Source organism: Tursiops truncatus, chromosome 4, assembly GCF_011762595.2.
Source record: "Tursiops truncatus isolate mTurTru1 chromosome 4, mTurTru1.mat.Y, whole genome shotgun sequence".
Taxonomy (NCBI): Eukaryota; Metazoa; Chordata; class Mammalia; order Artiodactyla; family Delphinidae; genus Tursiops; species Tursiops truncatus.
Window position 1 is genome coordinate 132,444,497 of NC_047037.1, and position 72,089 is coordinate 132,516,585.

The 72,089-nt window shown below is 42.8% G+C and overlaps 1 protein-coding gene across 1 annotated transcript; it reads left to right on the forward strand.

Moving 5' to 3' along the window:
* The first annotated feature begins 1,211 nt into the window (after positions 1-1,211).
* On the forward strand, positions 1,212-27,908 carry IFNAR1 (interferon alpha and beta receptor subunit 1). Its single transcript, XM_004317372.4, has 11 exons — positions 1,212-1,615; positions 6,896-7,019; positions 12,496-12,677; positions 15,128-15,285; positions 15,399-15,540; positions 16,415-16,529; positions 19,707-19,906; positions 20,016-20,173; positions 22,637-22,787; positions 23,279-23,424; positions 24,642-27,908. Exons 1-11 carry the CDS (start codon positions 1,543-1,545, stop codon positions 24,876-24,878), a joined length of 1,686 nt encoding a protein of 561 aa, XP_004317420.3. The 5' UTR covers positions 1,212-1,542; the 3' UTR covers positions 24,879-27,908.
* The last annotated feature ends 44,181 nt before the right edge of the window (positions 27,909-72,089 follow it).

Sequence of the window (72,089 nt, forward strand, 5' to 3'; positions counted from 1 at the left end):
AGCCCACACGCAGCAACGAAGCCCCAATGCAGTCAAAAATAAATAAATAAATTTTAATGAAATAGAATATTTGGAAATATTTCCATTTGAATGTGATTTTTGTTGCTAAAAATGCTATGTGCATCTCGAGCTGCCCACCAAAGTGGAGGGAAATTTTTCAACATATTTTAAAATATTTCGAATGAAATGTTTCAGTCTATGAAATACTTTGGGCCCATTGTTCTATTCCAACTAGTTTGCAAGAACAACTTTTGGACGGCAGGAAATAAAAACTTTAATGAAAACCATAAGTCGTTGTCAAGGCTTTTAATGAGAGTATGATTTAATAAGTTCAATCAGGAACTTCCTTCTTCCATTTAGAGCCACATATTCTCATCTAGTATTTTTCCATCTATGACCTCAATGGAAGCAAGACACTCACATACTCAGAACCAAACCTAAAATTTTATGAATCACAAAGTAATAATCCAAGGTTTTTAAAAATGAGGGCTAACAACTGGACAGATTTACTAAAAATCATTGTTCACTTGAAATGGGTGAATTTCATGGTATTCAAATTATACCTCAGTTGTTTACAAGGCAATATTCAAGCGCATAGTTCTTTACCAAAACTCATTTTACTTTATAATCGAGCATTAAATTGTCTGGTTCTTATAATTAACAGCTACGCCTTTGACTACTTATTTCATCATTCGTCCTTTACATTTTCCCTTTTGTGTATTTTTATAATGTACATAATCTATTACTAACGTACTTAAATAACCATTGAATAATGGCCTCAAATTATTTACTGATAAGGGCAGACGGTCAAAAGAGCTTAGAGACCTCTGTTTCGGACACCACCCCCAAGGCCCGGACGCCGTCACGACCCTCTCCAAGGGACCCGTGCTGCCCCGGGCCAGGTCGCTCGGAAAATGGGAGCTCAACGTGTCTAGGCTTAACTCTGGACACGCCTACCCTTCGCGGCCTGACCCGCTCGGAAGTGTCCTCATTGCTTTCTCCCTTAATCCCCAAGCCTCCCCAACACCGCTTTCCCAGGCTCCCTTGTCCGCTACCCGGGCTGGGGAGGGCGAGGGACGAGAGCGCCCGACAGTGGCCTCCGGCTGCTAGTAGCGGGAAGCGAGGGGGCAGGGGGGACGGGGGAGCGGACGCCAGGCCGCGAGGCTTGCGCAGACGCACTGGCAAAGTTCCGCGTTCCTGCCGGGGGCAAGGCCTCCGCTTAGACGCGGTCTTCCCGGAACCCGAGAGTGTACCGCGAGTGTGCGGTCTCGGGCCGGAAAGAGGGGTCGCGGGGGAGGGCAGCGGAGGCTGCGCTGCCCACCGGTGTCCCACGCGCGTGCGCGGACGGTGGCACGCGCGCAGAAAGGACGGCGCGTGCACGGGAGTCGGTGGGCAGAGGGGCGGGTCGACGCGGAGGTGGGCTTGGTGAGCTTGGGGCGCAGGCCCGGGGACAGCCAGTGCGCCCAACCTTCCTTCGTGCCGCCTCGTCCTACCTGCGGTGGCAGAAGATGTGACTGGAGGGCTGCCGGCGGCCCGCGGACTATGCTTGCGCTCCTGGGCGCGACGACCCTCATGCTGGTCACTGGGGCGCCGTGGGTGTTGCCCGCAGCCTCAGGTGAGAGATGGCGTTCCCTGGGGCGGGGGCTGGGCGCGAGGCTGGACAGCGGCAGCGTGGGAAACCTCGGACCCGGGAGGGACAGAGGTCCTCTCTGGGAGACCTCTGGTTGTCCGTGGTCGCAGCGCTCACATTGAAACCGACTTGGGCTCGAAAATCAAACGAGAGAAAGTGATGTTCAAGATCTTTCCACACCGCTTGCTTGGGGGCGCCCTCCTCGCCATCCCTTCCGCCCTGTGCCGTTCCCTGGGCTCCTACCCCGCGGGGCGGGGTGTGGGAGAGCTTTGGTGTCGAGTTTGTTTCTGTCCGAAAAATCTGGCAGCTCGACTGGACTTTTTAATAATAAGGCTTTAGCCACGAGCTGTGTGCTGCTGTTTCTTCAATTTAGTAAACAGTCACTTGGTCCCATGTGGGAGGGGGATAAGGTTTGCAAGCATTTCTCTGCCCTCAGGATTCGTACAATCTAATAAAAAAGTAATAATAATAAAAGAAAAATACAAAGCCAAAATACAAAGGCTGGGAGCCACCAAGCTAATTTGCTGCCTTTCTTAACTTAGCTGGGATGCATGGAGGAATGGCAGCTATCATACGGTTGACTTTGTAGTGAGAGGGGGGACTCGGTGTCCCCCTTCGTCTTTGTAGGCCCAGAGACAAACAGGACCTAGCAGCTGAGAGCAGGAATCCAGGAGTTGGTGAGGCTGCCTAGAGGGCTTAAAGCACCCGTTTGTTTAGAAAAGCATATCCTTATTTTCTGGAGTACATGGTATCCTATCTATCTTGTCCTAAAAAATAAAACAGCCAGTTGGTTATTTTACCAGCATAATGGGTTTCTTCCAGAATAACAGAGGAATTGCAATTTGGGACAAGCAAGTTAGGTCAAAAACCTTAGGCAAGTCCAACAACAAAAAGAGAAGAAGGTGACTTGATAGAGAAAAAGGAGAAAGTTGGGTGGGGCTGTTTTGAGAGAAAGTCCATTGGAGGAAAGCAAGAGTTCAGGATGGTGCTGCTTTTCCCATTGGCTGGGCTTGTTGCTGGTAGAGGAGAATTCTTCCTCCTGGGGTCTGGAATTGATGGTGAGTGAAAGTGCATGAAGGCTCCAGCTTCTGGCCTCCTGACTTCATTTTAAATGATGTTTCCTTTATTCTGTTTCACACCTATTTCTCAAACCCTTCCACATACATGGTATATAGTATATGGGTACTAGGGTCCTGATGTAACCCCTGGTAATTTCTTTGGAGTCTTTTGTTCATGAAAATTTTGCCTTAAACTCATGTTTGCTTTCGTATAAAAAGACTTTCCCCAGAATTTTCATGTAAAATTAACATTCCAGGAGGGCGTTCATTAAGATCACAATTTTAGTCTGGATTAGAGGAGAGCTAAAATAAACTTCACATACACCTGGCATCTATTGCCCTCCTAACTGTGTACCAGGCACTACTCTTAGTGTTTTAAAGGGATGAACTCATTGAGCTTTCAGAACAAAGCTAGGCACTGTTATCCTCATTTTACAGAGGAGTGGACTGAGGCCATATAGCTAGCCAGTGCTTTAGGAGGAAATCAAACCCTGAGAATCTGGCCTCAAAGCCCTGGGGCCTAAGGCTAGACTTTTTCTAAAGGTCACACAATTTAGTTCTTGATTATCCACCTATAGGTTAAGGGCTTAGTTATCTTTCAGTTAACTAATCTACTTTTTTCTCAAAGGAATAGCAATGTTGAAAACTAAATGAAATGTTAACCCTAACTTGAGATCATAATGTTGCTCTATGTTTCAAAATCATCAAACTGTTCATACTTTCAAACCTAGTAAATGCAACTCTGGGATCCTAGTCTAAGAAAACTATCCAAAATATGGGAGGAAATTTATATCTGTATAGATGTATGTGTCTGGATTTATGTCAGACTTAAAAATATAGTAAACCATGGGACTTCCCTGGTGGCGCAGTGGATAAGACTCCGCACTCCTAGTGCAGGGGGCCCGGGTTCGATCCCTGGTCAGGGAACTAGATCCCACATGCATGCCGCAACTAAGAGTTTGCACACCACAACTAAGGAGCCCGTGTGCCGCAACTAAGGAGTCCATGTGCTGCAACTAAGGAGCTGGCGAGCCGCAACTAAGGAGCCCATGAGCCACAACTAAGGAGCCCACCTGCCACAACTAAGACCCAGCACAACCAAATAAATAAATAAATACTAAAAATGTATATATATAATAAACCATTTCTAGTCATCAATATGAATGTGAAGGGTTGAAGCAACCAATTGTATAAATAGAAATATTGGATTAAGTACCCTTTTGTATATTTTACATGCTAAAGGTTGAAATAAACTATTATCAAAGGGATATTGCTAATACTAATAGAATAAAATCTATGAACTCTAAAATCCTATTTAATAACTATTTCCAAGTCCCTCTCCATTTATCAATTATTTGTTTGTCTCCCAAATGCCAAGATGCCTCTAACTCCAGGGTTTCCTTCCCTTAGTAGCAGAAGGATTTCATCTCTGAGGAAATACCTGGCTCTACCCCAGGTATCAAATTGCTGCATCCTATCTCAGGGCCCAGAATTACTAGAATTAGAGTATTCTGGGCTGGAGACTACAAATGCCATCAGACCTTTTGTTAACCCCATAAACCCAGTCACTGTCCTTTGGCTGCATACAATCTCTAAAATTCCAACAACTGGGATGGGGATTAAGTTTAGAGTGGGATACGAGGGAGTATCGGTGATGATGTCTATTCGGTGATGATCACTATTCGGTGATGATGTCTCGGAGAATAGGAGTGTAAAATAGAAAATGTGGGTGGGGAGACTCAATGAGTACCCCCCAAATTAAAAAGAAAAATCAGAAAATGTTTCCTCAGCTGTCTCCCCTTTGGACTCCGTACCATAATATCTCTAACCGGAAAGTAGAGGCAGCAATCCCAATAAATAAAAGTTCTATACGAGGACCTCTGTAGTAGAAAGTCTGTGAGGAGATAACATCCTTGCCCTGAAGCAGAAGTAAAGGCTAGAAATAGTGCAGGGAAAAGAGTAAACTTAAAAGCTGGTCTTTTAAAAATTGTAATTTATCATCATGAAAGATCGTCCTTTGTGACATGGAAAAAGTTCCTGTGAACTCAGCATTAGTCTGAGGACTCTGTAAAATGCAGGTTAAGTATGAAGCTATGTATACCTTGCCTTAAGGAACTTCCAGTATGGTTGGAGGTTGTGTTTAACATAAAGAAGCAATTTTTCTAAATAAATGTATTTATTTTATTTATTTATTTTTGGCTGCGTCGCATCTTCGTTGCTGTGCACGGGCTTTCTCTAGTTGCGGCAAGCAGGGGCTACTCTTCATTGCGGTGCGCAGGCTTCTCACTGTGGTGGCTTCCCCTGTTGCGGAGCACGGGCTCTAGGCGCGTAGGCTTCAGTAGTCGTGGCATGCGGGCTCAGTAGTTGTGGCTCGCGAGCTCTAGAGCTCAGGCTCAGTAGTTGTGGTGCACGGGCTTAGTTGCTCCGCAGCATGTGGGATATTCCCGGACCAGGGCTCAAACCCGTGTCCCCTGCATTGGCAGGCAGATTCTTAACCACTGCGCCACCAGGGAAGTCCCAAAGAAGCAATTTTTTAAAAGACGTCTTCAATCAGCAAGTTTTGAGAGCCTGTTAGATGTCGGGTACTGTGCTGAGTACATCTACTTTAGTGTGAAATTGAATGGTGCAGATTCATGATGCAGCATGTAAAGAAAGAGCAAGGTTGGCATGAGCTGCAGTATTTGAGGAAGGTCTTCTATTAGGGGGCAAACTTGATCTGGGTCTTGGAGAATTTGGGCGGTCAGAGAGGAAGAGAAACGCTATTTGGAGAGGCCAAAAAGGAAAAAGCAGAAGAGAGGGCATCCAACTGGTAGAAGATTTGTACTAGAAGTATAAGAAATAAAGGGGGGAAAAAAAAAGAAATGGCAAGGGGTGGGGGGTTATAAATTAGGAGTATGGGAGTAACTGATACAAACTACTATACATAAAATAAATAAGCAACAAGGATTTACTGTATAACACAGGGAACTATATTCAGTATCTTGTGATAACCTAAAATGGAAAATAATCTGCAACATGTATATATAAAACTGAATCACTTTGCTGTACACCTGAAGCTAACACAATATTGTAAATCAACTACACTTCAGTTTTTTAAAATAGCATAAGAGGGCTTCCCTGGTGGCGCAGTGGTTGAGAGTCTGTCTGCCGATGCAGGGGACACGGGTTCGTGCCCCGGTCCGGGAAGATCCCACATGTCGCGGAGCGGCTGGGCCCGTGAGCCATGGCCGCTGAGCCTGCACGTCCGGAGCCTGCGCTCCGCAACGGGAGAGGCCACAGCAGTGAGAGGCCCGCGTACCGCAAAAAAAAAAAAAAAAAAAGCATAAGAAATAAAATAGGTCTCTAGGTGGAAGTCCTTAAAAATAAACAGAAGGGGCTTCCCTGGTGGCGTAGTGGTTGGGAGTCCGCCTGCCGATGCAGGAAATGCAGGTTCGAGCCCTGGTCCGGGAAGATCCCACATGCCGCAGAGCGGCTGGGCCCGTGAGTCATGGCCACTGAGCCTGCGCGTCCGGAGCCTGTGCTCCGCAGGGGGAGAGGCCACAGCAGTGAGAGGCCCGCGTACCGGAAAAAAATAAAGCAGAAGGGTTCAGACGATACATTCAGTGGTCAAGACCCTTTCAGGTTCCTGTAGGGCTTGGGTGACGTGATAAACTTTTATATCTCTATCGATTTTCTTATGTGAATGTTTGGTTCCTATGAATAGTTGTCAGCTCTGAAACCACATCTGTTCAGCTCTCTATCAGAGTCTATCCCTCTCTGAACATAGTATGCGAAACCAAATTGAGGCTGTTAAACAGTGCAACCCTGTATCCTTTACGTCAGTATCACTTCTAAGACCAAAGAAAAATAAGATTTTTATACAGAGACTTTTTTTTCCAGTTAAAAGACAATGCTTACCTTTTTATGATTTATTTTTTCTACCTTTATTGAGATATAATTGATATATAATGTTTGCTTTTTGTAGATTTTAAAAACTCAACCAACTCTCTCGAATACAGAGATAGAAATAATTAGCAGCCTCCCTATCCTGAGAGCAAGCACTAGGTTTTTTAGATTCCTTTATATACTTAACTTTTATATTTTATATTTAAATGTATTCATTCTTCAATCAGTGATGTGAAGAATAGCATTTAAAAATATATAAAATATCTATAGTATGTATATATGTGTGTATGTATAACTGTCTTCTTTCTTACTGCCTTGACAGGGGGAACAAATCTAAAATCTCCTGAAAATGGCAGGGTCTGCATCATTGATGACAACTTTATCCTGCAGTGGAACAGCAGCCGTGAGTCTGTCAGGAATGTGACTTTTTCAGCAGAGTATAAAATGTACGTTACTCTACTTATTGATTTGCTGAATAATTTTTACCACTTTTAACTTCATTTTAAATGATGTTTCCTTTATTCTGTTTCACACCTATTTCTCAAACTCTTCCACATTTTAACACCATAAATTTTTTTTTCAGATTTAGGAAACATTTGGTTTTTCCATTTTTTAAAGAAAATGCCTATTTTGCATAATATTTATAACTTCATTTCTACAAATAGAGACACAGTCAAATTCATCTTTGGGTATTGAAGCAAGAGATTTGGGGGACGAGGCTAGCAGACAACTTCTGTAGTCCACAGCCATACCTTCTCTGTTCTGTATGCTCCAACTTCTTTAAATTTATTTATTTATTTATTTATTTATTTATTTATTTTTGGCTGCCTTGGGTCTTCGTTTCTGTGCGAGGGCTTTCTCTAGTTGTGGCAAACGGGGGCCACTCTTCATCGCAGTGCGCGGGCCTCTCACTGTCATGGCCTCTCTTGCTGCGGAGCACAGGCTCCAGACGTGCAGGCTCAGTAGTTGTGGCTCACGGGCCCAGTTGCTCCGTGGCATGTGGGATCTTCCCGGACCAGGGCTTGAACCCGTGTCCGCTGCATTGGCAGGCAGACTCTCAACCACTGCGCCACCAAGGAAGCCCTCCAACTTCTTTAAATATAAATTAGGGGCTGACCTAGAGCATACCTTGAGGATATGGAAGAGTGCCCCTAAAGGTCTAGCCACGGTCTTGCAATAGGCTTCTGTGGTCAGGCTTTCCTCTTGTCTCCATCATACACGAAGTTTTAATTCTAGATACACTTTATAAACATCAGTATATTGGACCCTGCCTTCCCACAGACTCAGTGTTTCTGGTGTTTCTGCCTCTTCCCTAGTGCTAACTTTCTACTTAATGATTGCCAAGAGGATAGGCAGACAGGGAGTTGTGGATGAAGGGATTACAGAAGGAAATACCACTCAGAAAGTACAGTACTTTGCTTTGGGTTCTGGGACCCTGTCTGCTAACCATGATCCCTCTCCAAGAAAGAGCAGGCAGGGAATCAGGCAGTGAAGAAACAGGGTGTAGGACCTCTAGAACCAGGATTCCGCCACTTCAGCCTGGTTGTTCTCCAGTTGATGGTTAGTAATTTGTGTCTGTGTGTATATACAGTTGACCCTTGAACAATGGCGGGGGTTAGGGATGGTCACCCCACCCAACCCCCATCCCGTGCAGTCGGAAATCTGAGTATAACTTTACAGTAGGCCGTCCATATCTGCGGTTACGCATCTGTGGATTCAACCAACCCTAGATCGTGTGGTGCTGTAACATGTATTTATTGAAAGAAATCTGCGTGTAAGTGGGCTCACACAGTTCAAACCTGTGTTGCTCAAGGGTCAACCATATATATGTATACACATACACACACACACACACACACACACATATGGTTTTTCTCAGAGCTGATAATTTAACAGTTTTCATCTTTAGAGATTTTCTTGAAATTGAACTTTGAGTTTTGTTACCAAATTTGTTCTTTGCCTTAGTTCAGAATGTTGTTATGAAACAACTGTTTTAGGTATAATAGAGATTATTTCAGATTCCTTTATTTAAAATTACCCTCGTAGGGGCTTCCCTGGTGGCGCAGTGGTTAAGAATCTGCCTGCCAATGCAGGGGACATGGGTTCGAGCCCTGGTCCGGGAAGATCCCACATGCCGCGGAGCAACTGAGCCCGTGCACCACAACTACTGAAGCCCGCGTGCCTAGAGCCTGTGCTCCGCAACAAGAGAAACCACCACAATGAGAAGCCCGCGCACCGCAACAAAGAGTAGCCCCCGCTCACCGCAACTAGAGAAAGCCTGCGTGCAGCAACGAAGACCCAACATAGCCACACACACACAAAAAAATTAAATTAAAAACTAAATAAATAAAAATAAAATAATAAAATAAAATTACCCTTGTAATAAAGAACAGAGCCATAGACAGTGCTCTCGTGTTCTTGTTCTTTCACACGTTCTGTCACTTCTACTAAATTCTCCAGTTCATGATAATCTGTCGGTTCTGACTTTAGTATCCAATGCACTATTTCAGTGTGTTCTTTCTCTATTCTGTTCTGCTAGCTTTATAAACAATTGCCTTGTAAGAACATGCCAGGTCACAAGTTCGGGGAGCCAGTTTAGCGGTTAGTGTGATGTAGCGTTATATGAACTTGAGCCAGGCTGCTTGGGTTTAAATCTATCCTCTGCTACTTATTCTCTCTGTCACAGTTTCCTTATCTGTTAAGTAAAGATAAAAAATTAGTATGATCATATGTAATTTATCATTCAAACCAGGGTACTTGTGAGAGTGAACAGAAGCACTTGATTTTAGATAAGCTGGAACAATAAGGTTAAACCAGGACAGTCCCAGGCAGACTGGCCTGGGACACCCCAGTGATGAAGCATGTAACTCGGAAGGCTATTGTGAGTGTTGCACAATTGTGTATCAAGTGCGCATAACAGTGGTGCAGAGAACGTGGTCAACCAAAGTGTAGTTAATGTCAGCAGCAGACAGATATTTTTTTCAATATAGTGTTTCTCAGAACATTAGACATATCACTGGTGATAAATGATACACAGACACATAAATAAGCTGCTGGGATACCAGTGCCTGTAGAACATATGCTTATCTAAGACGTCAGTGTTTGTGACTTATATCTAAAATGTATTATGGGGACTTCCCTGGTGGCACAGTGGGTTAAGAATCCACCTGCCAGTGTAGGGGACACAGGTTTGAGCCCTGGTCCGGAAGATCCCACATGCCACAGAGCAACTAAGCCCGTGGGCCACAACGACTGAGCCTGCTCTCTAGAGCCCACGAGCCACAACTACTGAGCCCCCGTGCCACAACTACTGAAGCCCGTGCGCCTAGAGCCCATGCTCTGCAACAAGAGAAGCTACCGCAGTGGGAAGCCCGTGCACCACAATGAAGAGTAGCCCCCGCTCGCCGCAACTAGAGAAAGCCCACGCGCAGCAACGAAGACCCAACACAGCCAAAAATAAAAATAAATTAATTAACTAAATAAATGAATTTATTTATTTATTTAAAATAAATAAAGTGTATTATGACGTATGTAGTGTGCAGTCTTCATTCAACAAACATTGAATGCCTTTTATGCCAAACACTCTTCTGGGTACTTGGAATACGTTAGTGAATAGGAGAGACAAAGATGGCATGAAGTTTTATTATGAAACTGGTTTTATGAAATGAATTTTCTATTGGTTACACATTTATTTTCAAGTTATATTTCTGTTGTGATCTAAACACTGTATATGATAAAGTTTGTTTTTTTTTTTTAAGAAAATATAAAAGTAGCTACTACTGTAGTAGCTCCCTTACATGCAAAAGCAGTTGTAATAGAGTGGGCAGCTGCATCTCCTGGAGCAGGGAAGACAGATGTAAAGAGTGAGCGTGGGTTAAAACCATATCAAGGCTTAGTTTTAAATTTTTTATAAGGTTTTCTGTTGAGTATAATAAAAGTTCTCCATATAAATGGACCAGAAATGCTTTACTGACCTTTTGCCTGGAGCTCATTTTATTTGACCCTCTATGCACCTGATTTAAAGAGGTCTGTGTACTGTACCCACTTCCCAAACTTCCTTAATCTCCTAATTTCTCTGGAATTATATTTTCTAATAAATGACATTTGAGGGGAAAAACAATTTGAATTTTTGGTTTAGATTTTTAAAGTCTGGATTTTAAAAAAATAGATTCTGTTGTGGAGGAGTTTCTCAGGAAGATTTGCATTTAAATCAAGGTATTATCAATGCCAACTCTAATCTCAAATAGGTAAATCTCAGATAGGTAAAGAAGGGGAAACTCGCCAGGAATGAAGTGTATATAGTAGTGTATATTATTGGTAACTTTTTTTCTTTTGGCTGTGTTGGGTCTTTGTTGTTCCACGCGGGCTTTCTCCAGTTGCAGCGAGCGTGGGCTATTCTTCATTGCAGTGCGCGGGCTTCTCATTGCGGTGGCTTCTCTTGTCGCGGAGCACAGGCTCTAGGTGCGTGGGCTTCAGTAGTTGCAGCACGCAGGCTCAGCAGTTGTGGCTCGCGGGATTAGTTGCTCCACAGCATGTGGGATCTTCCCAGACCAGGGATAGAACCCTTGTCCCTTGCATGGGCAGGCGGATTCTTAACCACTGTGCCACCAGGGAAGTCCCAGTAACATTTTAAAGATGTTTCTTTTTTGAAAAATAAGGTAGACTTGAATTGGAGTCAGCACAAACATTATTTAGATATCATCCCTAATTTCTATTAGCTTTTAATAAAGAGCATCCTTAGCTTTTTATTAAAGATGCTTTAGGGACTTCCCTGATGGTCCAGTAGTTAAGACTACATGCTCCCAGTGCAGGGGGCCTGGGTTCGATCCCTGGTCAGGGAACTAGATCCCACACACGTGCCGCAACTAAGAGCCCACACGCTGCAACTAAAAACAAAAAAAAGATCCCGCATGCTGCAATGAAGATCCCCAGTGCCACAACTAAGACCCGGTGCAGCCAAATAAATAAATATTTTTAAAAATAAATTAATTTAAAAAAAAATAAACATGCTTTAGCATCTTTAAAATGAGGTCTACAATATTACCCAAAAAAATAAAAATCAGCTAGTGCTAGAACTATGAATTAGGCTTGACAAAAATGCCTTCTCAGAGGATAGTTTCTCTCTTTGGTTTAAGGCAGACAGGGCTTACCACAGGCAAAAATTTTGAAATCTAATGTTTGTTTTCTGTCCCTCACCTTCACTTCAGCCTCCTGTCCCCTTTGTAGCAACATGTCCTTTCTGTTTAAGGCACTCTGTGCCAACTTAGTTTCTTCACATGCTTTAAAAAAATCTAATATCACCCAAACTTTTTAAGGGACTAAATCCACATTGAGAAGTTTGTTAGTTTATGTTAACATTTTAAGTTCTTTGTTTCTAGTCACGTAACAAAGGAATTATAGAGATCAGTATGCAGAAGGAATGGTTTGGTTTTGAGAAGAGCAGAGGAAATTCTCAAACCATACCGATTCTGAGGTCTTCCTTAGGGTTAGTAAGTCTCTTCATAGGAAGAGGTCAGAAGGGAATCATCAAATCCGCTTCCAAAATTTTCAGTAAGGAAGAGAGGATCCAAAATACAAAGTAGTTGGCCAAAAGTCACACAACTGTCTTTAACAAAGCCAACAGTAAGTGCACTTTTATCTTACGGGTTCTTTCTTTCTCTGCTTCTTTGAAATCCTAATGCATTAGGATTTTTTACATTAAAAAGTTAACTGTATGTCAGAATTATTCCATTGTATAAATAATAACTTGGTATATAGGTATTGAGAGAGAGTAGAATGTTACACACAAAAATATTGTCAGGACATTAACTCAAGTAGAAGAAATAACTACTTACACTTTATAATGTTAATGTAAATAGAAAACATGTTTGTCACTCTTGTATTTATAATGTTCATTCATTCATTTGCTTTTTTATCTTGAAGACCAGGGATGGATAATTGGAAGAAATTGCCTGGGTGTCAGCATATTACTAGTACCGAATGCAACTTTTCTTCAGTCAAGCTTAAAAATGTTTATGAAAAAATTGAATTGCGCATAAGAGCAGAAAAAGGAAACAGCACTTCTCAATGGCATGAGGTTAAGCCATTTATACCATTTCAAGAAGGTAAGAAGTTGCCAGCTGAATTACACTGTATTCTTTATTAAATATTACCAGAACAGCCTCTTTCATTTACATGATATAAAGTCTCCCATCTTTAAAAACAAACAAACAAACAAGGATTCCCTTAAACCGGTATCTCCTTCCTGCTATGGCATCATTTTCCTGCTTTCCCTACGGTGCAGGGGACCCCAAACCACCCCTTCCACCCCGGGCTGCGCAGCAGGAGGTGAGTGTCGTGCGTGTCGGGCGAGCGAGCGAAGCTTCATCTGCCGCTCCCCACCACTCTTCACCACTCCCCACTGCTCCTCACCACTCCCCACCACTCTTCATCTCTCCCCACCGCTCCCCACCGCACCTCACCGCTCCCCACTGCTCCCCACCGCTCCCCACTGCTCCCCACCACTCCTCACCGCTCTTCATCTCTCCCCACCTCTTGCATTACCGCCTGAACCATCTCCTCCCATCACTGCCGCCCCCACCAATCCGTGGAAATATTGTCTTCCACAAAACTGGTCCCTGGTGCCAAAAAGGTTGGGGACCGCTGCTATAGTGGCTGTTCTCAAAGTGTGGTCTCCAAGACCCTTTCAGGCGGTCTATAAAGTCCAAACTATTTTCTTAGTAATTCTAAGACTTACTTGTCTTTTTCATTTTGATTCTCTCGTGAGTGTACTCTGGAGTTTTCTAGAGGCTGTTTGATGTGAAATGGTGACTGATTGAATGCAGAAGTAGGTGTGAGACACAGCTGCCTTCTTTATTAAGCCAGACATTAAAGAGATTTGAACAGAATGTGAAATAGCACCACTTTCCTCACTAAGCTTTTTGGCTTGTTTGTTTTGGGAAATATAGTCATTTTTTATCACATAGTGGGTTTTATCATTACTATTTTTTAATGAATTGGTAGATATTTTAAATTTTTATCAGTTTTAATGTTTAATATGCTAAATATTCAATGACATAGCCCATGTAAACAAAAGCTCTTTAGGACCCTCAGTTTCTCTAAGAGTGTAAAGGGGTCCCGAGACCAAACAGTTTGAGAACCACTGCCCTATACCAAAACTCACACGAGAATGATCTGTACCCCCTCTCTGTACACTTTTCCTCCTACACCCTCTTCAGCCCTCTCCATCTGAGCTTTGTTCCCCATCACTACCCTGAAACTACCCTTGCCGAGGTTCCCATGACCTCCACAGCGCCTAGTGGATTCCCTGTCCTCTTCTGGCCCAGTTCGCCTGTGGTATCGGCGTGTTCATCACTCCCTCCTTCCTGAAACCCTTCCATCTCTGATCTCTAGGGCACTGCCCTTTCCTGCCTCTCCTGCTGCTCTTTGGTTGCTCCTTTGTCAGTTTCTTCTCATCCCCCAGACCTTTAAATGTTGGACAGCTGCAGGGCTCAGTCTGCAGGGCTTGGTCGTTGAACCTCTTCTCCTACGCCCCCTCCACCAGGAATCGTATGGCTTTCAACATCATCTGTGCTCTTGACTCCCCAAATTATATCACTCCAGCCGCATTCCTTCCCCTTACCTTAGACTCATATCACCAGCTCTCTATTAAGCATCTCTACTTAGAGGTCTACAAGTCGTCTCAAATTTAAAATGTCAAACAGAGCTCTTGATTTTCCCCCTCCAGACCTGCTCTTCTTGCAGTGTTTTTCATCTCGGTTAATGACGTCACCTATTTATTTGCTCAGGCCAAGAGCCCTGGCATCACCTTTGACATCTCTTTCTCTCATGCAACATCCAGTCCATCAACAAATGCTGAGTGATCAACCTTCAGAGTATATCCTGAATCGGATCCCTTCTCACTTCCACTCCTGCTACCAGCCTTCGCCAGGCCACTTCCATTTGTCACTCGAACTGCTTCCGTAGCTTCCCTGCTTCCTCACACATCAACCAGGGTGATCTTTCCCGGATGTGAATCAGGTCTCAGCAGTCCTCCAGAGACTACAGACTCAGACGACAGAGTTCTGCCTGTTACCTGGCTTCTAGCTGCCTCTCTGATCTCATTTTCTACCACTCAGCCATTCGAGCGCCCCCTACTGTCTCTTGAAAATGGTGAGCATGTTCCCATCTCAGGGGCTCTGCCCTTGGTGCCCCCTCAGCTGGGGACGCTTCCCCCCTCGAGACGTGCACGACTGACTCCCTCACCTTGTTCAGGTTTCAGCTCAAACGTCTCGGGGAGCCTTCTCCTCACTAACTTACCTAAAACAGCTCTTGCTGACATTCTCTGTCCCTTTACGTTACTTCATTTTTTCTTATAGCACACGTGACCTGATAACATTACATGCACTTGTGTATTTGGGATTTTTGGCCACATCCCTCACTAAAGTGTGAGCTCCATGAGGGATTTTCTCCGTTTTAGATGCCAGGCACATATTAAGTGCTTAGAATTGTTTGTTGTATGAATGTTTGGGCTTGTATTCGTGAACTTACATAGTAAATGTTTTTATTTTTACAGCTCAGATTGGTCCTCTAGATGTACATTTAGAAGCTGAAGATAAGGCAATAGTAATAAACGTCTCTCCTCCTGGGACAAAAGACAGTATCATGTGGGCTATGGACCATTCCAGCTTTATATATAGCTTAGTCATCTGGAAAAACTCTTCACGTCTAGAAGTAAGCATTATCTTTATCTTTGTTTGATGTGAGAGAAGAATGACATGAATTCATTCTAAAACTTGACTTTTTACTTTTTTAAAGAACAGACTTCTTTTTCTTTTTAATTATAGGAAAGGACTGAAACTGTTTATTCCAGAGATAAAATCTATAACCTCTCACCAGAGACTACTTATTGTTTAAAAGTTAAAGCAGAACTACGTTCACCAAGAAGAGTTGGTTTCTATAGTCCAGTGTATTGTATAAACACCACAGGTAAGGAGGAAGTCTTGCTTCAGATTCAATAACCATGTATATAAATTGGCAACCTGTCAATCTGGGCATTTTTCCAATAGTTGCTAAAGCTTATGTGATGGTTTAATAGACATTAAAGCAAAGGCATTCTAACAGCATTTACGTAAGCAACAAATGTTATTTGGGATTTTTGTCTCAAGTAAATAATAATGAAAATTTTGCATAAAATCCAAGTATTTTCTAATGAAAAAAATTGTTTTTATTCAGAATCCACAAGAAAGGGAGGTAGTTGCTAGAAGAACAGTTAGTCTTCCAAAAAGTTTACCTTTATAGATGAAATGTTAAAATATGAAAGCATCCTGATACATTTAATCAGTGACATCTTGCCAACGATTAAGGTTTAAGGGCAGGAACTTGGATTTATTATTTTAATTATAAGTTTAATATGCTTTGTTTTTAAAATCAAACAGTATAGAAGGGTTTAAAGGTTTCCTCTCCTGCCTCCTGACCCCCAATTCCATTTACCAGAGATAAGTATCACCAGCAGTCTGTGTACAACCTTTCATACTTTTTTCAGGGCTTATGTAAGTATATACTTGGACTTACAGTCTTTTAAATTAAAAACTAAGGTCCTGCCAGATATATTTTAAACTTGCTTGTTTAACCCAATATATTGAGGCTCTCTTTTTATGTCGGCACATATAGATCTATCACATTCTTTTAAATGGCTGCGTAGTGTTCCCCTGTGTGAATACACACCATAACTTATTTCGCTGTTACGTCATTATGATAAGACGCAAGCGTTTTATCTTCTCGCTCATGCTGTTAGGAGTTCTAGCCATCTGCCATCTCACTGGAGAAAATGTGTGTGTGTTTTGTGCTCTTTGTCTTCTAGAGAAACACAAAGTGCCTTCACCAGAAAATATACGAATCGATGCTAAAAATCAGGTCTATGTCCTTCAATGGGATTACGCACGTGAAAACACGACTTTTCGAGCTCAGTGGTCCCAGTAAGTTCTATTCCATAAATGTCCTTTTGCAGTTCATTTTGCCCAGTTTGTTAGGTTTCTTTTCACTCAGCTTCAGCCACCTGCTGCTCCGTGCACACGTGTGGCCTGAGGGAAAGGTGGTTGTGATATACTGGAACTGGAGTGTTTAATTCTAGTCCCAGGATGTCATTGAGCTAATCACTTAACTTCTTTGGGCCTCAGTTTCTTCACTTGTTGTAAAATGGGTGTATTCTAATAATATCTAGTGTTCTTACCGGCTCTCTTTTTTTTTTGAAGGTGTGATTCTAGTTGCATGTGCTATTTCCTCAATCTGGAATACTTGACACATGGCCGTGATCTTTTCTTCAGAACCCACTTCTTCCATGAGTCCTTGAAATGATCTGAGTCCAGTCACTCTGTCGTGTTCAATTCAAGTTAGCCTTCCCATTGTCTTGATCATTTTAGTGGCTTTGGCAGAGTTTTTAGTGATCGCTTTGGTGGGAAATTAAGAAAGTTGGAGAGAGCTGGGCTCTACGTGATTGAGTAGAGACCAGTCAAATATGAGTGAAGCTTAGCACCACGTGAGTGGAAGAGGACTGCATAAGTTTATACTAGTTGGAAAACTGTAGGGGATAAGTAGAGAGGGAGGAGAGAAGAGGGTAATCAAGTGGAAGGTGAAGTGGACTATGGGAAAGAAAGAGATACTGAGGACTGAGGAATAGAGGGGCCAAAGGCAAGTATAGGTAGAGCAGGAAGGGAGGAGTGAGAGGCAAGAGACTAGAAAGACGCAGAAAAAACGAGGGAAAAGGGAAGTCAGTACTGCTGCGATTGATTGCTTTTGACCCTTTGGTGTTAGTTTCGAAGCAGTAACAGTTTGCATAATAAACGCATTCATGTCATACACGCCCTTACGGATACACACACACACACACACACACACACACTGATCAGGAAACTGTACAGGAGGAGTCTTTTATGTATTCTTCACTTTCAAAAGCATGTTAACCAGTAGGGCCACAGACTAGACAGGGATGGGGGTTTCTGATGGCTGGTCTCTACGTTTCTTCTGGGTCCTTAGCACGCTGTACAAAGCACTGAAGGAATCGTAAACGTACAGCAGAATAAAACACACGGCGCTAGAAAGCCGAAGCAGTTATCTGCCTTCGCATAGCAAAATGTGATTTAGGACTGAGGAGTGGAGTACCGACTATAAGGGTTACAGAGTCAGAAGCGTAAAGGTGGATGGGGCTGGAGAGACCGAAGAAGCCCTCTGGAAGGAGATGCAGTGTGAACCAGGCCTTGATTGCTAAGTCACATGTTTTTAAATGACAAGAGAGGGCATCCCAGGCAGGGGCTACACACAGGGGGAAGCTCAGGATATGAAGAGACAAAATTAGGTTGGGGTAACGAGGAGGTGTTCATTTTGCATTGCTCTGTAACGAACTACCACAAACTTAGCAGCTTAAAACTCACTGTTGGGCTTCCCTGGTGGCGCAGTGGTTGAGAGTCCGTCTGCCGATGCAGGGGACACGGGTTCGTGCCCTGGTCCGGGAAGATCCCACATGCCGCGGAGCGGCTGGGCCCGTGAGCCATGACCGCTGAGCCTGTGCGTCTGGAGTCTGTGCTCTGCAGTGGGAGAGGCCACAACAGTGAGAGGCCACGTACTGCAAAAAAAAAAAAAAAAAAAAAAAACCACACTGTTTATTATCTGTCCGTGACTTTGGGTCAGGAGTCCAGGTGTGGCTTAGCTGGGTTCTCTGCTCAGGGTCTTGCAAGGCTGCAGTTCAGGTGTCAGCTGGGGTGCTGTCTCGTACAAGCTGTCTCGTGCTGTCTCCTTAGCTCATGTGGTGGTTGGCAGAATCCATTTCTTGCAGCTGCAGAACTCATGGTGACCTGCTTCTTGGAGGCCATCAAGAGAGAGAATCTCTGTCCTCTAGAACCTCTAGACCCTCTTTTAAAGGGCTTATCCGATCAGGTCAGGCCCACCCAGGATAGGCTCTCATTTGATAAACTCAAAGTCAACTGGTTTGGGACTTTGATTTCATTTGTAAGATCCCTTCACCTTTGCCAAATAATGTAACCTAATCAAGAGTTCATGGATCCTGCCCACACTGAGGCGGAGGGGATCATGTAGGGCTTGTGCACCAGCAGGTAGGAATTTGGGGGGCCCGTTTGGAATTTTGCCGACAAGAAGGGAGGACCTGCTTTGAGAGTAGCAGAACATTTGGGCCTGGGAGAGCAATGAGAGAGAACATTGAATTAATAGGATGGCGTAAGCTTAGACTTAGCCTCTGACTGCCCTGTAGGCATTTGAGTGCCATTGGGAATTTTGTGTTGAGGAACGGGTAACGTGAGGCCTGTGTTTGAGGAGGGTGAAGGTGGCCACATTGTGTATGGTGCAGCGGGACTAAGGAGACAGGACAGACAAGGGGGCAAGTCAGGAGGCTGTTACAGTTCCAGGCTTGAACTGAGATGCTTGGAGCTGTTGGTTTCTGAGCAGCTTACTTAACCTCTCCAGGCCCAGTCTTGCTCTGTGCAGACTTGCTCTTAGGACACTGGTGTGTATCTCTGATACAGCACTTACCCACAGTTGTGCTGGTACGTTTAGCAGCTGGCTTTCCAGAAGGGAAAAGCCTTATCTGTAGCATTTGCCAGTTTTTATAATATAACTACTCCTATTATGGCCCCTGTCAAGCTCCCAACAGGTCACTGAACATGCATTTGGGAAGATGCACAGTAAGCCCTCCGTCATACGGCGTTTCCGCCGCATAGACACGATAGACGTAACTAGCCTTGAGCATAGATAATAAAATGTAGGAAAATAATTAGGACAAGATGAGTATTTATTACTTTTGTTTTTAATATAATTTATTTATTTGTAAGTTTATGTAACTTAACTTTTAAAAATGGCTGTATTTAACAACTAGCTGGCAGCATTCCTGAAAATTTAGCAGTTGTTTCTGTGCACCGGTACGAGCCAACCCTAGCACACCACTACCTTATCACACTCTGGAGCAAGATCTTTGGTTTTCTTTTGTGAACATGTCTCTTCCACCATCCTGTGAGTTTCCCGAGGGTGAGGACCGTTTATCTCTGTAACCTTAGCCCCTAACGGAGTGTCTAGTGTATTATAGGTATTCAGTAAATGTTTACTAAATTAATGTGTTTGGAATAAAAAACATTTTTTTGTCTTAAAAGTGAGTTTTTAAAAAGGATTCCTGGGAGTCATTCAGACAAATGGAAACAAATACCAAACTGTGAAGATGTCAAAACTACCCGCTGTGTGATTCCTCAAAATGCTTTCCCAGAAGGGATTCACCGTATCCGTGTACAAGCATCTAATGGAAATAGCACATCTTTTTGGTCTGAAGAGAAAATATTTAATACTGAGATGAAAAGTAAGCCGATAGTTTTTACTTTACATTGTAATGCTCCAATTTGGTGCGAACTCTTAACATTGTTTTTTGAGTCTAATTTGAACTTTGTGTCTTTACACATTTTTTCTAGCTGTCATATTTCCTCCAGTCATTAGCATGAAATCCGTTAATGATGACTCACTGCACGTCTCTATCGGTGCTCCAAAAGAGTCTGAAAACAAGTCTGTGAACCAGCCTTACCCACTAATTTATGAAGTTATCTTTTGGGAAAACACTTCAAACGCTGAGGTAAAAAAGCTATGTAGTATAGGTTTATAATTTAGAGTTATAACGGTGGTTTGGTTAAACAAAGCTTGAAGTTAAAATTCTAGGGAAATTTTTAAACTTTAAGACTATGTGATTAACTCAGATATTTACAATAGGAAGCAATGAGCATTTCCCATGTTTTACACAGTAAGAGTTACGATCACCTGCATCTGGGCCCCAGTTAATTGTTGTTGTTGTTATTGTTGTCTCTTTGGCCGCGCCACGTGGCATGCAGGATCTTAGTTCCCCGACCGGGGATGGAACCCGTGCCCCCCGCAGTGGAAGCACGGAGTCCTAACCACTAGACTGCCAGGGAAGTCCCCCCCCCACCCCACAAGTTAGTTTTTAAAATTCAGATCCTGAGCTTATTCCCTCTCAGTCAGAATCTCTGGGGGTAGAACTCAGGAATTTGTATTTTTAACAGGATTCTCAGGTGTTCGTGAACCAGGGTTTCTCAACACTCTTGACATTTGGTTTGGCTGATTCTTTGTTGCGGGAGCTTCCTTGTGCATTATAGGATGGCTAGCAATACCATTGGCCACTACCCACCAGATGCCCGTAGCGCTCCGTCCCAGTTCTGACAACCCAAAATGCCTCCAGATATTGCCACATATCCCCTGGGGGTGGGGCACCTCCAAGAGGGCAAAAATTGGTTTTTAGGGTGCAGAAGAATCTTAGCTGTTACAGTGGTTCGTGACCCTCCAGGAGGAAAACCTGCCTCGAGTGTTCAACTTCGCCCAGCAAAATCTTATGCAACTTTGTAAAGGGGGAGGGATTAGGAAAAAATAGTCTAAAAAGGCTCCTTAGGGGAGTAGTCATGACAAAAGGGTTGAGAAACACTTGTTTAAACCCTAAAATTCAAAAACCACTGACAAAGCTAATATACATCAGATAATCCACATTATTCCTAGATCACTTTTCCCTGTGGAATGGCAAGCAAGGAATCGACCTTTAAAAATCTTGTGCACATAAGTTGGTAAACTCTGTAACTTCATTTTCTGTTGAAAATCTAAGAAAATTCCAGCAACTTGGCTAGTTTCATTTTAACTATCTGAACACTCTGTAACCATAGCAGAATTTAGCCCTATTGAGCACTATGGTTAGTTCTCAGTCATCCCTAGATCAGAAAGATCTAAATTCGTGTCTCAAGCCCCCAAATTGTGTAACCTTAGGCAAGGTGGTTAACTGCTAAAACTTTGTTTCCTCTCCTCTAAAGTGGTGGTGGTCATAGTAACTTAATTTTTTTTTTTTTAATTGGGGTATAGTTGTTTTACACTGTTGTGTTAGTTTCCACTGTACAGCGAAGTGGAGTTCCCTGTGCTATACAGCAGGTTCTCTCATTAGTTATCCATTTTATACATATTACATTGTAACTTAATTTTTTTTGAAAGGATGTTTATAAGGTTTAAAATGAGGTAAAATATATGAAAATACATACCACATTGCTTGACAAATAGTAGATTCAATAACTTTTTTTTTTCCCCTTTGGCCATCCTATGCTGGGTAACACATCAATAATTACAATTGTAATAACAACTCAAATTTATTGAATACTCATTATGTATCAGGTACTGGGCTAAGTATTTTACATGAATCGTCTCAATCATTCTTCAACCCTGCCAGACAGTTTGATTAAATTACTATTCAGCAGATACTTGGGATGGAATATTCATTACTGCCTCATTGATACTAGGCTGTAAACAGTGGAATGGGAGTGGATGTGGTATGAGCAGAGGCCTTAAGTGCGCATGCGTGCTTCTCCCATTTGTCAAGAGGAAAGCAAGCTCCAGGTGGTCTCTGGCCCCAGGCGGATGGGAGACTGTGGAGCAGACCTAAACCTGATCCACGGCCTCAGTGAGCGTTCCCCCAGCACTTTGGGACACTCACGAGTAAGAAAAACATCTTTTGAGCCACAGGCTCTTTTGTTACACAGCATTGCACAACATTATTTTGTTGGCCTTGTAATGTTTTGTTATACATTATTGTGGCAATAGCCGACTAATACAAATAGGAGTAATAATTGTCCTCACTTTACAGATCTGGGAGTAGGGCCCAGGGAACTTAAATAACTTGCCTAAGGCCACGTAGCTGTGAGTGATATCTTGCTACAGGCAGTTTGAGGCCAGAACCTCTGCACTTAATTGTTCTGCCACTAAACAGAGATAACATGATGGTGATTAAACCAAATCAGCATGTACTTATAAAATAAATTAGAGTCCTCTCAGGAACATTTTTTTTTTTTTTTTGGCAACAGCCATGTTTAACTTTTGAGTTTGGTTATAATGTGTTGTCCAAAACAAATTTATATTTCTCAAACATATACCAACTAAGTGTTTGGGAGAGGCCAGTCTTAGCTTGACTATTTAAGGAATTCAGAAAATAGATATTCCCTGTATGAGTTCTTGGGGTTCTAAATTTTATCAACGATTTACTTATTTTTTATAGAGGAAAGTTGTAGAGAAAAGAACGGATGTTACCTTTCCTAACTTGAAACCGCTGACTGTATACTGTGTGAAAGCCAGAGCATTCACTGAGAATGGCAAGTGGAATAAAAGCAGTGTTTTTAGCGCTACTGTGTGTGAGAAAACAAAACCAGGTCAGAACCTTTGATTGCATCTTTTCTTTTTTAATGTAACAAGACTTAATAAAAATAACCAATTCATTGAAAGTTGTAAAATATTTCCTTTCTACCACAAAAATATAGAGAATATTTTCTTCATGAACTGTGTGAGTACTTCACGCCGAGCCTTCCAGTTTTAGAAAATATTTTTAATACTCAGCTTAGTTCAGTGGTTTTTGTATGCTTTCTATTTCATGCATCTCTGCATAATTAATTTCCTTTTATGATTACTCTTAGAATTTAACGAGACTATTTTAATTTTTTATATAATCCTTAATATGATTATTATGTGGCAATCCCTTAATTAGTTCAGTTGTGAATTTTTTTATGTTATTGTTGGTATTATTTAATAGAATGTATATTTCCTTTCACGTGGCTGTATTTGTTTCACACAAACTGTCAGCAGTCTTAATGTATTTGTGTGTCAAAACCTATATAGATGCTAAACACCATTTATTTGTTTCTAGGAAATACTTCCAAAACCTGGCTGATAGCTGGAATTTGCACTGCGCTATTTTCTATCATCGTTATCATTTATGTTGTGAAAGTCCTCTTGAGGTGTATCAATTATGTGTTCTTTCCATCAAGTAAACCTCCTTCCACTGTAGATGAGGTATGTTACTTTTCTTTTCAACAGTTAACTGGATTTTTCTTAAAATGAATGGGAAATATATTTGATTTCAACAGAATGTAAATGTTTTCTTGATATTCAGAAAATAATACAGACTGATTTGGGGTTTTTTTCTTCAGAGTTTCAGGAAATTAACTTTAGAAACGGTCATTTAATAGAATATAACATGGAATAGTAAGGTGTGTCCTTAATCTCCTATTTTTTGGCAGCTTGGTTACTGTGGCACTTGTTTTACTGTTGAAAGTCTATATTCACAAAAAGATTAAAACATTCTCATCAGTGCAAAAACTGTATTCTGTGGATAAAATCACAGAAAACGAAGGAGCAAAACATGAGTTTCCTTTCACAGCACCCGGTGTTTTAGTTGGCAGAGTTAGTGAAGGAACTGAGTGAGGACACCAGCCTGGGGGTGGTGTGTTCACTGGGGCAGCTTCCACGCTGCCTGCCCTGTTTCAGGTTCTCCAGGCTTTGGAGCCAGAGACCTGAAGGTGAATTGTTGATGGGCTGTAGCGTATTTGCACTTACTGGCTCTGTGAACTTGAGCAGCTCTCTTAAGGGTACTTGAGCAAGTGCCCGTAGACTGTAAAACAGAGCCAGTAGTACCATCCTGCAGAATTGGGAGGACCGCAGGAGATAAACCAGAAGGGCCTAACACTGTACAAACGTTCCATAAATATGAACCGTTTTACTCTTTTATGCCTGAGTTTTTAAATATCATTTCTATATACTCTTCTATTCAGAGCTGTTATTTAAAGAACTTAAAACTATCAAGTTACAATAGCTCTTTATTCTTAGTGGGACGGGGAAAAATTAATTTCTCCCTGTGCTTTCTCTGGGTATTTGTGGATTAGATACCAAAATTTTTATTATGTCAAAATAAAATGTCCCAAATCCCAGTGTTCTCCCTTTCCTTCCTCGCCCACACTCTTCCACTCCCCACCCCTTGATAGCACAGTGGACCTTTCTTAGGAACTCTTCATATAATTCCCAAAAACAATACCAACATGTACGTGACCTCACTAGCGATGGTCTTATTCTAAACGTTATAGTGCAATCCATGTGCTCTTAGCTTGCTTTTTAATATGCATGTCAAAAGATAGGGTTTCTAGAAAACTGAAGAAACCACAGCTTATTAGAACTAGAAAACTAATTTTTGTGATTTTAAATAATCTGTTTCTGTTCTTTCCCTTTTGAATTAGTATTTCTCTGAATGGCCAGTAAGGAATCTGCTCCTTTCCACTTCTGAGGAACAAACGGAAAGATGTTCTATAATTGAAAATGCAAACACTATTACTGTCATAGAAGAGACTAATCCAATTGAAGATCACAAAAAGTACAATTCCCAAACTAGTCAAGACTCAGGAAACTATTCTAATGAAGACGAAAACAGTGAAAGTAAAATAAGTGAAGAACTTCTGGAACAGGAAACTGTGTGACCAGGAATGAACTCGAAAATACTAGGGAGTCTTGCGGGAGTTGCAGTGGGAGCCTGGGCTCCTCACTCCTCTCAGTAACTAGCAAGAGAATATTTGCTTGTGGGGGAAGAAAGATCATCTTCAGATCGTAGGTCCTAAAAATACAGGCAAGAGCTTAAGTATTTGAAAGGAATTTGGAGAAGAGTTTTCTACATTCTTTTCCACGTGTAAGGTCTTGAAAGACCTGTCATGGGACCGCCCTGGATGTGAGAAGTTAAATCCAGAAGATGCCCTCTGTCTTCCTAATGATTCCCTAAGCTCCACCGCGCTGTCGTGTGGTAAGGGCGGCGCTTGTGTTCCCATCGGCTGAATACTGTCGCCATGCTGCCACTGCTGCTGCATATACCATCTGTCCCTCCTCCATCCCAGTATTACAGTCCATTATTTTTCAGGACACATTTAGAACATAATGGTCTTTTCTTTGGACACGAAAGTAGGCCCTTTGGAAATGTCTTTAGAAAAGCCTGAATACCACCATCACATGGTTTTCTGAAAAGGTAGCTTACTCTGGAAAACAGCTGCAGATGCCAGAAACATGGTATGGTCCTTACAGATTTTCCAGGGGAATTCTATCCATTTTACCAATTACATTGGCTTCTACATCACAGTTACCTATCCCTTCTACGGTTTAGGATTAAAACCAGATAATCTTTTGCTATATGTCCATGAAGTCTTCCTGATTCAGAACATTGGAACAATAGCTTCTGATTACAGTGCATAATCACTAAAATGACAGAGAAATGGGAAACTATCTGAGTAGATAGCTTACTATTATCTTTTAAGATATGGGAGTATGTGACATTAGTCACAGCGGATGTAAGAAGTCTTGGGACCAGAAAGTGGTACTGAGAGAAGAGACAGAGTAAGAAGTAGAATCATTCAGTAGGAAAGAAGCAGGTGACTTTAGCGAAAAACAAGAATAATGTGTGTAATCAACTGTTGATGACTAACTTCCTGAGGGTGGTTTGTTTTTGTGGCGTATCTGCATCGTTTCTAACGCCAGGCCAGCTTCTCTACGCCGTCCGGAAGTATTCAGGTACCCCTTCTGCTCAGCCTACATGCACTCAAGAAAATGCAAATTGTTTATTATCAAGGTGTGGGAGGAAATGTACCTGGGAAGAAAACAATTTTTAAAATATGTAATGCCTTTCAAAGGCATCTATAGCTTATTTTTAAATGATTCGCTATTTGGGATTATTCATGGAGATCCTGCAGAGGAGGGAAGTGGAGGAATTCTGGTGGCCTCTGAGGCCGGGTTCTCAGCTTCAGTCGTTGCAGAAGGACCAGTGAAAGGGAAGGGAGATGGAGCTACCCAGAGCATCACGGCAGGCCAGTCTTATTTACACAGTGGTCCGCTGTGGTCTTCTGGGTGGAAGAAAAGGTTGAAAGCAGCTGCCCTGGGAAGGGCCGTGACGCTCAGCACGTCCTCTGCAGAGCACACCGTGTGCTTCCCTGGACCTCGGTCCGGCTCCTAGGGGAGCATACAGTATGGGCCAGGGATCCCCGCCGAGGCGGTTCTCTGCTGCAGAATCCCTACGGGGACCCACGCACACCTTTGATCCTGCCGACCGGAGGCCTTTGGTTCAAAGCAGATCTGGGTTGGCCCTTCGCTTGTAAAGGCCCTGTCAGTGGGAATTTGCCTCTGTAGCGAGGAAGTGAGGAACATGCCAGGACCCTGTCAGCCCGGGCTTCCACGCTGTGTCAGCGCAACAGGCCTGGTCAGCACGCGGGCCCGGGATTTACCACAGGAAGAAGGCTGCTTCAGAATGGACATCCCAAAGGGAAGCAGCACTTCCTTCATGGGATGTGGAAGAGGGAAAACTCGGGCATTAGGATGAAAAGACACCACACAAGTCGCCAGGTCCCTGGATGTGGGAGTCTGTGTGTCTTTGGGGTTTAGGACCGACCCCCTGTGGTTTTCAGCGAACAAGCATCTGAGCAGCAGCAAACAAAAAACCCTCGATTTTTGCCTTGTCTTCTGACCTAAAAATGCAATTCCATCCCCTTCTTCTTTGTGGTCCACATGTTGCTTCATCAGGATGTGCTTGTAAAGTGACGAGTATTTTTTCTGAAGCATAGTTTACTTGGAAATACCATATACTTGGGAGCACCAATAAATTGCCTCAGAACTACAATATCGATAGTTCTTGGAGAAGCTGGATACAACCTACGCATTTATGTAAAAGATTTGTATCATTACAGCCAGAAATAATGTATTCATACGTAATGTAGATTAACATATACGTAAGTGGTGACACGTCTGTAAACATACGTGCATACTTATACCTACACGTGCACATGCATGATGTGGGCCATACTCCGGTAGTACAGCCTTAAAGACTTAGCATAGCTTCTAGTTAGAAAAGTATAAATGCTGCTCGAGGACCATGAACTAAACAGTCTGACCAGAAATTTGCAACCTATAAAAAAGTTATTTCAAAAATATAATTGAGAGTTTGTATCTTTTCCCCAAACTGTGACCTTCAAAGCAGCCTCTGATGGCTCCTAAGAATTTGGAGAGTGTACAGAAACTTTGCCTACCTGCCCGCTCCTCCCCGTAACCCTTTGACTACCTGACATGTTTGTTTTGTGGTGTCTGTCTGCCCCCCAGGGGACCGGAAGCTCTGTGAGAGCAGGAATTTACTTTCACTTATTACTGTATCCCCAGCACCTACCACAGTGCGGTACCTCACACGGAAAAAGTGCGCAGGAAATAATTGTCAAATGACTGAAATCTAAAATTTGAACCAAATGGGTGTTTCTGACACTGTTTGTGTGTCTTGTTGAGTTGTGGAAGGACACAACCATGTCTCCAATGTTTCTATGCAGTGAGCTTTGTATCTTATTTCATTTGTACTTTGTCTTAACCCCCATTGCTGTTTTTTAAACAGTTTGTTAAACAGTTTTCTGTAATAAGCACTGAGGCCAAAAGTCTTAGCTTTTATGGTGGTTCTGCTTGAACTGATTAAACATGCATCACAGGAGTGGCAACTGCTGTCTTCACAAGGTATTCACAACCGAGGGGGCTGGTCCCTGTACCCGGTGTGCGCATGCCCGGCGTTGGTATCCTGAAGGGGACCCCACTGCCGTCACCGCCCCACGGAGCTCCTGGACAGGGAGCTCTCTTGCTTGCCCTTTGCATTTTCACAGCCTCAACTTTAGACTTGGCCGGAGCACAGCCTTGACCCAGTGAGTCTGCAGTGTGGTGCAGACTCTGCTCCGTCGAACTACACTGCTTCCTTTTACCAACATTTCTTCTCAGGATAAGCTCTTTAAGGAGACTCCCTAGTCCCACATGTAAATTGATCTGCCTTCTAGACACGTTTGAATCTGAAGTTAAACACCACTGACATTCAGGCTGGGAACCCTTCGTGTGTTTTTAGTAAGCTTCCGCAAATTTTTTTCAAACTGTAGAGGGAAGTAAATATGAGTAAATTCATCTCTGACGCCCGGGAAACGCCTTGTTACTTAACAGTAATGACAAATACCAGTAACATCCAGTTTTTTCACCTGAGTGAAAAAAAGGCAAGAAGAGAGAATTTGATACGTCTTTCATGGAAAGGATATACCTTCCCTTCCCACGTTCTGTCCCCAGTAGAACTCATGTTGTAGCAGAAGATACCTTCTGGGCGAAGAAGTAGTAATTGATGCAGACCAAGAAAAGAAAAAGTGGGCAGAGTCGATATGCTGGCTTAGAAAAAGGTCTTGGGAAGAGGGAGGAAATGGAAAAATTCTCTCAGGAGCAGGTTGAAATTAAACATTTCTCCTCACGGTGACTGGCCACTCCTGGTCCTCCATCCCCAAACTTCCTGCATCCATCAGAGAGGAGGAGTTGAGGGGAAAGGGAATGACTGAAGAAGAAAAGCATTTTCCTATCTCTCCTATAGAAAGATGGTCCATTTTTTCCAAAAGACTGGAATTAGTCCTTAACTGCATAACAGATAGCAGAGTGCATTTTGTGTACTATTGTCTGTTCCCAGATTTTATAAGGCTTTAATACCCTGGAATTTAACTTTTAAAAAGAGCTGGAGAATTCCCTGGCCGTCCAGTGGTTAGAACTTGGCTCTTTCACTGCAGTGGGCAGGGTTCGAAGCCTGGTCGGAGAACCAAGATCCCGCAAGCCGAACAGCATGGCTGGAAAAAAAAAAAAAATGATGATTGGGCTTCCCTGGTGGCCCAGTGGTTAAGAATCCGCCTGCCAGTGCAGGGGACACGGGTTCGAGCCCCGGTCCGGGAAGATCCCACATGCCATGGAGCAACTAAGCCTGTGCGCTACTACTGAGCCTGCACTCTGCAGCCCGCAAGCCACAACTACTGAAGCCCACGCGCCTAGAGCCCGTGCTCCACAACAAGAGAAGCCACCGCAATGAGAAGCCCGCGCACGGCAACGAAGAGTAGCCCCCGCTCACCACAACTAGAGAAAGCCTGCACGCAGCAACAAAGACCCGATGCAGCCAAAAATAAATAAGTAAAGTAAAATTTTTTTAAAAAAAGATGATTATGAGTGTTTCAGAATAAAAGTGCACCATCCGCTCTGAAATCTTCCTAGAAGACCTCCACCATGTACACATGTAGAAGTCGCCTTTGTGCCCATCTTACCTTCATGTCTGTCCAGCAGAGACATTGCCCTTGGAGAGACTTTATAGCACTTGCCAACATATGTATCCCCTTCTGCTAGATAACACGCTCCATGAAAGCAAGGACTAGCTTTATTTTTTTTTTAACTTTGTAGCTGACACTTGGTAAGTGTTTAGTAAGTGATTAAGTGGGCATTGAATTACATACATTGACTGGACTCGCCACTAGGGGAAGATAAGTCATCCTATTTAGGTTCACAGCTAGCTGGTATTTTCGAAATAGATTCCTAAACCTCTGTGTCGTGAGGAAACACAAAGAAAGCAATGTGTTGCTGAAGACGGTGTATACCGTTTAGAGTTGCTAGATTTAACAAAAAGACAGGACACCCAGTTAAATTTAAATTGAATTTTAATTTCAGGTAAACAATACATAATTTTTTAGTATATGTCTGTCCCAAATATTGCATGGAACATAAACTGAAAAGTTTTTTGTTATTTGTCTGAAATTACAGATGAGCCACAAAGATGACTTCTACATGTCTATGTGACAGAATTCATTTAGAAGATTTCAAAACTTGTTTTATACTAGAAAATTCATAATCATCTCTATGTAAAATGCTAGAGTATTCAAAGCATTGTACAACAACAAAATTTTTTTAGTAATGTCCCATGCAATATTTGGGACATACACTAAAACATTATTCATCTGCTTATGTGAAAGCATAATTTTAATTGTGTATTTTTATCGGGCAACGCTTAGGATGTTAAGTTTCAAAAATACTACTAGCCCTCCCAACACCTCCCAAACCAATATAAATAATGTTTCGTACAGAAATGTATACTAGCTTCATCACACATAACATGTTTTATTCACAATTTAAAACAATGTTTAAGGAACTTCCCTGGTGGCGCAGTGGTTATGAATCTGCCTGCCAATGCAGGGGACACGGGTTCGATCCCTGGTCCAGGAAGATCCCACACGCTGTGGAGCAACTAAGCCCGTGTGCCACAACTACCGAGCCTGCGCTCTGGAGCCTGCGAGCCACGACTGCTGAGCCCGCGTGTAGCAGCTACTGAAGCCTGCGCGCCTAGAGCCCGTGCTCTGCAACAAGAGAAGCCACCACAATGAGAAGCCCGCACACTGCAACGAAGAGTAGCCCCCACTAGCTGCAACTAGAGAAAATCAGCACGCAGCAACGAAGACCAAACGCAGCCTAAATAAATAAACAATGTTTAAGACAGTCAACATTGCAAGCATTGCAAGCCGAAAAAATGAATGCTAATCTAATTCTGTCCCAATATGAAGGCGTTGAGGGAGGCAGCTCCGTGGGGTGGGGACCTTCTGAAGAATCTGGCCAGCTACCACCTTCCACTCACTTCTCAGCTGGTTCTGTTCACATGTTCTTTCACATCACAGTTACTCACATGCTTGTCTTTCCTGCCGGACTGTGAGCAACATGAGGTGAAGGGCTGTATTCATTTGTCTTTTATTCCTCAGGCCAAATGGTGCCCAACATACCGTGAGTAGTTGCTCAAAAAAGGGATCTGTTGAATTGAAATGAATTCACTGTTTCATTTAGAGTTATTTCTTTCATATCACTCTCTAAGAGTAGGATTACTTGGTCAAAAAGCCAGAATAGGACTTCCCTGGTGGTCCAGTGGTCAAGACTCCACCCTACCTAAGCTGGGACGAAGTGAGAGAGTGGCATGGACATATATGCACTACCAGATGCAAAATAGATAGCTAGTGGGAAGCAGCCACATAGCACAGGGAGATCAGCACGGTGCTTTGTGACCACCTAGAGGGGTGGGCTAGGGAGGGTGGGAGGGAGACGCGAGAGGGAGGGGATATGGGGATATATGTATACGTATAGCTGATTCACTTTGTTATACAGCAGAAACTAACACACCATTGTAAAGCAATTATACTCCAATAAAGATGTTAAAAAAAAAAAAAAAGACTCCACCCTACCAATGTTCCCCTGGTCGGGGAACTAAGATCCCACATGCCACACAGCGTAGCAAAAAAAAAAAAAGAATATTTTTGCCAGCTGAATTACTACCTTCCATGTATTGGTCTGCCTTTCTTTCTTGCCCACTAGACTGCCTTCCTTCAGGGCAGGGACAGCCTTTTACTCTACTCTTTTCAGCACCTCCATGTACTGACCTCTTCCTAAGAAATCAGTAAACGTAGATGAAGAAATGAACCTCCAGGCTCCCCTCCACTGCACTCTGTGCACGCTCAGGAAATGGATCCATCCTTTTGCTCAGACTGGAAACCCACAAGGTGTCCTTGACCCTTCCTTCCTCCTCACTCCTTATCCAATCCTTCCCCAAGTCCCATTCCTTCCACCTTCTCAGCTGCTCTTGAATCCTTCCGCTTCTGTGTCCATCACCCCTGCCCTAGTCTACACCGCCATCTGGTCCCCACACACCACCTCCTAACCGGTCCTGCTCCTCTCTTGTCCTTCTCTAAGTCATTCTCCTCACAGGAGAGAGTGGCCCTTTAAAGACAATATTTGGGACCTATCAGATGCTTTCCCATTGCTCTTAGGTTAAGCCCTGAATCCTTTCCTCGCCTAATGTGGCTCCTTTTTCCAGCCCGACCTTCCCGGCCTTACTCTTGTTCCTTGAGCTGTTACCCTCTGACTAGGCTATGTCCTCCTGTTACAGGCCCCTCAGCACTCCGTACTTCCACATCACCCTAGAAAGAACTCGTATAATGACCTTTCCCCTATTAGACTGCCAGCTCCCTGGAGGCGGGGACAGTGACACTTGCTCACTACAGTGACCCCAGTGCTCAGCATCACACCTGGCACAGGGTGGAGCTTAATACAAGTTTTTAAATGAACGAATAAATTACATGCCTTTACTTGTACTCATGAATCCACCAAATGGCCTGGAATAAAAGAAATTAGAAAATCATGGACAAACAGGTCTGGGGAAGGGGCAGGTCTGGGTGTCTGTTACCAGTGCTCACCAGAGAGCTTCCACCATGGGGGAGCCCTGGGCCACTGAGTGGAGAGGCCCACTCATCCTATAGAGGTCAACCAGTCTCCATCTTCAGCCCCCATGGTGTTTGCACAGTGTGCCCAGGACTAGAGCAGCCATGAAAGAAGCTATGCACGGGCCCAACAGCCTGGGCTCCCTGTCACCAACGCTGGTCGGTCAACCCCACATCAGCCTAGATGGATGCTGAATCCTACACAGTCATAGCCTTCATCCACCCACGCTCCAAGCATCTGACCACTTCCACCTGGAGGGCTAGCAATTCACTTTACTGGGATTAATGCTATTTCTTACATGCCCGGCAATGCCTTAGTCCCCATCACCATCCAAAGGTCAAAAGACTGGGTGGCATTTTAGTGTCAAAATAGCTATGCAGAAGCTACATTTCCCAGAATTTCCTTCTCTGTATTGTTGCAGGTTAGGAGCCCCCTGGGAAGCAATTTGCCGAAGATGTTTAAGACAGAGGCAAGCATCCATCATGGCATTGGGCAGCTGGGCAGATGGTTGCTGACTCGCTTGCTTGCCTTGCTGGTGTGGGACAGCAGCTGGTCAGTTCACGTTCAGCTTTCCTTCCTGAGAGCATAACTGCCAAGGGTCTAATCCCTATAATAAACATCAGTATTAGCTGTCCGTTGCTACTCTAACAAATTACCACAAACAGTGGCTGAAAAGAACACAAATTTAGGGACTTCCCTGGTGGCGCAGTGGCTAAGAATCTGCCTGCCAATGCAGGGGACATGGGTTTGATCCCTGGTCCAGGAAGATTCCACATGCCGCAGAGCAACAAAGCCCAGGCGCCACAGCTACTGAACCTGTGCTCTAGAGCCCACGAGCCACAACTACTGAGCCCATGTGCCACAACTACTGAAGCCCATGCGCGTAGAGCTCGTGTTTCACAACAAAGAGTAGCCCCCCCTCACTGCAACTACAGAAAGCCTGCGCGCAGCAATGAAGACCCAGCACAGAAAAAAATTAATAAATATAAATAAATCAATAAATTTATTTTTTAAAAAAGAGCTCAAATTTATTATATGACTGATTTGTAAGTTCTGTGACTCAGAAGTCCAAAATGGGTCTCACTGGGCTGAAATCAAGGTGTCACCAGAGCTGTGTTCCTTTCTGAAAGCTGTAGGGGAGAATCATTTCCTTGACTTTTCCAGCTTCTAGAAGTCACCCATATTCCTTGGCTTGTGGTCCCTTCTTCCATCTTCAAAGTCAGTAACAACAGATCAAGTTCTCACTTGGCATTGCTTGACCTCCTCTTCTGCCTCCCCCTTCCACATTTAAGGACCCTCGTGACTACATTGGGTCTACCCAGATAATCCAATTTTAAGGTCAGCTGATAAGCAACCTCAATTCCATTTGCTACCCTAATTCCCCCTTTGCCACCTAAACTAATGCATTCACAGGTTCCAGGAATTGGGACGTGGACATCTTTTGTGGGGGGCATTATTCTGCCTACAACAATACGTTATTCTACGTCATTCAGGGTGGTTCTGCTTCTCTGGTTGAATCCTGACACATTGCCTCAGACCAAGGGTTCCATTTTATGTCAAAGCAGGTACAACAATGGGCACATGATCCTGGGATCCGGTGATGCTACTGTATGGAACATCACCTAGAAGCTACCAGTCTGATAAAACATTGGGATGGTCTGAAACACCACAGCTAAGGCACCAGCTGGCAGGTGATTGCTGAAGGATTGAGGGTTTGGTTTCTGATAGGTAGAATTCAAAGGTCTGGGAACCAAGGGAAGGAAGTCTAGTGGCATCTCTCACCATCACTCCCAGGGTCCCCCTGGGGAATCTGTACTTTAGGTTTGGCTGGACTAGAGGTCTCAGTTTCCTGATGGGGGTAAGGGGGTGTTTTGCAAAAGGACATAAGACCCCACTAAACCTGAGTCTGTGGCTAAAACTTAGTTATTTTGAGCTCCTCATGCCAATAGACCAGAAGACAGAAAAAGGAGATGCTGTAAAGGCAAGCGTAATTCACCCCAATTATTATGAGGTGATAAAACTACATAATGGGACAAGAAGGAGTGGTTCTGAAACACAGGGAATTCCCTGAGGCATGTCTTCATGCTTCCATGCCAAGTCATGACTGGGAATGGACAATTAAAGTAATGGCCTGATAAGGGCACAGTCATGGGGGTACAGATCACTAAGGGATAAAGGTCTGGGTTATCCCATCAGGCAAGCAACCCAGATCAGAAGTGCTGGCTTAGAGTGAGGAGAATCTCAAATCGGTGGGAGAAGAGGGGAAGATGAGTGTCTATTATGGCCTTAAGAACATCTTCAGAAATAGGGACTGTAGCTGTCCCTCTAATCTCCCTATTATGATGATTTTTAAAATTCTTTTTTAATCGTGACCAGCCATCACCTGGAAGAAGCAGTTACAGTATAAAGTGAGTTAATGTGGGGCAAAAATTGTTCTGATGGTATAAGGGTTAACTATAGCAGATGCTACTGGTGCCTCCCCATATCTCCTTTGCATTTAATGTTTCCAAGCCTGAGGGAACTTCCAAATCTCTAGTTTCCAAAGCGCATTTTACCTGAGGATTGATGAGAGTTGACATCAAGCAGGCAGAGGCCAGAGATGTTGCTAAATATCCTACAATGCACAGGACAGTGAAGAATAAATTTTGGGATCAGCTTTTCAATTTCTGCCAAAGAGCCAGCTGAATTTGATAGGAATTGCATTGAGTCTCTAGACCAGTTTAGGGGAATAGTGCCATACTGACAATATTAAATCTTCCAATCCATGAATATGGGATAGCTTTCTGTTTATTTAGGTCACTTTTAATTTCTTTTAATATTTTTTAGTTTTCAGTGTGAAAGCCTTGTACTTCTTTGGTTACATTTATTCCTAATTGTTTTATTCTTTTTGATGCTATTGTAAATTGAATTGTTTTCTTAATTTAATTGTCAAATTGTTCATTGCTAGTGTATAGAAACAAAATTATTTTTATATTTATCTTGTATCCTGTAACCTCATTGAATTTATTAGCTTTTTGTTCAGAAAGTTTTTTGTTTGTTTGGATGGGTGGTGTTTTTTTGTGGATTCCTTAGGATTTTCTATATTCAAGATTACATCATCTGTAAATAGAGATAGTTTTACTTCTTCCTTTCTAATCTGGATGCCTTTTATTTGTTTTTCTTGCCTAATTGCCCCAACTAGAACCTCTAATACAATGTTGAATAGAAGTGAAAGAATGTCCTGTTCCTGACCTTAGTGAGAAAGCTTATGGTCTTTTACCATTAACTATGATGTTAACTGTGGGGTTTTTTATAGATGCCCTTTATCAGATTGAAGAAGTTCCCTTCTATTCCTAGTTTGCTTTGTGTTTTTATCATGAACAGGTGTTACATTTTTGTCAAATGCTTCTTCTGTGTCTGCTGAGATCATCTTTTTTTTTCCTTTATACTGTTAAAATGGCACATCACATTGATAAGTTTTTTTGTGTTAAACCAACCTGCAATCCTGGGATAAATCTCACTTGATCATGGTGTATAATCCTTTTTACATGTTGCTGGATTCAGTTTGCTAGTACTTTGTTGAGGATTTTTGCATTTATATTCATAAAGGATATTGACTTGTAGTTTTCTTCTGATGCCATTGTCTGGTTTTGGTATCAGGGTAATGCTGGCCTCATGGAATGAGTTGGGAAAGGTTTCCTTCTCTTCTATTTTTTGGAAGAGCTTATGAAGGATTAGTGTTCATTTTTCTTTAAATGTTTTGCAAAATTCAACAGTGAAACCATACTGATTTGAGCTTTTCTTTGTGGGAAGTTGGATTGTAATTGCCTTCTTTGGCATCTCCTAATATTGACAATTTTTAAATTATAATATTCCTTAAATATGTGTGAATTTAAAACCAAATATAATCTTCAGTTTATAGCTCTCATACAACCACAAAACCAAATCAAATTTATAAATGAATTCTAATCAAAACTGAAAAACAATAAAGTTAAAGCAAAAACATTAATTCAGTATTTAAAATAATGTTATTTGGTCAAGTTAAATTGCCACTGTCAGAATGAATCTGGTCAGAGAGAAAGTTCTTCTGAGTTCAGCATGGCTTGTCTCCCATGCACCCTATAATTAACCAATTTAGCCATTGCTTTTTTTTAAGATCAAACTACCATGACTCTCTGATTGTACAGTATGGTTAATACCATTTGATTACATTTGGCTGGAATAGAACATATTAAGTCTGTCTCTGTTTAGGTCCCATTATCTGGAAATGATCAAAATAGTGCTCGTACATCTCAAGGAGATCCTAAACAATAGGTTTATTCTGATGATTCCAGAATATGCTTATATTGGTTTTTTAAAGATTACCACCAAAGTGAAGGCAAATTCTTAAATTTCTGGAAGCGAACTAGGATACCCTACAAATAAACCTGTAATTTAAAAAACACTGGCTTAAAACTTTTCTTAAATGGTGTGCCTCAATCCTTTCTAAAGGGCTTCATGGGAATCCTTTGGCACTATTACCCTCAGAAGATAGTTCCTCAAAGTATGGTTACACAGGGAGCTTTGTGAAGTTCTTCTATTTGTGAATGCCTCATCTTGAACAAGGAGGAAAGGAAAGAAAAAGTAAGAATCTTGTGCTGGTCACCACAACTTGCCCCAGAAATGGTTTGGTTGTTGGTTTTACTAAGCAAGATAAAGCAATTGAGCAAGTACGTAGCCACCACCTCCCTTACTACAACCACCTTTGCCTTTTAATAAGTAGAACTTTGTAGTAAATGAATCATTGAGAAGGAAGCCCCACATCCGTAGAAATACCCTTAGAGAGGATGGGAAGAAGTAGGCCCTGCTTCAAAGCTGAGTTGGACCTGAAAGGAGATGGCCCTGGCCCCTCCTGCACACTCTTCTGACTGAGTTGATTCTGACTCATCCTCTTTCACCTCTTGAACAAGCTACTGAAGACAGGGGTGGTACAGAACAGTTGGAGCTATTACCCAAGACAGATAGCTAACACTGTTGCTTCTCCTGCCCCATCACCCCAGGGAGAGGCCAGACCATGCCAGGTACAACTTTGAGGTTATGGGTAGAGTGCAGTTTGGGGACAGAGTTTGGTATCACTCCTTCCTTCTTTGTCTACTGAACCCAATAAAAATTTTGAGTATACATATGCTCAAATGATCTTTGACAAGGGTACCAAGACCATGCAATGGGGAAAGGACAGCAGCCTCTTCAACAAATGGTATTGGGAAAATTGGATATCCACATGCAAACAAATGAAGTTGGACACTTACCTTATACTCTCTACTAACTCAAAATGTATTAAAGACCTAATTGTAAGACCTAAAACTATAAAACTCCTAGAAGAAAACATAAGGGAAAAGCTTCATGACATTGAATTTGTCAATGATTTCTTTTTTTGGGGGGGTGGATGTGACACCGAAAGCACAAGCAACCAAAACAAAAATAGACAACGCAGGTAACGTAAAACTTTAAAATGGCTGCATATTAAAGAAGAAAATTAACAGAGTGAAAAGGCAGCCTACAGAAAGAAGAAGATATTTGCAAATCACATATCTGTTAAGGGGCTAATGTCCAGAACATATAAGGAACTCCTACAACTCAACAACAAAAAAATCAAATAACCTGATTTAAAATGGACAAAGGAGGGACTTCCCTGGTGGTCCAGTGGTTAAGACTCCACACTTCCACTGCAGGCGGCATGGGTCCAATCCCTGGTTGTGTTAGGGGAACCGCTGACTGAAACCCCCTGCTCTGGCCAGGCAAGATAGTAACCACTTGCATGAGTTATCTTACAACAGGAGGTCCTGGTAAGGAATGCAGAACTAACAAGCTACTACCAACTGGAAGAATTCAGGAAAGGTCAAAAAGATAGAGGAGACGCCAGTCCGTATGTCCCGCCAACCTCCCAGAATTCTTCTCACTGGAATCCATCTTGGCTGAGTGATGCGCACGCCACCAGGAAGGATCCTGAGTCAGAGTGATTGGCCAGAGACAACCTGGAAACTAACCCTGTTACTGTAAAACCTGAGACTGCGAGCCACGTGGCAGAGCAGTTCTGGGTTCCCTCACCCTGCTGCTCTCTGCCCGGGCGCCCCTTCCCAGTAAAATCTCTTGCTTTGTCAGCACGTGTGTCTCCTCGGACAATTAATTTCTGAGTGTTAGACAAGAGCCCACTCTCAGGTCCTGAAGGGGTCCCCCTTCCTGCAACAGCTGGGGAACTAAGATTCTGCATGCCACACAGCATGGTCAAAAATAAGATAAAATTAAAAATAAATAGGACAAAGTATTAGATACTTCAACAAAGATGTACAAATGACCAATAAGCATATGAAAGATGTACAGGGCTTCCCTGGTGGTGCAGTGGTTAAGAATCTGCCTGCCAATGCAGGGGACACAGGTTTGAGCCCTGGTCCAAGAAGATCCCACATGCCATGGAGCAACTAAGCCCGTGCACCACAACTACTGAAGGCCACACACCTAGAGCCCGTGCTCCACAACAAGAGAAGCCACCGCAATGAGAAGCCTGCATACTGCAACAAAGAGTAGCCCCCGCTTGCTGCAACTAGAAAAAGCCTGCGTGCAGCAATGAAGCCAAAAATTAATTAATTAATTAATTAAAAAAAAGAAAGGTGCACAACATCACCGATCATTAGGGAAATGCAAATCAAAACCACAATGTGAGGGCTTCCCTGGTGGCGCAGTGGTTAAGAATCCACCTGTCAATGCAGGGGATAGGGGTTTGAGCCCTGGTCTGGGAAGATCTCACATGCCACAGAGCAACTAAACCCGTGCGCCACAACTACTGAGCCTGTGTGCTGCAACTACTGAAGTCTGCGCACCTAGAGCCCGTACTCTGCAACAAAAGAATCCACCGCAATGAGAAGCCCGAGCACCGCAACGAGGAGTAGCCCCATTCACCGCAACTAGAGAAAGCCCGTGCACAGCAACGAAGACCCAACACAGCCAAAAAAGTAAATCAATAAAATAAATAAATTTTTAAAAAACCCACAATGTGATATCACCTCACAGCCATTAGGATGGCCACTATCAAAAAGCAACAAGAAACAAACAAAACCAGAAAATAGCAAGCGTTGGTGAGAATGTGGAGAAATTGGAACTCTGTGCACTATTTTTGGGAATGTAAAATGGTGCAGCTGCTATGGAAAACAGTATGGATGTTCCTCAAAAAATTAAAAATAGAACTACCATATGATCCAATAATCCCACTTCTGTGTATATATCCAGAAGAATTGAAAGCAGGATCTTGGAGAGAGATTAGCACAACCATGTTCACTGCAGCATTATTCACAACAGCCAAGAGACAGAAGCAACCCAGATGTCCATTGATGAATGGATGGATAAAGAAAATGTATTGAATATTTACATATGATGCACCTCCTGCTGGAGGAGCACGTGACCATCTGTGGACTACTCTAGCCAAAAAAATAAATCTTCATCTAATCCAGCCTTAGGTCCAATTACTAACTTATACGAAGTACAGGGGACAAAGAAACTTCCTATATACAGATGCAATTAGCAAACCCCAGACTCTGATCAAGTCTCGAAGACAAGTTGTCTGGTGTCGTTAATAAATCAAGTGCAAGGAAAAAGAGAGAGTTCATCTATTTTCTATTTTGACTTAAACAAGCAAACTTGAGAGAAATGGCGGGGGGGGGGGGGAGAAACATGACACTTATGAGACAATTTAAATAAAAAATTAGCACTAACTGCATTTTTATAATATGAATTATTAATTTAGTTTGGATGAGATAAGGATATCATGGTTTCCTGTATTTCGAAGACAGACTGAAATGTTTATAGATGAAGTTATATGATATCTTGGATTTAATTCAAAATATTACAAGATGAATGGGAGTGAGAGGGGAGTAGAAATGCAGTGCAATGCAAACACTGTAATGTATCAATCAGAAATGAAAAGTTTATTCCCTTACCTCCTACTGTCAGCATTTTCAGGGAGAACCTTGCTGCGGACTGCTGCCTTGCCCTCAGAGAACCCCTGCCTGGGGCAGCCCACATCTAGGGTCTTGCCCATGCAGGGCTGCCTCACCTTGAGACACCTCTGAAGGACCATCCCAGCTTCTGCCTCCCTCTTCGCAGCCCTACCTCAGTCTCCTCCTTTGCATAGCGCTGATCCTGAGAGCGCTCTCACTAAGCCTCCTGCAAGCTAACCTTCATCTCAGCCAGCACCTGCTTCCCAGGGAGCTGATTCTGCAACAAGAGGAAACAACTTTGGCCATGAGTTCCGCAAGCTGGATGTGGTGGGCAGAATTCAAAGATCGTTCCCAAGATCCCCACACCTGGTGTAAACACCCTGTATGATCCCCAGCCCTGTGAGGATAATGGATTTTACTCCTATGGTTAGGTTGTATTATAGAGCACAGTTGACATTGAGATAGGGAGATTATCCTGGTGGGCGTGACTTATGAGACCTTTAAAAGCAGAGCGTTTTCTCTGGCTCATCATAGCAGAAGAGGAAGTCAGAAATTTGAAGCACAGAGATTCAACACCCTGTTGCTGGAGGGAAAGAGCCCCATGGCAAGGAATACAGGGGGCCTGTAGCCATTGGCTGGCAGTCAGCATGGAAATACGGTCCAAGTCCTCAGTCCTACAGCTCGAGGACTGGAATTCTGCCAACAAGAAGAACAGGCTTCACGGAGGGTTTTCTCCCCCAGAGCCTCCAGACGAGAACTCAGTCCAGCCAACACCTTGATTTCTACCTTATTATATGTTGAGCAGAGCACTTGGCCATGCCTACTTGCTGTGGTCAACAAACCTGCAGGCTTAGACATTGGGAGAATTCATCTTAAATGACCAATGACTTAAAGGATTTGAGTACATATTTACCCTGAATGAGACGTGTTCATTTGATTTTATTAAAATCATAACCATATGGAAAATAATAGATGTATTTTGATTTTTTTTTTTTTAAGAAAGAGGATTTGGTAAGATGAAGCATTTATCTTGCATATTTGTTTTCCTTGGAAACTATACTGAGGGTGTACCCAAAAGCTTTCTTCTGTAACTGGCCCTGTACTAGCTGGTATCTGCCTCCTGTAATTTACATCTTGATGACGCTGACCATCAAGAATAAATACGTCAGCTGGGCTTCCCTGGTGGCGCAGTCGTTGAGAGTCCGCCTGCCGATGCAGGGGACACAGGTTCGTGCCCCGGTCCGGGAAGATCCCACATGCCGCAGGGCGGCTGGGCCCGTGAGCCACGGCCACCGAGCCTGTGCGTCCGGAGCCTGTGCTCTGCAATGAGAGAGGCCACAACAGTGAGAGGCCCGCGTACCACAAAAAAAAAAAAAAAAAAAGAATAAATACGTCAGCTGAAGACTGGGTCTTCCTAGTTCTGTTGCTGTCTGTCATTTCAGGGAAAGGAAGTTGAAAATAAAAAGCCAAGAACATTCATTCATCCCACAAACCTCGATTGTGTACTGTATGCCCCCTCACCGTGCAGGTCTCTTCATTACCATGTTCAGGGATCATCGACTTAGACTGATTACAAATTAAGATGTATACTGCTTTTGAGTTGTCCATTCAGTTTTAAACAATTATTATGGAGAAGTGTGAATTTCTCTGATTCTTTGTTGGCCTCTTGGGCAATGGCCTGTTAACCCACTTCCTCAAATGTATACTGTCTTTTATTTTGAAAATTTCCCCTTGACTAAGCATGCAGTTATCTAGCTACACTTCCTTTAACGCAGGGAAGCTTATTTTTTCAAGTGTGGATCTCAGGCAAAAACTCAAATGCCCTAAGAACAAATAACTTACTGAGTTCGCTGTTCTCGAGCGTGGGAATGGATAATTCAGAATTACTCTCAAGCACTTCTTTCCGACGGGGCACAACATTCAGTTTTGCAATTAGGCACCAAATTGTGTGTCAGACGGATAAGAGCTTCAGGGTTCAGCAAACTGGTTCGGATCCCACCTACTGGCTGGATGAACTTGGGCAAACAGCTTCACCTCTGCCTGAAACACCAGAAGTGCTCAGTAGGTATGAGCGATCGTTAATTACAACACAGGTGTAACATAACACATCAGACAGTAATAAACAGAAATTTGGCAGGTGACACCATGTCACATGGATGTGCTAAGATAAGCAGTTACTGAGCTAATGTACAGTTTTTAGGACAATTTATGGGTTGCAGGATCATCTAGAAGATCCTGGAATCATGTGCCTCAGACACAGTATCTCTTTTTTAAAAAGTCTTCTGGGAATTCCCCGGCAGTCCAGGGGTTAAGACTCCATGCTTCCGCTGCAGGGGGGCTCGGGTTCGATCCCCGGTCAGGGAGCTAAGATCCCACATGCCACACGATGCTGCCAAAAAAAATTTAAAAGTCTTGTTATAAAATAAGATATGCTTATGCTGATGTGAAACCAAATCAAACTTCCTGCCCCCCCAGTCTTCCCCTTCACAGTAAATGGCAACTCCCTTCTTTCATTTTTTTGAAGCCAAAAAGCTTGTGCCACTCTTGACTCCTGTCTCACAGTCTATCTGTTGGGAAATCCCACCAAAACATCTCAGTCTGACTACTTTTACCCACTCCGCGGCTACCACCTGGTCTAAGCCACCATTATCTCCTGGTAGATGATTGCATTGCTTCCTAGTTGACCTTCCTTCCTCCTTCAGTCCTTTCCCCTATTCAATGATTTTAGGTGACCATTCAGCATTGTAAGCCAACCACACTACCCATGGACTCCAAACCCTCCCATGGCTCCCTTCTTAAAGCAAATTCCCAAATCCTTCCAGTGATCTATGGGGCACCTCATCACCCCTGTGGCTTCATCTCCCCCTTTGCTCCCTTCTCTCCAGCCACATTGGCCTCCACTGCTCCTCAGGCACACTGGGCATGTTCCTGCCTCAGGACCTTTGCACTTGCCAATTGCTCTGCCTAGCATGCTTATCCCCATGGCTCACACGTTCACTTCAGGCTTTTTTTTTTTTAAATAAATTTTATTTATTTTTTTTTTGACTTTTGGCTGCATTGGGTCTTCATTGCTGCGCGCCAGCCTTCTCTAGTTGCAGCGAGAGGAGGGCTACTCTTCATTGCAGTGCCTGGGCTTCTCATTGTGGTGGCTTCTCATTTTGCAGAGCACGGGCTCTAGGCGCACGGGCTTCAGTAGTTGTGGCCCGCAGGCTCAGTAGTTGTGGCGCATGGGCTTAGTTGCTCCGTGGCATGTGGGATCTTCCCGGACCAGGGCTTGAACCTGTGTCCCCTGCATTGGCAGGCAGATTCTTAAGTACTGTGCCACCGGGGAAGCCCTTCACTTCAGGTTCTGACTTAAATGTTATTTTTTCAGGGAGGCCTGTTCTGCTCAGTCTACTTTAAATTGCACCCCCGCCCCCACACACACACATTTCCTAACCCCCTTCCCTGATTTATTTTTCTCTTTAGGAAAAAAAAAATTATCTTATATCTCTTAAATATTTTCTGTCTCCCCCACTAAAATGTAAGCGGGATAGAATTTTTGGTTTTTTCTTTTAATCTCTTTTGATCACTGCTGTATCCCCGATCTTAGAAATTACCTGGCACATCTACACAGTAGATGCTTACTAATAATTTATGGTTAAGTGATGAATGAACAGATGAATGATCTATTCACTAAATTACAAAGTGTTACGAGAAGCTAAAAGTGTTAAGCCCTATTTGTTGACTTTACTTGGAGGGACGCGTAGGAGGGGAAATCAGACTGGGAGAAATAAAATCTTCTTTACAGAGATTTCAGTTTACTCCACGCCTTTGAAAACTCAAGCAAACACAGGCAGCCACGGCCACAGTCATTCTCCAGACATCATCACTTTGACAAGAATGTTAAGTCAAACCCTTAACGAGCTCACATGATTAAAAATTAAAATTTGACTTTCTAATCTGGGTGCTGTGGACTGAGTATTTGTGTCTCCCCAAAATTCATGCATTGAAACCTCACCCCTCATGACGGTATTAGGAGGTGGATGTTTGGGGAGGTGATTAGGATGAGATGAGGTCACGAGGGTGGAGCTCTCACGAATGGGATTGGTGCCCCTATAAAGGTCACCAGAGAGCTTGCTTCCCCTCTTTGCTCTCCTCCGGGTAAGGACACAAGAAGTCGGCAGTGTGCAACCCGGAAGAGGGCTTCCACCAAAACTCAACCCTGCTTACATCCTGATCTCAGACTTCCAGCCTCCAGAACTGTGAGAAATAAATTTCTGTTTATAAGTTACCCAGTCTATGGTGTTTTGGGTATATCAGCCCAAACTGACTAAGACACTGGGTGAAACTCTTTTTTTCAAGTGAATGTCTTGAGAGGAAAAATGATAAAAGAAATTCAAAGGAAGTTAGCCAAGTAGCCTAGCTTTTCATCTGCTACGGGCTGAATTGTGTCTCTCTCCGTCCCCTAAAAATTTAGATGTTGAGGCCCTAACACCAAGTACCTCAGAATGTGACTGTATTTGGAGACAGAGCCTTTGAAGAGGTAATTCTGGTAAAATAAGGTCATTAGGGTAGACCTTAATCCCATAGGACTGCTGTCTTTATGAGAAGAAGAGATTAGGACACATCTAAAAACTATCTTCACAGAAACATCTAGAATAATGTTTGACCAGATATCTGGGTGTCATAGCCAAGCCAGGTTGACCCATAGAATGAGCCACTATGTTATGCTTGATAAAATTTTGAATAGTTGATTGATTCATTAAAATGAGTTCAATTGGCTTAGTTTAAGCTATTGTCACTGAAAGCAAAAACACTACTTTAAAAGACTTTCAAATTTCTGGGTTTTTAAAAAATAGATATCCATATTTTCTCTAACACTAATTGTACTTAAGGTGTTTTTAAGAGTTAAACAAAAATGAGCAAATATTCTGGACTGCAGTAGTGGTTGTACAACTCTATATAATTACTAAGAATTATTGAATTATACACTTAAGATGGATGTTTTATGGCATATAAATTATACCTTAAAACCTATTTTTTTTAAAATTAACTGGGCAATAAATGAACTGTTAGTCATAAAGCATTTCTATTTCATGAAAAAACATCCAAACAAGAGAATTCCAAGGCTGCAACAAAACTAGATTCCATAGTATTTCAACATAATTAAGATAAAGTCTGGGGACACTTGAAATATAGTACCATGAAGAAAATTCTGACAGGCATAGAAAATAATCATTTAAAAAAAACCTTTTTTTCTGTTTACAAAGGAAACAAGTTTTTTTTGTTATAAATTTGTATGACACTGAAAATGTCCACTGCTTTGGGATAAGGGGACTAAAAAGCATCTTTTGGATTTAACCACAAAGAAGTCATGGGTCTCCCGGAAGAGGTTGGGTCTCCCTTCATGCTAGAAGGACATTCACACTGGGCTCCCAGCAGTGTCTGGAGGAAGGAGCTTCCTTCCTGTCTCCTCAGGCAAAACCTTCCAGAAGACTCGGACACTATTGCTCACCTGGCGCCTTGTTTTCTTTCTTTTTTTTTTTTCCATCCTACTGAAATTTCCCACCCTCACGGCACGACTGTGTCTTCCCAGCCTTTTGACATGTGTCAAATGAGACTCAATTGACCAAGGCCACTGCCTGCTCAACTGACCTTCTGAAGGGCCCTGGACTATGTGAGGACACAGACACAGATACCCAGTCACACCTACTGATTCACATGAGGCTCAGGGACCCACCTGTACAAACTCCGCTCCCTGATGGCAGCTCCTGGAAGGGAGATGAACTGGAGGAAGAGAAAGCACTGCCCCTTTGAGACATGCTCCATGAATGCAGAGGTCTGGCTGGTGGGCCAGAGTGCCAGAGAGGGTGGCAGATCCCAGAGATTGTGAGGTGCCTTCCTGACCACCCCTTGGGCCAACCTCTCAATCACCTGCTCCCTTCAGTGCCCAGGAGCCATGGGAAGATCAAGGCAGCACCAAGAGAAGCATGGGATCCTCTCTGCAAGGCCTGGCCGGCGGATGTCAGCAGTACAGTGTGGGGGAGGACTTGGAGGGAGGGCCAACAGCACACAGTAGGGCTCCTCACAGCAGGCACAGCTCTGATGATATATGTGAGCCCTCATTCTCTGCCTCCCCATCTTGTCTGCCCTTTTTGCCCCATCCAGGAGCCCTAGAAGGAATGGCTAGGGAAAAGGAACACTTGAAAAGCCTAGACTCCCAGCAACATGAGCCACGGATTGTTAAGATTCCAGATTTGCTATAAAGGTGACACAATGGACACACACACACACACACAACACACACTGTGTTGAGCCTGGGACATTCCAGAGATGCTGGTATATGGGAAAGCGATTTGTCTTCATATATTTATCATTTATCCAGCCACTTTAGCAAGCTAATAGATACTAGTAAAGCTTTTAACTGAGTCTCTTGAGTGTTCCAGAACAGCTGTTCTCAAACTATAGTCCCAGAAACACTTTCAGGAGGTCCGCAGGGTCAAAACTATTTTCATAATAATAACCAAGAGGTTATTTGCTTTTTTCACTCATTCTCTCATGGGTGTGAAGTGGAATTTCCCACTGACTGCATTACGCATGACAGTGCACCTACTGAGTACAGAGCAGACATAAGGACCCAGCTGCCTTCCAGCAGGCCTGAGGTTAAAGAGATCTGTGAATCTACAAAAGAGTAGCACTCTTCTTACCAGATGCTTTTTGTTTGGGAAAATATAATCATTCTTCTTAAGAATTCATTGCATTAACACGTAATTGGTTTTTTTTACTTCCAAATGGATAAGTAAATATTTTAAAGGTTTTTTCTCAGTCTTAATTTCTCATATGGTAAATATATATATATATATCACATTTTTAAAAAGCCATTTTGTAATTTTTAAGAGGGTAAATGTTAAGAAGGTAAAGGGGTTCTGAGGCCAAAAGGAGAACTGCTGTTCTAGAAAAAGTATTATACTACATAGTGGTGATTTTGTATTCTTATTTCTAGCAATTATACGTCTTTTTTAGTTTTTATCTTACTTTCTTAGCCAGAACCTTCAGAACCATGATAAATAATGGCCATGAGAGAGTGGGGAGCTAATTCCATTCCTGGATGAAATGAAAAGCCTCCTAATGTTTCCCAAAACCTGGTAGTATTTTCCAAGCCAGGTCCTGTTCTGGGACATGTTGACAGGAGTTCTAAAAGAACAACAGTTTGGTATGCACTGCTCTGGTGTTTTGGAATTGTTTCAAGGGAAAGGTTTTTCTTTTGGTATAAAAAAAAAAGGAGCCTTTGATTGCCAGTTACTGTGTGATTTTGAGCAAATCTTTATACCTACCTGAACCTCGGTATTTCTCCTCTGTAAATGTGGCTATTGGACTGAATCGCTGCTTCTAAACGACGCTTGGTTGACATTAAAATCATCTGTGAGGGCTTCCCTGGTGAGGCAGTGGTTGAGAGTCCGCCTGCCGATGCAGGGGACGCGGGTTCGTGCCCCGGTCCGGGAAGATCCCACATGCCGCGGAGCGGCTGGGCCCCGTCAGCCATGGCCGCTGAGCCTGCGCGTCCAGAGCCTGTGCCCCGCGGCAGCAGAGGCCACAACAGTGAGAGGCCCGCATACCGCAAAAAAAAAAAAAAAAAAAAGTCATCTGTGAAACAACAAGGGAAAGCTTTCTTCATAGAAGAATTACAGACAATAAAGGCAAAATGAGTGAAGAATCATACAATTAGCATTTTGCAACTCCCAGTGGTGTAACTGACTCAAGAAAGGAACACCAATGCTTGTTAAAACCATTCAGTGAAAAGTTGGGGAGTGGAATGTTTGCACAGTGACAACATACTACTCCACTGACTGCTTGCTAATTGCAACGGCACAAATGGATCTTTACAGTGGACAGATCTGGCTTGTCATGCCTTAACTGAGTGGTCATTAAAATTGAGACACACAGTCATTATGGGAGCACTAATGTGATATATGTGTGAAATATTCTTGCCAAAATGTTAAACGTGAACCTAAGTGAGCCTTTAGACGAGAAGCAGACCCCAAATGTTTTGGGGCATAAAACTCATAGAATCTTGGGAGTCCCTTTTTGAGAAAAAGAATACAAAATTTGGTGCAAAAGTGAACAGCTGTGTAGAATGAGAAAATAAAATTACAATTTACAAATCTCATAAAGGAATCAAATATCTTGGACATCACAAAACCTAGGAAAATAACACAGTATTTGTATTAATTCACTGCCTGAGACATCTCTGGAATACTTTCCCCCTCTGTTTTGCCTGCATGCACTTTGATCTATTCTGTAATATTTTCTGCAGAAGAGGGGTTCTCATCCTGGCTGTACAGTCAAGGTGTGGGTGTTCACCACCCACCGCAACTGACTCAAGAGACTTTGGGTACAATCCTGGGCGTTGCTAGTGTTTACACAGACCCAGGTATTTCTAAAGTGCAGCCAGAACTGAGAGCACTGAGCTGGGCCGTCTCTTGGCCTCCCACACCCCCAGTTATGACTTGTTCTAACTCACACGAAAGGATGGCAAACAGAAGCTTGGCAAGAGACAGGAAACCACAACTTCAGGGCAAAACTCAGCTCTGTGACACAGAAAACCCACATTTGAGCAAAAGAGACTGAGAGCGTCGAGAGCATCTGGGCTGTGTTGTCCTCCCTCCCCATCACCTCCATGCGTCAGAGACTCCTTCACAAAGCGCTGGTCTTGAAGCATAAACAGAGCCCATGGATAATGGGCCCCGCAGAGGTTACACAGCATGACTCTGGGAGGCACACTGGTAGAATGTGTGACCCCCCAAGTTGACCTTCTGTACCCTGCAACTGTCCCTCCCCATCCCCCTCCTCCCATCCCCTGGCATCCGTTAATCTATAGTCTGTCCATGGATTTCCTTATCTTGTACATTTCATATAAAGAGAATCATACATGTGACCTCTGACTGGTTCCTCTCATTTGGCACAAGGTTTTCATAGCTAATCCACGTTGTAACGTGCACACTTTGGGTTTTTTTTTTTTTTAGCTGTTTCTTTGGTTTTTGTTTTCTAATTGATCTCTCAAAGAACCAACTTTTGGGTTCATTGACTTTCTCCATTTTTCTTTTCTTTTTTTAAATGTTATTTATTTATTTATTTTTGGCTGCACCAGGTCTTAGTTGTGGCACGCAGGATCTTCGTTGCGGCATGTGGGATCTTTTAGTTGCAGCATGTGGACTTAGTTGCGGCATGAGAACTCTTAATTGCATCATGAGAACTCTTAGCTGTGTCATGCATGCGGGATCTAGTGTCCCAACCAGGGATCGAACCCAGGCCCCCTGCATTGGGAGCGCAGAATGTTACCCACTGGACCACCAGGGAAGTACTTGGGGTTTTTTTTATTGCTGAATAATTTCCGTTATACAGTTAGACCAGTTTCTTTATCCATCCATAAATTGATGGGTATTTGGGTTGTTCCCATTTTGGGGCTGTTACGAAGAGTGCATTAGTGCCTCCTTTTTTAAAATATTTATTTATGTATGTATTTGGTTGCACTGCGTCTTAGTTGCAGCATGTGGGCTCCTTAGTAGCAGCAGGCGGGCTCCTTAGTGTGGCATGCATGTGGGATCTAGTTCCCTGAACCCGGGCCCCCTACATTGGGAGCGCAGAGTCCCATCCGCTGCGCCACCAGGGAAGTCCCAGAGCCCACTTTTGATTCACACACAACCACTTCCCAGAAGGCACCCCACAATGCGCTGGTGGTCGTGTCCCTCATAGGTTGACCCAGACTAACACTCCTCCCCAATGACTTAGGCTCCAAGACCACTGTTCAGATCCCCTCGGTCCTAACCCCTTCACACACCCGGCCCTTAAGGTGAATCAGGACCCCCACTGATCTTTCTTCCATCAGCCTCAGTTAAGCTTCCCCACCCTCCATGCATCAGATGGGCTCCAGTAACACTGAACTTCAAAGCAAAACAGTAGAGTCCCAGTCACTCTCTCTCGGAGCCTCCTTGGTGTCTCAGTAAATCTGCATCTCCCAGGTTGAGGCATCTCCTAATTCCCCCACTGACTGCATCTAAGCCCCAGGTCCTTGTCCAGCCCTAACGGTCCTGCCAAGGTCCTCTCACTACCATTAGCATAATCCTCGGGAGTTTGCCTTGCATCTCTGTACCTTGCAACCTGACCTCAAAGTGGACCTCAAAAGAAATTCCAATTTCCACTACAAAAGGAGAAACTGATCCAGCCCCTAATCTAGTGCTGGTTTGGCTTCACTAATCTTAAGATCCAGCCTCCTGCCCTGGCCCACGGGAGCCCTGTCACACATCTGTAATGTGACCCTATGACTTCAAGAGAAGACCATCTCAGGATGAGAGAACCTGGGACTGTCCCCCAAAACTGGAGAGATCTTAGTCTTGACTTCTGCAAATCGTTTGACCAGAGCACAAGATAAGGCAATCACTCATCCCTGTTTACCCGGGACTTTCCCAGTTTCAGCACTTGAACTTCCCTCTTCTGAGGAAATGCCCCATCCCTGACTAACCAGGACGGTGGGTGCCCCTGCAGAGCCTGGTACATTTCAGCCACAACATCGGCTAAAGACTGAGATGCAATGAAGCTTTGGGAAGGGGCACGCAATCCACGCCGTGAGGAGGACAGCAGGAGATCAGCTGGGGTCACGTGGTGCCAGGAGGTTAATTGCCCTAATGCATGTTAGGATCCCTATTTCAGAGACCAGCAAACTGTGGACTGGGCTGACTTGCAAGGCTAGTGAGTAACAAACCCTTGAAGGGAAGAATGCAGAGTCCAGCAATGGGCAGCGCCCAGCATCATTTTGAGCTGTTTTTTGTTTGTTTTTTGTTTGTTTTGGCCGCACTGCACAGCTTATGGGATCTTAGTTCCCCAACCAGGGATTGAACCCAGGTGCTCAGCAGTGAAAGCACGGAGTCCTAACCACTGGACTGCCAGGGAATTCCCTGTTGTTGTTTTTTTTAATTGAGATAAAACTCATATAACATAAAATTAGCCATTTTAAAGTATATTATAATTTCAGTGGCATTTTGTATATTCACAATGTTGTACAACCACCACCTATACCTAATTCCAAAATATTTTCATCACCCCGAAAGGAAACCCCGTACCCGTTAAGCAGTCACACCACACCCCTCCTCCCCGAGGTCTCCGGCAACCCCCAATCCACATTCTGTGTCTTTGGATTTGCCTGTTCCGGACATTGCATATAAATGGAATCGCACAGTATGTGACCCTTTGTGCCCGGCTTTTTTCACTTAGCATAATGTTTTCAAGGTTCATCCATGTTGTAGCACGTGTCAGTACTTTGTTCCATTTCACAGCTGAACACTATTCCATTATATGCATAGACGTTTATTTATCCATAGTTGTTATGTTGTTATTGAAGGTCTGAGCTGAGCTCAAACTTGCCCTGAGCCCCTCCGGGGAACAAGGTCGACCTCAACAAACACCTGTTCTGGCTGTTGTTTTTAACCTCACAAGTAGGATATTAATAGGTTCTCATTGTAAAGCAAACAAAACTCAAAACAATACTCATTAAGCGATGAAACACCCGTGCTCTGAATGCCTTCCAGCAGTTATGAAGCGCGGCTAGGTCTGCATACCGGGCACGGAGAGAGCTTGGTGATCACTCTCACGTGTTCGGCATCTTTAATCCCTCCTCCACTGGTTCCTTCTCCACATCTATAAACATCCTCAGGTCTTCCTCTACGTAAGAAAAATGACACAAACTTCCTGCAGCCCCACCACTTCCTGGGCTCACCACCGTACCTCAGCACCACACTTTTCTCGGCTTCCTCACACCCACTCATTGGTGAATCCCTCTCAGTTTGGCTTCCCTGCCTGCTGCTCTCTGAAAGCCACTGCTGTCCCCGGCAACCACACCCCAAGATTTGGTCCAATCTCTCCCATCTTTTTGCTCTGCAGTGGTGGACCCTGTCGACCAGCCCCCTCCTACTAAGAACTCTCTTTGCTTTCCTCCTCCTCTGCCTTATTTGAGTTCCCATCTTATTCTGCTATTTGATTGCAAGATCCTGGAGGCAGAGTCTATGTTATCATTTTACGTCCTTTGGAATGTCACATGCCTAGTCAGTTCATCAGTATTTGTTGATGTGAAGTCGCTTGAGCTGTTTGTTACATCTATTTCCAGAAGGAGACAGAGTCCACCTATCCTTCTCTAAACTACCCTGCATCTCAGCGACATGATTAAAAACGTCTCTATCACTCTTCTATGGGACATTAGAATGTACCAAGTACGTATACACAATGGAAGGGTACTCAACCATAAAAATGAACAAAATAATGCCATTTGCAGCAACATGGTTGCACCTAGAGATTATCAGACTAAGTGAAGTAAGTCAGAAATATGTGGAATCTAAGATATGGCACAAATGAACTTATCTACAAGACAGAAACAGACTCACAGACATAGAGATCATACTTGTGGTTGCCAAGGGGGAGGGGAGGTGGGGGGTATGAATTGGGAGTTTGGGATTAGCAGATGCAAGCCATTACATATAGAATGGATAACCAACAAGGTCCTGCTGTATAGCACAGGGAAATATATTCAATATCCTGGGATAAACCATAATGGAAAAGAATATAAAAGAGAATGTATTTATGTGTATAAATGAGTCACTTTGTTGTACAGCAGAAATTAAAACAACATTGTAAGTCAACTATATTTCAATTTTAAAAATTAAAAAGAAAGAATGTACCAAGGAGACTCGTTCACCAGGGTCTGATTCCTCGGCACCCTGAGAGGGGGTTTCAGCACGTGCAAGAGCACATGACCTTGATCTGAGAAGAACGTATTTGATTTTTGTGCAGTACTGGATGTATTCAAAAGGCTTCGAGGAATAGTCTCCTAAGTTTCTTGATGTTTGCCATGCTTACTATTACTTTCACACTTAGCTAAGTAACCTTTGATACTGTGTGGTTATAACATAATAACCACATGTCACTTTGTCTCTCAATCAACGGTGAAAAATCCGAAGGGCTTTAACCACTGGTAAAAGTGTCTTCTCACATCAACCACATAGCAGCACATCGTATGATGTGAACCAGATGGCTATTTTCACTAAGCGAGTTGTGTACAAATTACAAGGCAATTGCAAAATTGCCTGGGCTCCGCTGAGTGTAGGCTAGCCAAAAAACATTGCTCTGGGAAGCTAACTCTCCTCTATCGTCTCTTTTCTGTTATTCTTAAGCAACCCCGGGGCTGATTCCAGGATCTGAATGATGATGCCATTAGGAAAGTCCAATCTGTGTTTACCTAAGCATGTTCAGGGCCTTCCCAGCTGCAATCATGCTTTCTTCCTTTGCCATCTGTCCTTTCCCCAGCTTTAGTGGAACATGCTCCTAGGAGGGCAGGTCCTGCCCAGTGGGCGTGTGGGGCAGGGAACTGGCCACCAGTATCAAGGGTTTGGGCGCACCTCCAGGCCACGACGCTTCTCTCCTCTCCTGGCAGGAGCCCTCCCTGCCCTGAGAGTCTACCTTCCCCAGGGGACCTCAGCCCAGGCCACTTCACCACCCTACAACATCACCTCTGGGAAACTCGCTCTCCTCTCCTTCTGGCCCCCAACGGGGGTGACTCCTCTGAGTGAACTACCAGCTGAGAAACTCGAATCCCCTCCTTTACGAGGCATCTTTCTCACTCGACTCCTCTCCCCTCCTGGGAGAATCGTTGAAATCCTCAATAATTTCCAGGCTTTGCTCTGCCATTGTTGTTGGCGAAACTGACCCCAGAGTTACACCGAGAAATCTGTCCCGGGGGTCCCCCACGCCAGCCCGGAACCTTGGCATCTTTTCAGGGCCCCCACCCCCTTCCAGGCAACAGTTAGGACTCTTCAGAATCTTACTGCTCACATACCACATCCCTGTGGGGTGGCCCTGCCAGCTCTAAGGGGAGATGCTCTACGTAAACAGTACCATTAACTGGCAACCAAGCCACCCAGTCTAAATCCTGTCCAGGGCCCGGAAGATAGAGGAGCAGCTATCTGCTCAGGGGCAGGCTGGGTAAGAAGGCAAGATCGCGAACGCTGACCGCGCTAAAGCCTTAGCCCGGGTCCACCCACCAACCGAGGCCGTGCCGCTGTTTATAAACACCAAAGCATCATCTGGGTCTGTGCATTTTTAGGTCTCTGGAAACAACACCTCAGAACATGGGCTCCATCTGAATGGTGTGTGATGGCAGGTGAAAGAGGAGGCAAAATCATTCCCGTAGAAGATGATGTGAGAGTGAAGGTGAGGAACCGAAGACCATCAATGGGAAAGGTATTAGAAACAAACAGGGGATTTAATCATGGAACACCTTATGAAAGTAAGCTATACAAAGCAAATTTCCTGCAGAGAAACAAAAACCAGTCCTACAGACATCATGGCTACAATGGAATACTATTCGTCCATTAAAAAGAAGGAGAGCCTGCCACTGATGACAACATAGGTGAACTTTGAGGACATCATGTTAAGTGAGATAAGTCAGAGAGAGAAAGAGAAATACTGTATGATCTCACTCACCAGTAGAATCTAAAAACAAAAAACAATACAAAGAAGAAAAAAGACCTCATAGATACTGAGAGGAGATTGGTGGTTGCCAGAGGCAGGGGGTGTGGCTGGGGGCAAAATGGGTTAAAGGGGGTCAAAAGGTACACACTTCCAGGTATAAGAAGAATAAGTCCTGAGGATGTAATGTACAGCATGGTAACTATAGTTAACCGTACTGTATTGTACATTTGAATGTTACTAAGAGAGTAACTCTTAAAATTTCTCATCACATACACAAACAAAAATTTGTAACCATGTGTGGTGATGAGTGCTAACTAGCCTATGGTGGTGACCATTCTGCAATATATACATATAACAAATCATTATGTTATACACCTAAGAGTAACACAATGTTATATGTCAATTATGTCTCAGTTTAAAAAAAATTACTTTCAATACCTGTGCCTTCTTTCAGAAGCACAAACACATTCAAAAACACTGCCTATCAGAAAAATAAAATAATATAATGAAAGAAAAGTTCTCTTCTACAATCACGGCAATAACACATCAAAAGATGAGAAGCAGGAACTTCCCTGGTGGCTGAGTGGTTAAGAATCTACCTGCCAATGCAGGGGACATGGGTTCGAGCCCTGGTCTGGGAAGATCCCACATGCTGCGGAGCAACTAAGCCCGTGTGCCACAACTCCTGAGTCCGCGTGCCACAGCTACTGAAGCCCGCGCACCTAGAGCCCGTGCTCTGCAACAAGAGAAGCCACAGCAATTAGACGCCTGCGCACGGCAACCAAGAGTAGCCCCTGCTCGACGCAACTAGAGAAAAGCCCGCGCACAGCAATGAAGACCCAACGCAGCCAAAAATAAATAAATAAATTTAAAAAAATAAAATAAAAAGAAGTTCTTTAAAAAAAGAAAAAGATGAAATGCTGAGGCATAAACTTAGCAAGAACTAGAAGGGATTATTTTGAGGAATATAAAAGAAGATGAATAAATAGAAAGGTCCACTTGGTTGTAAAATATGTCAGTTCTCACCGCATGATTTTCTAAATTCAGGACTATCCCAATTAAAATGTCAACAGGAAGAAAAGGACTGAGATCCTAACTTTATTCTTTACATAAATATGAATTACAATTAAATAAATATGAAACGAAGTCCTAGAAGAAAACATGAATGGATCTGTTAACAATATTAAACTACAGAATCTCTTTCCTTCTAATGAAAAAAAAATTCAGAAGCAGAAAGGGAAGTAATTATCACTTTAATTACATTAAATAATTGATTAATCGTTTTTTTTGGAAGATAACACATCCACAGTTCACAAAATTCAAAAAGAACATTTGTCTTTTTTAAAGGGTATATATACACACAAAAGCAATGCATGTTCATGTATTGAACCATCATTAGTGTTTTCCTGTGTATCTTTACGGAATATAGAGTACATGCACAACCATATTTTTTAAATAAGAACGGGAGTGCACTAAACACACTCTCATGCCCCTAAGATTTTTCACTTGCTCCAAACAAGAGATCAACCTCTATCTGTCAATTTGGTTCTGACTCATTCATTTCCAGTATAATATTTCATTGTTCTGCATAAAAAGTATTAATTTCTATATGGGAAAAATGACCACAAACCAATTCAAAAGACAAACTACGATCTGGGGGACATATTTGCAACACACATGACTAAAGAGGGCTAATATCACTAATACAAATCAACTTTAAAAGGGACAATAACCCACCCAAAGAGAGGCTAAAGATGCGATCAGACAGTTCATAGAAAAGGACACTCAAATGTTCTTAAACAAAAGGTAGTCAACCTATTCATGGTCAAAAGATACAAATCTCACAAGTTTTTTTTTTCCTACCACATGGGCAAAAATCACCCAGTTTAAAACCTTGGTGCTGGTGAGGCTGTAGGAAAAGAATGTGCCCAGTAGAACTGCCCACAGGTGATGTGAAAACCCTTCCTGTCCATGGGGCCCCCAGGCCTGGTTTCTGGCTCTTCAAGGATTCTGCTTCCTGATACCCTTTCAGACACTTGTTTTCTACTTGAACTAGCTAGGGTGGGTTCTGTTGTTTCCAATTTAGACCCTGATTTCCAATGTAGAGTAGGAAGGTAAGAAGGGGATACCAATTTCCTCTTTACAGGTTGGTTGACAAGATTCCCCAAGATACCAGGTACTGATGTGTGGTCACTGGGAGTGGTTATCAGCACAGAAGCGCAACCTTTTACCTAGAAACCTTGGGCCAGTCATATTTTGCAGTTTGGGGTTTTAGAAAGGTGAGATGCTGCAGGTGATATCATGTAGCCCCTGTGGCAGTGTATGGGCCAGCACCCTGTAATCATACCATTGATCATCCTCAAGGGAAACGTGTAACGTTCGCATTTTATGGCATAATTAAAGGGTATATATAGCTTCATGTTAACTCAGGTCATAAATTACGAAAGCTTGTGATTTTCAGACTCTTTGGATCTTGGAGTTGTGGATTGGAATTGTGCACCTGTATTGTATCTACTATATTTCCCCATGGCCTAATTATTTTGTTCTGTGATACTTGGTTTTTTTAAATCCTTCAACACCAGCCTGAAATATGACACATCTAATTCTCAGTGGAGACAACTCTGGCTTCTTGGCGCATTTTCACTTCTTATCAGCCCCAGTGACCTTTGGCCAGGCAGGTGGAGTGAGGCCCAGTTTGCATGTGACATCACTGTGTTGTTGGTATTGCCAAGTCCAAAGTGACACTGGAGTCTCTCCAGTGTGGAACCACCTTAGGAGATCAGAGCCACTAGCATTGAATGGGGATCATTTTCTATATGGGTCCTGGTCTCATTTCCAAGGGAGAAATTCCTAATTCACATTAAGGATGGAATATCTTTACAGTTAAAATTCTCTCTCACTGAGGTTTTCTAAGAGGTAGAATTTGACTCCTGGAATATATAGATTGATCTGATGCCTCGATAATCATCGACTAAGCATTTTGCAACCCTATTTTAAGATCTTAAACATGACATGCAATTTTTTTGTTTCTTTTTTTGCAGCTTGATTGAGGTATAATTGGTATGCTTTTTGCTGTACACATTTGAAATATACCTTTGGATGTGTTTTTACATATGTGAAACCATCACCACAATCAAAATAACGGATATCCATCACCTCCAAAGTTTCTTCATTGTGCACAATTTTTAAGTAAGGCATGTTGAAATTATCAAGAACTTTAAAGTTTTCCCCCTTAGCAAACGCTTGCTTGTAAGGGACAAATCCAGGTGTTTGTCTTTATGATCTAGTTTATTTTCAAAAAGCAAACAAAACTCAAAACGAAAAGTGCCCAGATTTCAATGGTACCAACAAGAAACCATATAACTAACTCTACACTTTTTGTAATCCTATATCTGCCAGTTCAAAACGAATCCAGTGTAATGTAAGGTGGTACCCTGGACTTCACTCCAGGAACAGAAAAAGAACATTAATGTGGAAACTGGAGAAATCCAAATAAAGTCTGGGGTTAAGTTAATATTAAGGTGTCAGTTTGGTTTCTGGGTTTTGACAAATGTAAGATATTAACCTTAGGAGAAACTGAAAACAGGATAAGTGGCATACAGAATACTCTGTACTATCTTTGCATCTTTTCTGTAAATCTAAAATTATCCAAAATATACACTGTATATAAAATGAATCCAGTGATAGTTACTCAAAAACCACGTTTTAAACATAAAAGATTTCATTGTACCTCTTGGACTTTCCTGGTGGCACAGTGGTTAAGAATCTGCCTGCCAATGCAGGGGACACAGGTTCGAGCCCTGGTCCGGGAAGATCCCACATACCGCGGAACAACTAAGCCTGTGCGCCACAACTACTGAGCCTTCATGCCACAACTACTGAAGCCCACACGCCTAAAGCCCGTGCTCTGCAACAAGAGAAGCCACCGCAATGAGAAGCCCGCACACCACAATGAAGAGCAGGCCCCACTGGCTGCAACTAGAGAAAGCCTGTGTGCAGCAAACGAAGACCCAACGCAGCCAAAAACAAATAAATTTATAAAGAAAAAAAAATACTTGCATATGGAGGAGGGATACTTTGGGAGCATGGGATTAACAGATGCACACTACCATATATAAAATAGTATACACCACCATATAGTGTATTTATTATTCTAGGCTGCCTTAAAATTCTACAGAACGAGGTATGGAATTTTTTTTTTCTTATTGAGTTCTAGAAATCAGCTGATGTTTCATAGGTCCTGCCCAAGCTAAGCCAATATGCTGATCCAGGTGATGCATTATTACATCAAACACCAGCTTTTCCTGGAAGTCTCAACTCTGGCACAAGCCTTTTTAAGGGGAATGTGTACCCAGAAAGAATTGTTAGTGTTGAGGAAGGAGATAAATGAAGAAGCCTGTTGTTCCCAGTAACGCTTTCTCTTCCCTACCAGTACAGTAAGTCCCCTACATACGAACGAGTTCCATTCCGAGAGCACATTTTTAAGTCCAATTTGTTCGTAAGTCCAACAAAGTTAGCCTAGGTACCCAAATAACACAGTTGGCTGTATACCCACTGCATTTACTCTTGCTTCCAGACATCCTGGGCTTGAAACAAAGATACTGTACTACTGTACACTATACAGTACTGTAAAGTACACAAAAGCACAACCACTTGTAGAGGAGGCACGCACGTGACAAGGTACACCAGACACATGAACTTACGTGATTGGACATGCGAATGCACATTCGCATCTTTGAAAGTTTGCAACTTGAAGGTCCGTAGGTAGGGGACTTACTGTAGACTTAATGACTGGCCAGCACTACCCACATCATGGCCCAATGAATGCTCTTTTGCAAACAGAAAGTCATAGCCTATTTCACAAATGAGTGTATACAGATTACTGGAGAAATGCAGCCAATCCTTTCCACTCTCACCTGCTGTAACCCCAAGCTCTAGAAAACTAAGTTAATTCTTCTATCCCTTCTTTTTTTAAGGTAGGCTTTTACACCCACCAAGTTAACGGTGCACTGAGTTTAACAAGAAGAGGGTGAACGCCAGTCTTAGGAGGCAGAGTCCTGCAAGGTCCACAGCTTTCAGATTTTGAGAGAGAGGGAGTGTGGTGTAGTGGCCAGCCTGGGGATGCCAGGATTTAGAGGTGTGGGTGTGCTAGGTGAGGGGGCGTGCAAGGCTGAATTGGCGCAAGAGCCCAAAGCAGAGGTGCTAAGAGCAGCTACCCACCTGTCTGGTGTCATTCCGTGCAGCTCCTCTGGTGTGTTCAGTAATGGCCCCCGAAAGTGTCCACATTCTAATCCCCACAACCTGTGAATATGTTACCTTACTTGACAAGATGGACTTTGCAGGAGTGATTAGATTAAAGATCTTGAGATGGGGAGATTTTCCTCCGTTATATATGTGGGCCCAACGTAATCATAAGGGTCCTTATAAGGGATAGAGGGGGCAGGAGTGTCAGAAAAGAAGATGTGTCCATTGATGGATGAATGGATAAGGAAAACTGCAGTATATATACAACGGAATATTATTCAGCCATGAAAAAAGAAGGAAATCCTGCCATGTGTGACAAGGATGGGCCTTGAGGGTATGATGTTAAGTGAAATAAGTCAAACAGAGAAAGACAATTACCATATGATCTCACATATATATGGAATCTAAAAAGAAAAAAAGGAAAAAAGGAAGAAAGAAAGAAAAAGCTGAACTCATAAATACAGAGAACAGATTGGTGGTTTTCAGAGGCAGGGGGTGGGGTGAAATTTGTGAAGGTGGTCAGAAGGTACAAACATCCAGTTATAAAATAATTAAGTCCTGATTATATAATGTACAGCATGGTGACTATAGTTAATAATACTGTATTGCAGACTTGAAAGTTGCTAAGAGAGCAGACCTTAAAACTTCTCATTACAATGAAAAAAATTTTGTAACTCTGTGTGGTGATGGATGTTAACTAGACTTACTGTAGAGATCATTTTGCAATATATACAAATATTGAATATTATGTGGTACACCTGAAACTAATATAATGTTATATATCAATTATATCTCAAATTTATATTTTTTTATGAAAAAGAAATTTTTTAATTTTTGGCCACACGGCAAGGCTTGTGGGATCTCTCAGTTCCCTGACCAGGGATTGAATCAGGCCCCAGCAGTGAAAGCCCGGAATCCTAAACACTAGACCACCAGGGAATTCCCGCAAATTTTAAAAAAAGAAAAAGAGATGTGATGACAGAAGCAGAGATTGGAGAAAGAAAGGTTGAAGGCACTACATTGTCGGCTTTAAAGAAGAGGAAGCGTCCACAAGTCAAGGAATTCAGGCAGACTCTACAAGCAGGAAAAGGCAAGGACACAGATTCTCCCCTAGAGCCTCCAGAAGTAAGGCAGCCCTGTCAACCTATTTTGGAATTCTGGCCTCTAGACTGTAAGAAAATAAATAAATAAATAAATAAATATATATATATATATATATATTTATATTTTTATATATATATTATATATAATATATATATATAAATATAATTTTTTTCTTCGTTGCTGCATGTGGGTTTTTTTGGTTTTTGAATTTTATTTTATTTTTTTTTATACAGCAGCTTCTTATTAGTTATCCATTTTATACATATTAGTGTATACATGTCAATCCCAATCTCCCAATTCATCACACCACCACCCACCGCCCCACCCCCACTGCTTTCCCCCCTTGGTGTCCATACTTCTGTTCTCTACATCTGTGTCTCAATTTCTGCCCTGCAAACCCGTTCATCTGTACCATTTTTCTAGGTTCCACATATATGCATTAATATACGATATTTGTTTTTCTCTTTCTGACTGACTTACTTCACTCTGTACTACAGTCTCTAGATCCATCCACGTCTCTACAAATGACCCAATTACATTCCTTGTTATGGCTGAGTAATATTCCACTGTATATATGTACCACATCTTCTATATCCATTCATCTGTCGATGGGCATTTAGGTTGCTTCCATGACCTGGCTATTGTAAATAGTGCTGCAATGAACATTGGGGTGCATGTGTCTTTTTTTTTTTTTTTTTGTGGTACACAGCCCTCTCACTGTTGTGGCCTCTCCCATTACGGAGCACAGACTCTGGACGCGCAGGCTCAGCGGTCATGGCTCACGGGCCTAGCTGCTCTGCGGCATGTGGGATCCTCCCAGACCAGGGCACAAAGCTGTGTCCCCTGCATCGGCAGGTGGACTCTCAACCACTGTGCCACCAGGGTAGCCCCATGTGTCTTTTTGAATTATGGTTTTCTCTGGGTATATGCCCAGTAGTGGGATTGCTGGGTCATATGATAATTCTATTTTTAGTTTTTCTGAGGAACCTCCATACTGTTCTCCATAGTGGCTGTATCAATTTACATTCCCACCAACAGTGCAAGAGGGTTCCCTTTTCTCCACACCCTCTCCAGCATTTGTTTGTAGATTTTCTGATGATGCCCATTCTAACTGGTGTGAGGTGATACCTCATTGTACTTTTGATTTGCATTTCTCTAATAATTAGTGATGTTGAGCAGCTTTTCATGTGCTTCTTGGCCATCTGTATGTCTTCTTTGGAGAAATGCCTATTTAGGTCTTCTGTCCATTTTTGGATTGGGTTGTTTGTTTTTTAATATTGATCTGCATGAGCTGTTTATATATTTTGGAGATTAATCCTTTGTCCGTTGATTCGTTTGCAAATATTTTCTCCCATTCTGAAGGCTGTCTTTTGGTCTTGTTTATGGTTTCCTTTGCAGTGCAAAAGCTTTGAAGTTTCCTTAGGTCCCATTTGTTTATTTTTGGTTTTACTTCCATTACTCTAGGAGGTGGATCAAAAAAGATCTTGCTGTGATTTATGTCAAAGAGTGTTCTTCCTATGTTTTCCTCTAAGAGTTTTATAGTGTCCGGTCTTACATTTAGGTCTCTAATCCATTTGGAGTTTATTTTTGTGTATGGCATTAGGGAGTGTTCTAATTTCATTGTTTTACATGTAGCTGTCCAGTTTTCCCAGCACCACTAATTGAAGACACTGTCTTTTCTCCATTGTATATCCTTGCCTCCTTTGTCATAGATTAGTTGACCATAGGTGTGTGGGTTTATCTCTGGGCTTTCTCTCCTGTTCCATTGATCTATATTTCTGTTTTTGTGCCAGTACCATATTGTCTTGATTACTGTAGCTTCGTAGTATAGTCTGAAGTCAGGGAGTCTGATTCCTCCAGCTCCGTTTTCTTCCCTCAAGACTGCTTTGGCTATTCGGGGTCTTTTGTGTCTCCATACAAATTTTAAGATTTTTTGTTCTAGTTCTGTACAAAATGCCATCGGTAATTTGATAGGGATTGCATTGAATCTGTAGATTTCTTTGGGTAGTATAGTCATTTTCACAATATTGATTCTTTCAATCCAAGAACATGGTATATCTCTCCATCTGTTGGTACCATCTTTAATTTCTTTCATCAGTGTCTTATACTTTTATGCATAAGGTCTTTTGTCTCCCTAGGTAGGTTTATTCCTAGGTATTTTATTCTTCTTGTTGCAATGGTAAATGGGAGTGTTTCCTTAATTTCTCTTTCAGATTTTTCATCATTAGTGTATAGGAATGCAAGAGATTTCTGTGCATTAATTTTGTATCCTGCAACTTTACCAAATTCATTGATTAGCTCTAGTAGTTTTCTGGTAGCATCTTTAGGATTCTCTATTTATAGTATCATGTCATCTGCAAACAGTGACAGTATTACTTCTTCTTTTCCAATTTGGATTCCTTTTATTTCTTTTTCTTCTCTGATTGGCGTGGCTAGGACTTCCAAAGCTATGTTGAATAAAAGCGGTGAGAGTGGGCAGCCTTGTCTTGTTCCTGCTCTCAGAGGAAATGCTTTCAGTTTTTCACCATTGAGAATGATGTTTGCTGTGGGTTTGTCATATATGGCCTTTATGATGTTGAGGTAGGTTCCCTCTATGCCCACTTTCTGGAGAGTTTTTATCATAAATTGGTGTTGAATTTTCTCAAAAGCTTTTTCTGCATCTATTGAGATGATCATATGGTTTTCATTCTTCAATTTGTTAATATGGTGTATCACATTGATTGATTTGCATTTATTGAAGAATCCTTGCATCCCAGGGATAAATCCCACTTGATCATGGTGTATGATACTTTTAATGTGCTGTTGGATTCTGTTTGCTAGTATTTTTTTGAGGATTTTTGCATCTATATTCATCAGTGATATTGGTCTGTAATTTTTTGTGTGTGTGTAGTATCTTTGTCTGGTTTTGGTATCAGGGTGATGGTGGCCTCATAGAATGAGTTTGGGAGTCTTCCTTCCTCTACAATTTTTTGGAAGAGTTTGAGAAGGATGGGTGTTAGCTCTTCTCTAAATATTTGATAGAATTCACCTGTGAAGCCATTCGGTCCTGGACTTTTGTTTGTTGGAAGATTTTTTAATCACAGTTTCAATTTCATTACTTGTGATTGGTCTGTTCATATTTTCTATTTCTTCCTGGTTCAGTCTTGGAGGGCTATACTTTTCTAAGAATTTGTCCCTTTCCTCCAGGTTGTCCATTTTATTGGCATAGAGTTGCTTGTAGTAGTCTCTTAGGATGCTTTGTATTTCTGCGGTGTCTGTTGTAATTTCTCCTTTTTCATTTCTAACTTTATTGACCTGAGTCCTCTACCTCTTTTTCTTGGTGAGTCTGGCTAATGTTTTATTAATTTTGTTTATCTTCTCAAAGAATCAGCTTTCAGTTTTATTGATCTTTGATATTGTTTTCTTTGTTTCTATTTCATTTATTTCTGCTCTGATTTTTATGATTTCTTTCCTTCTGCTAACTTTGGGTTTTGTTTGTTCTTCTTTCTCTAGTTCCTTTAGGTGTAAGTTTAGATTATTTATTTGAGATTTTTCTTGTTTCTTGAGGTAGGCTTGTATTGCTATAGACTTCCCTCTTAGAACTGTTGTTGCTGCATCCCATAGGTTTTGGGTCATCGTGTTTTCATTGTCATTTGTCTCTAGGTATTTTTTTTATTTCCTCTTTGATTTCTTCAGTGATCTCTTGGTTATTTAGTACCGTATTGTTTAGCCTCTATGTGTTTGTGTTTTTTACGTTTTCTTCTTTGTAATTGATTTCTAATCTCATAGCATTGTGGTCAGAAAAGATACTTGATATGATTTCAATTTTCTTAAAATTACTGAGGCTTGATTTGTGACCCAAGATGTGATCTATCCTGAAGAATGTTCCATGCGCACTTGAGAAGAAAGTGTAATCTGCTGTTTTTGGATGGAATGTCCTATAAATATCAATTAAATCTATCTGGTCTATTGTGTCATATAAAGCTTGTGTTTCCTTATTAATTTTCTGTTTGGAAGATCTGTCCATTGGTGTAAGTGAGGTGTTAAAGTCCCCCACTATTATTGTATTACTGTCGATTTCCTCTTTTATAGCTGTTAACAGTTGTCTTATGTATTGAGGTGCTTCTATGTTGGGTGCATATATATTTATATTGTTATCTCTTCTTCTTGGACTGATCCGTTGATCATTATGTAGTGTCCTTCCTTGCCTCTTGTAACATTCTTTATTTTAAAGTCTATTTTATTTGATATGAGTATTGCTACTCCAGCTTTCTTTTGAATTCCATTTGCATGGAATATCTTTTTCCATCCCCTCACTTTCAGTCTGTATGTGTCCCTAAGTCTGAAGTGGGTCTCTTGTAGACAGCATGGGTCTTGTTTTTGTATCCATTCAGCGAGCCTGTGTCTTTTGGTTGGAGCATCTAATCCATTCATGTTTAAGGTAATTATCAATATGTATGTTTCTATTACCATTTTCTTAATTGTTTTGGGTTTGTTTTTGTAGGTCCTCTTCTTCTCTTGTATTTCCCACTTAGAGAATTTCCTTTAGCAGTTGTTGTAGAGCTGGTTTGGTGGTGCTGAATTCTCTTAGCTTTTGTTTGTCTGTAAAGCTTTTGATTTCTCCATCAAATCTGAATGAGATCCTTGCCAGGTAGAGTCATCTTGGTTGTAGATTCTTCCCTTTCATCACTTTAAGTATATCATGCCACTCCCTTCTAGCTTGTAGAGTTTCTGCTGAGAAATCAGCTCTTAACCTTATGGCAGTTTCCTTGTATGTTATTTGTCATTTTTCCCTTGCTGCTCTCAAGAGTTTTTCTTTAATTTTTGCCAATTTGATTACTATGTGTCTCGCCCTGTTTCTCCTTGGGTTTATCCTGTATGGGATTCTCTGCACTTCCTGGACTTGGGTGGCTATTTCCTTTCCCATGTTACGGAAGTTTTCGACTATAATCTCTTCAAATATTTTCTCGGGTCCTTTCTCTCTCTGTTCTCCTTCTGGGACCCCTATAATGCGAATGTTGTTGCGTTTAATGTTGTCCCAGAGGTCCCTTAGGCTGACTTCATTTCTTTTCATTCTTTTTTCTTTATTCTTTTCCACAGCAGTGAATTCCACCATTCTGTCTTCCAGGTCACTTATCCGTTCTTCTGCCTCAGTTATTCTGCTATTGATTCCTTCTAGTGTATTTTTCATTTCAGTTTTTGTATTGTTCATCTCTGTTTGTTAGTTCTTTAATTCTTCTAGATCTTTGTTAAACATTTCTTGCATCTTCTCGATCTTTGCCTCCATCCTTTTCCTAGGTCCTGGATCATCTTCACTATCATTATTCTGAATTCTTTTTCTGGAAGGTTGCCTATCTCCACTTCATTTAGTTGTTTTTCTGGGGTTTTATCTTGTTCCTTCATCTGGTACATAGCCCTCTCCTTTTCATCTTGTCTACCTTTCTGTGAATGTGGTTTTTGTTCCACAGGCTGCAGGATTATAGTTCTTGTTGCTTCTGCTCTCTGCCCTCAGGTGGATGAGGCTATCTCCGGGTTTTCTTTAGTTGCAGCAAGCGGGGGCTACTCCTCCTTGCGGTGCACGGGCTTCTCATTGCAGTGGCTTCTCTTGTTGCAGAGCATGGACTCTAGACGTGCAGGCTTCAGTAGCTGTGGCTCACGGGCCCTAGAGCGCAGGCTCAGTAGTTGTGGCGCACAGGCTTAGTTGCTCCATGGCATGTGGGATCTTCCCGGACCAGGGCTCGAACCCATGTCCCCTTCATTGGCTGGCAGATTCTTAACCACTGCACCACCAGGGAAGCCCAAAATAATATATTTTTATTTTAAGCCATAAAGTTTGTGATAATTTGTTACAGCAGCAATGGGAAACTCATGAAGCCCCCAAGAAGAGGGGGTCCCAGGCAGGCCTCCACAGGGCACACAGACAGGAGGGTCCCTTGGTTCAACCATCTGAGAGCTGAGGGTTCCCAGCCTGGGTCTGAGCATCACTGGGAATCTTTGATGGAAGGAATGAAGGCCCCCAGATTTGTCTCAACAATTCACAAAGCCCCAGAGAAGTCATTAATTTGCTCCCAGTAAGGCTTTTCAGGTGGTTTAAAACATCAAATTTCTTTACTTGTGGGTGGAATTGTACCCCTGCCATGTGGCAATATGGTTCTGCCATCAGCAATGCTGACCAGCAACTTCTGAGTGACCGTAAAACAGGAACTGCATTATCCGGGACTTAGTTATGTGGGGAGATTATGTTCTGACAGTACAAGCACAGACTTTTCAAAATGTGACTCTTGCTATTCCGTAAACAATATCTCCATAAAGTGAGAGGATCATCCCTCAGACTGAGGCCAGGCGACTTATTCAGTTCAGTTCCTAACACCTGTTTTATGAGTTTTCTTATACACATTGTCATAGCCAGAGATCAAGACCCCTTGTCTTAGCTCGGGATGCCATAACAAAATACCATAGACTGGGTGGTTTAAACAACTGAAATTATTTTCTCACAGTTATGGGGCTGGAAGTCTGTGACCAGGGTGCCAGCATGGTCAGGTTCTGGTTAGAGCTCTCTTCCAGGTGTGAAATGTGAAACGACATGGAGTTATTTATGTCAAGGGTTTTTTTTTTTTTTTTTTGCGGTACGCGGGCCTCTCACTGTTGTGGCCTCTCCCGTTGTGTAGCACAGGCTCCGGACGCGCAGGCCCAGCGGCCATGGCTCACGGGCCCAGCCGCTCCGCGGCATGTGGGATCTTCCCGGACCGGGGCACGAACCCGTGTCCCCTGCATCGGCAGGCAGACTCTCAACCACTGCGCCACCAGGGAAGCCCGTCAAGGGGTTTTTTAATGGAGGCAGGAGGCCATTAAGGAGGTTGGCCTTTACACACATCCTCACCAGGTGGAACCATAAACTTTTGAATTGGGCAAACAATATAAATATGCTAACGACTCTGCAAGAACACCTGAAACTTGTCACAGTGGAGAACTCTTACTTGTTTAGCCAAGACTAGCTTCTGCCTCCACTTCTAATTAAACTTCTTTGTAATGCAATCTTCCTTCTTTGCCTTTAAAAGTCCTTGACTTTCAGTCTCTAGCGGGAATCTGTATGCTCTGAATTGCCAGTCTTTGATCCCAAATAAACACTTTTTGCTGGATTATTGACTCCTAGGTTTATTTAGGTTGACACTGGCTTGCAGAAAAGTCGCTAATCCCATCAGGGGGGCCATGTCCTCATGACCTCATCTAACCCTAATTAGTTTCCAAAGGCCCCACCTCCAAATTCCATCACAGGGGGCGGGGGGGGGGGGCGTGGGCTAGGGCTTTGACATATGAATTTGGGGAGGACATTCAGTCCATAACACCCCTCCAAACACACACACAGGGAAGGATGATCCTTGGTTCTCCCAGACAAACAAACATACAGTATACATCTGACAAGAGGTTCCAGTACACAGGTTCCAAACACAAAGAGTAACAGTAATCAAATTAGAATGATGTTTGAAAAAAAATTCAAGTATATGTTTTAAAACAAGGGAAATCTCAGTAAACAAGGAAAAGAATATATCTGAAAGGATATTCTATAAATGCTTGCAAAGAAAAAGAGTTAGAATAATATGTTCGTTTTGTTTTGTTTTTTTTTAGTTTTCATTCTAAAACTTTAGTCAAACACCAGGCAAAATACAAAACTCACTAGTTTATAAATATCAGTTGGAATAAATTGTTTACTCACTCTGAAGTCTTTTATTATTTGTGGAAGTCTTTCAAAATCTGTATTTGCCTTTGGCAAGCAATTTTAAGGAGGCTGTGATTATTAAAATTTGGGCAAAAGAGTCCTTTTAGCAATTTGTGTTTTAAAAGCCTCTTTTCCTTTTTTCTTTTTTTTTTAGTTTTTTTCCCCAAAAGATGTATTACAAGGACAATAAGCATTTATGAGTGTGAAATAATGAATTCTAAAATAAGTAAGAATAAAGTAAAGAACAAAACCTTTTGGTGACTCAGTTATAGGCCAGCTAGGTGGAATAATACGTGTTTTTAACTTTTAAGATACGTAACATAAAATTCTTTTGATTATATGGGACTAATTTCCCTCATGAGAAATTACTGAAGAACCGGAGTCTGAGAGGGAACTCCTGGTGGTTCTTGGAGGTGAAATTTTTCATGATTTTTGGCTCAGAGAAGGTGTCTAGTGATGGAGGCTTGACTCAGGCTAAGTAACAGGGCTGTGAGGGAGGCTGGGACCTGGAGTTTTCTGGAAGGGGGAGAACTCATAAGGCTGAGAAGTCCCCAGATATACCAAGGGTGCTGAGCAAAACAATCACTGCCCTGACCTCATAGGCTTATAATGAGGTGGAGGGATGACCTAGGGCAGGGTCTCTTACAGGAGGGTGTAGGCTTGACTCCCGCTTTGCTAATGGTGCTTGTGGTGACTCATCAGAAGCTCTGCCTGCCACTTCCCAGCTGCACTGAGCTACTGCCTAGTCTGAGTCTGTCTGTTAATGAACCACTCTTACTCATGTACAACCTGCCAGGTTTTTCCTGGAAGTCTACAGGACCCAGATGGCAAATTTAAACCCAGAAGGATAATGATATGATCTTAATCTCTACAGAAAACAGGACTCCTTTTGAGTTCCTCTGAATTAATCACACAAATCCTGCCCTGAGAACCCGTGAAGACACCTCCCGCCTGCCCCTGGCAGTTCCCACTGGCAGCTTCCTGAAGCCCTGGGCCCCTTCCCTGGAACTCTAGGGGCTTTCCCAGGGGACTCGCCAGGGGCAGGAATATTAAAGCTTTGGTATTTACCTAACATGTAGCCATAGTGTCTGTTTCTATAGGGGTTAAAAGGACCTGTAAATTTCCTTCTCTCTGCCTACTCTCTCTCTTCTCCCTGCCGTACTTCTGGATATTAACCATCCCCTGTTTTACAGAGGAATGAAATGCAGAATGTCATGTTTTGAAATAGTTACTCTTGCAAGGGTCCTTCATAGGGAGGACTAGAGGAGAAAATAGTATGATTTTTTGAATGGGGCTTTACGGTGCCCCACTGGGGAAGCACAAATGCAACACTTGCATGGAATTGAAAGGAGGGCGGTATGGCCTGTGATAGACACAGTGAGGAGACAGGACCCTGTCCCTAGAGACCTGCGGTGAATGTGTCCTTTGACTTATATGCCAGTCCCTCCGACCTTGCTGCTCGAATTTCTTAGAACACCCCATCAAGGCCCCACTTAGCAATGCTCAGGGCCTATTTTGGGTTCAGAGCTCTTGCTGCTCTGTTTGAATCGATGGGGGTCACTCATCTACCTACACTTTGGGGGCGCCCATCTCAGCAGAGATCAACGGTGACATGAGATGGTGTTGAACAGCAGAAGATGGTAATCTGGGACAGCGACACAATTCTCGGGAAGTGGAAGTTCAGACAAGAAATGGGGTTTTAGAATTGAGATTGTGGGTTTGGGGAGTGGGGGAGTGGTGAGAGGTGAAGGAAGGAAGAGGGGTATATGGGTGGGGTGAACTGCATCAGAAAAGAACTAGCACATTCATGGCTTTCGTGAAGTACATCTTCAAAGACTCATGGATGGTGGGGGGATAAATTAGGAGAGTGGGATTAACAGATATGCACTACCATACAGACAACAGATAAACAGAAAGGATTTACTGTATAGCACTGAGAACTATATTCGATATCTTGTAATAACCTATAATGGAAAAGAATAGAAAAAAAGAATATATATACACACTATATATATATATATATATATATATATATATATATATATATATATCTGAATCACTTTGCTGTACACCTGAAACTAACACAATATTGTAAATCAACTATACTTCGATTTAAAAAATCCTTAAAGACTCACAGATGGAACAGCAGGGTCCTGTTGGAGAGCCTCAGAAAGTATGATGGGGCGGGCAAAGCCGGGCCTGATTTTAGGGGGAAACAGAAATGTCAAGAAGTTTGGCGTGAGTTGCAAGGGGCTTTGGCGCTAGACAGGGCTGGCTAGGAGCTCACCACACCATGTATCAGCTGTGCAGTTTGGGGTATGATCAGTCAGATTTTGATCAGAGAAGCAGAACCACTCTGGAATTTGTGTGTGTTTGTGTGTGTGTGTGTGTGTGTGTGTGTGTGTGTGTGTGTGTGTGTGTGAGATAGGGATTTGACCCTAAGAAATCATGGGAGTCGGCTACACAGTCTATGTGAGACCCTTTTTTTCTATGGCTGGTGCTGGAGCCTGAAGTTCTCAGGGCAGGAGGTGGGGAAGAGAAGGTGGACGAGCGGAAGGGGATGCAGGGACAAGCCGGAACCGTGAGTCTCTCACCACCTCCAAGCCTCCAGCAGGGTGTCCTGCAGGAAAAGCTGGTGTCCTTTGCCGGGGAGCTAAACATGCACCTGGCCCAGGAGACAGGGAAGCTGTAGCAGAGGATCTGGCAGGTGCTGGAGGAGTCTCAGGCCTGGCTGCGTCCCCGCCCTCCAGGCTGCGAGCAGATAAGCCACAGTGTTGTGAATTGCAGCAATGTCCCACTCCCTGCCCCAGTCTCCCGAGAGTAGAGGAATGTGGCTGCACCTTCACTTCTTTTTTTTTTTTTAATTTCTCTTATTTATTTTTGGCTGCGTTGGGTCTGCTGCGTGCAGGCTTTCTCTAGTTGCAGCGAGCTGGGGCTACTCTTCGTTGCGGTGCACGGGCTTCTCATTGCGGTGGCTTCTCTTGTTGCAGAGCACAGGCTCTAGGCACACGGGCTTCAGTAGTTGTGGCACGTAGGCTCAGTAGTTGTGGCACACGGGCTTAGTTGCTCTGCGGCATGTGGGATCTTCCCAGACCAGGGCT

What these genes read in the sequence shown, in the direction of transcription:
- IFNAR1 (XM_004317372.4), top strand. Translation starts at nt 1,543, where the DNA reads ATGCTTGCGCTCCTGGGCGCGACGACCCTCATGCTGGTCACTGGGGCG. An exon ending in TTTTCAGCAGAGTATAAAAT is followed by an intron (nt 7,020 to 12,495) that starts GTACGTTACTCT and finishes TTTATCTTGAAG; the next exon opens with ACCAGGGATGGATAATTGGA. An exon ending in GTGTGAGAAAACAAAACCAG is followed by an intron (nt 22,788 to 23,278) that starts GTCAGAACCTTT and finishes ATTTGTTTCTAG; the next exon opens with GAAATACTTCCAAAACCTGG.